The sequence below is a fragment of the Pteropus medius genome, unplaced genomic scaffold (assembly GCF_902729225.1).
Source record: "Pteropus medius unplaced genomic scaffold, Ma_sr-lr_union100, whole genome shotgun sequence".
Classification (NCBI taxonomy): Eukaryota; Metazoa; Chordata; class Mammalia; order Chiroptera; family Pteropodidae; genus Pteropus; species Pteropus medius.
Genome location: NW_024354503.1, coordinates 16498042 through 16567695, shown reverse-complemented (window position 1 = coordinate 16567695; position 69654 = coordinate 16498042). Strand labels below are relative to the sequence as shown.

The following is a 69654-nucleotide window of genomic DNA, read 5'->3' as shown; positions in this document are numbered from 1 at the left end:
GAGCGTTCTTTTAGCAGAGAAGGTTGGGCTCCTTCCTCATCAGCCCACCATTCCAGTTCCTCAGCCCAGAGCGCAGCCTCCAGAAATACGATGCAATTCAACAGTAACTATATGTCTACCGTGAACCAGGAGCCAAGCTCGTGAATCAGACGAAGAGCCTGCCCTAGAAAGCCTCACACTCAGGGCTGGGGGTAGACAGACATATCAAGAAACAATTGCAAAGTTAGCCACCCCCTTAAAGATTTCTCTAAAAGGATGTTGTCGCTGTGTTGTTCGTAACAGCAAACATGAAGAAATAATCAGGATGGCCAACAATCGAGGATTGATAATATTATGTGCCTGATAATATATACCCAAAAGATGGAACACTCTACAGTCATTTTAGATTATGTTGGAAAAGAATATTTAACGACCTGGGGGAAAGGTTCTTGATATTTTGTTTAACGAAAAAGACAGTTTACAAAAATTGTAATGTATTTATGATTTCATAATCCCGTTTCTAAGTTTTTTGAGATATACGTACATTAAGCTATTATGCTGTAATAAAAAGTTACCTATATGTGTGTATAAATGTGTAAGTGTGTGAATATATGTGTGAGCACTGTGAATAGGTATGTGAATGAGTATATGAGTATATACTTTAAAAAACTACAAGATACAGTAACATGGTTATCTCTGAGTAGTTGCATCATGACTGAACTTTATCACTTTTTTTATGCTTTCTGTATTTTCCAAATTTTCTACAATAAATACTGTTGATAGAGGAAAAAGGAGTTTTTGAAATGAGCTTCTCCAGAAACCATTCCCCTGGAGGTAAATTCCCCTGCTCCCCACTTACATCTGAGAAGACTAGGTCCCCTGGCCCAGGTGTTTTCCCCCAAAGAGCACTCAGCAGATCCTTTCCTCAACTACCAGTGCCCCGCCACGGGCTCTCACTCCCACCCCGACCCTCTCCCCACTCCCAGCCTATGGCCAGGGTATCCAGAGATAGGGTGAACACCTGAGGACCCCCAGGAGGAGCTGCCGGGGGTAGGCCTGCAGTAGGCAACCCAGAAACCCCCCTCTTGGGTTCCTGTGTCCATTTTTACAGACCGGGTAACTGAAGCCCAGAGATGTTAACCAATTTGCTCCAAGTCACACAGCTGGTCAGTGGCAGAGCTAGAACCCAGCCCCAGGGACTATCTGCCAGGTGTATGGTCTCCGCACCTTTCTCTGCTGCCTTGTTCCTTACTAGGACCAGAGAACCCAGGGGTTCGGGAAGCCTCTATGAATTGCTTGGATTTCTGGAAGAAGCCCCATTCTAGGAAGGTCACCATGATAAACAGCATCTTTTTATGGTCTTTGCACCCTTGGCAGGAGTGGGAGAGAGTAGTTACGTTATCCCTAGTTAGAGTAGGAACTTTGGAGAAAGACTGGCTGGGAGCAGGGCTCCCAGGAAATGCATCCTTTCCACCTCTCACCAGACACATCCTTAAGCCTCTGACCCTCTCAGGCCCTACACTAACCTGGCACACAGGAACTTGCCTCTCACCCCCAATCTATTTCTCTACCCTTGTCAAGCCTTCTCCTCCAAAATCAGATTCCATACTCCCCTCCTCCAGGAAACTTTCAGGCAATTAACTTTACGTGGTCACTATTATTCCTTAAAACCACCCTCATTGCACACATCCTCTGTGGCAGGCCCGACTCCAAGTACCTCTCAAGTGTTCACTCCCTTCATCTTCTCAACAATCTTATGAGGGGGTGCCACTGTTTTCTCCCACTGAGGCATAGAGAGGTTAGCCTATTTGCACAAGGTCACACAGCAAATCAGTGGCAGAATCAGAATATGAACCCAGGCACTCTGAGACGAGAGGACATGCTCTTAACCACCACACCAATGACAATGCAAGGGACCCTGGTTTTTTGTTGCATTGGATGACCTGGAACTCTTTTGCCCATTTGCCTGGGCTCTGGTGACATTTCAATGATGAGGCAAGTCTCAGTGATGGCCTTTCCCCAGAACAAGGGATTTGGCATTTGAAGGCAGGAGGAAACAGGCTTGTCCCCTTTTGGAGAGTATGTCACATCTGACACGTTGGCCTTGTCAGTTTTGTCCTCACTGGTCTTGCCACCAATACTCAGAACAGGCTCTGCACATAGGGGAGGGGGAAGTGGGGGCTGCCCATGGCTGACTGGAGACAGTCACTGGGGAATGGTCCCAGGCGAGGGCCCCCATGTGGCTGCCCACTCTGAAGGAGCCCTGAAAACCAGAGGCCTTGAACTCTTTCCTCTCTACCTCTACCCTGCTGCCTGCCTTTCTTCACCTCTCCCCTGTCCTTCCCCCTACCTCCCTGCTTCACCCCTGCCTACTTCCCTCCCCATCTACTTTCCCAGAGAGAGAACAAACAAGAAGACAAACTCGGCAGCAGTGGGCAGCGGTGGCAGCAGAGGGGAGCAGGGAACTTTCCTTCATTTCCCCAGCTTCCCTGATCCTGACCTTAATCCCCACTCAGCATCCTGTCAGCCGGGTTGTTCTCAAGCTGACATTGCTGCAGGCGCCTTCTCCGCAGCCTTTCCTCAGATCTGCCTCCTCCGGGGACTTCTAAAGAGGAGCCCGAGGTTTCTCTGTTACAGCCGGCTTCACTCGCTGCCCTCAAGCAAAGCCGGGGCTCTCAGGGGGCCACAGGGAGAGAGGGCTGCAGGGGGATAGTGCCAGGCCTGACATTTCGGAAGAAGAGGGGAGGATGGAGGTGGCTAGACCCCAGAGGTTTTCAGAGTGAGGGTCAGACCTGGAGCAGGAGCCCAGCCAGTGCTGTTGGTGTCTATAAAGCAGGGCGAGCCTTACTTAGATGTTTGGGCCTGAGAGACAGAGGAGAAACTGAGGCTGGAGCCCAGGGAATTTATGTTGGTGCTGGTTCTAACTGTGGAGAAAGCAGAGGAGTCTGTGACTTTCGGAGTCCGCCGGGAGATCACAGACCAGGGTGGGTTTGGAGAAGGGCAGCTGGGGCCTGTATCGAGTGTGTATGAAAGAAAACCCATATGTACACATTAGCCAGTCGACTTCCTCACCTACTGAGTTCTGGGTGTTGGGAAAGAAACAGGAAAGGCAGCCTGGTAAAAGCGATGAAGTGTGAGCTTGGCATGAGGTGGGTCTAGATCCCAATCCGGCTCTGCCAAGTGGTAGCTGTGTGGCCTCTGGCCAATCACTCAGCTTTTCTGAGCCCCATTTTTCTCACCTACAAAGTTGGATGTGTGTGTGTGTGTGTGTATGTAGGTTATAATAAAAGCTTCTATGCAGGATCAATGGTAAGTTTAGAGACAAGGTGTAAAGAGCCCCTGGGGTTTAGGATGAATTTTACTATTCATGTCACCATCCACAGGGGACATTAGAGTCCAGAACTTTGGGTCTTCCTGAAAGGGGATGCATGCAGGAGGAGTCACCTGAGAGCATATGTGTGTGCAGGCGAGTGTCTGTTAGGGGAAGGAGGTGTCCTGGGAAGGGCTCCTGTGAAATTATTGTGAGTCTCTATGCAGCAGCCTGAACAAACATCCAAGGCGGTGGGCTCTGGCCAGCCCTCCCTTCCCCACACTCCCACCCTGCCAAGGGGCCAGAGATGCAGGAGTCTCCAGGAAACCCAGGAAGAGGTGCTCCCCGAGTCCCCTCTCATGACTCCCTCTCCTGGGCCCCCTTGAGAGCCACAAGTGCTCCCAAGACTAATTTAGAAGGTAGTACCCAAGATCCCAGGTACTCAGCTTTAAAGTCCTTGTCCTGGGAATGTGGCTGCTTCTCCCACAGCCAGGAGATCCCTGCGTGACAATCCGAAGAGACTGAGGCCACTGGGCAGGACTGATCCCATGGTACCTGTACACACGCCACTCCCCAAGTCTGCAGGAGTTGGGGGCTTCTAGATCCATCTACATTTGTGGGGTCTGTACCTCTGGGTTTCTCCAGTAGGTACCCTAAGACACCAGTGGGGCTCCATGTCAGTTAGGCAAGACATGGGGGCTCCCTGACCTGGCATTCAAAGAGATAGACTCAGGCAGGGGCAGGTCGCCTTCGAACTTCCCAAGAACCTCCTGGACCTGAGGTCTGGGAAGCAGGGCAGCTTTCTGCTGCTTCTTTCCTCCCTGGATCCTTCCCCAAAAGGAGGCCTCTTTAGTGTTTGGGGAAGGATTGTGGGGGTACATCTCAGATCTTTGACGGTCACATTCTCCCACATTCTCCCCAATCCCCCACACCCTTGTAGCCACTCCCACCTGCCTGGCCATGAGTTCAGCTGACTAGAATTCTACCAAGAGAGGTGCCCCTGGGAAAAAGGGACAGTGAGATGTGTGTGTCTGAAGGCCTGGCTCCTCACGCAGGTGCCGCAGACCACCGCAAGCCCCTCCCTCTGCCTGCGTCTCAATGCAGCACCAGGAAGCAGCAGGTGGAAATCCAGGGCCTCAGAGAGACCACGGACATTAAAGTGCTAAGCAGATACAAGGCATGGATCTTTATATTCATCTTTTATAGACCAAATCCTTTTGTACCCTCCCCCCCTAACAGGTGCAGGCTACCTAGGAAGGCCCTGGTCCCACTCCTTCCTCCTCTCAACGAATCCTAGCCTCAAGCTGTCTGGCTCTTAAAACAAGCCCCTCTGTTTGGGGGGTTTTAGAGGCAGCTGGAAGGGGACCCCAACCACCCCAACTCCTTCCAAGTCGGGGGAGTCAGGGAACCCTATTCTAAGGCAGCCTTGAGCAGTGATGTCTGCCGGGGTGTTGGGGGAGGTGGGGGTGGGGAAGGACCAGGAGGAAGACTCTGGGTGCCGGATCCTGAAACTCCCTTGGGCGTGAGACCAGAAACCTGAACCCCAGGCCCCCCACCCCGCCCCCCAAGCCACCGTCCGGAAAAAATAAACTATTTCCTGCAACCAGCTCCGAAACAAAGTCTGTGAGTGAGCTGTGACACATGTTACATAAATAGAAGCCGCAGAGGGGAAAAGCCTGTTTTCTCTTTCATTATTTATCACTCTCTAACCATCTCCAGCTGGGTGAGTAAACAGGCGCATTGGCCCATAATGAGGAACAGACTGCTGCCGTGGGGCTGCCAGAGGGTGAGAGTGTGTATGCATGTGTCTGTCTGTCTGTCTGTGTGCTCCTGAGAAGGAAGAGTGGGAGTCTGCGATGGAGAAGGCTGTGGGGCACCTGACTGCAGACAGCAGGGGATTATTCACCTGGAGCCCTGGCTGGGGGTGGGGCACAGTGGCTGCAACTCTCCACCCAGAGGGTTGGCTGAGGATGGGGTGGCTGGATGGAGAAGGAGTCAGATGGGGAGAGACTGTGTGGGTGGGAGAGGATGTGAGAGGTATGAGCCAAGTGTCAGGCTGCGAATGTGCCAGGTCTCAGAGCATGACCCCCAAGGGGTGGCCTCTGAGTGTGGCCAAGGGGATGTGTGTGAGTGGGCTGGGGCAGGAGGGCTTGTGAAAGAGGAGTGTGACTGTGCTGGGTGTGGAGGACTGTATGTAAAACTGGGAGACCGAGGGAGAGTGAGTGTATGTGATGATGCGGCAGTATGTGAGTGTACGTATGGGTGCGTGTGTGTGTGTGTGTGTGACTGTATATGTGTGATCCTAGTGGTATATATGGGTATGTGTGATTTCGTGACTATGGCAAAGTATGAACGTGTGAATGTGCATGTCTGTGTGACTTTGATAGTTTATACAGCTGTGTGTAACTCTAGGCGTGTGCTAAGTACATGAGAGGTTTTATGGCCATAAGATGCTGTTATGGGCTGAACTGTATCCACGAACAAACAAACAAACATGCTGAAGTCCTCACCCCCAGCACCTCAGAGTAAGATCTTATTTGGAAACAGGGTCACAGCAGATGTAATCAGTTAAGTTGAGGTCATACTGAAATAGGGTACCTCTCTGCAATATAACTAGTGTCCTGATAAAAAGATGTTCATGTGAAGACACAGAGACACGTGTCCCTGTGAAGACAGAAGCAGAGATTGGAGTAATGCGTCTACAAGCCAAGGAACACCTGGGGTCATCAGAAGCTTGCAAGAAGCTAGCAAGAGGCGAAGAAGGATCCTTCCCTACAAGTTTCAGAAGGCATCTGGATTTTGGACTTCTCCGAAAGTGAGAAACAATAAAGTTCTGTTGTTTTCAGCCACCTGGTGTTTGCTACTTCGCTATGGCAGTCCTAGGAAACTAACACTGGCGTTTATGAACATGTCGTATGAGCTTGGGAACGTGGGAAACCATGGGAGTGTGTGTGTGCGCGTGCATGTGTGTGATCCTTGTGGTGAAGATGGGTGTGGGTGTGACCATCTGACTGTGGGAGTGTGTACATACATGTCTGAGAACAGGGAATGTGTGAATGTGTGTGTTTGTAGGTAATGCCACACACTCTTTTGGCTTCTAAGTATTATCCCAGAAAGGAACCCAGCAACCATCCTTCACTTCTGGCTGCCTCTGTACACCCCAGACCCTGCCCTGACCTTGGGCAGCCTAGCCCGAGGCACGTCAGCCTTGGAGGAGGACTGAGACAGTCCAGTGGAGGGCTACCCAAGCCTGTCCCTGCCCTAGAGTCACCCAACATCAAGATTTAAACCCTACCCTGGCCCACAGAACCCGGAGTGCTCATCAGGAACCCCAGTGAGTGGATGTGAGGGCGATCTGGCTGCGACATCTGTCACCCCATTGATTACCAGGGTTGATTTGGCTGATCTGGTTGGCTAGGCATGTGTCCCCTTCCTCTCTCACCGCTCCATGTGAGTCGCTCCCAAAGCTGCATGCTCAGTCGAAGAGGATGACCTTCCCCAATAGAGGAGAGGACTGTTCTGTCAAGGGTATACAAGTAGCTGAGCTCCCCTGCTAAAACCTCCAAACAAGCTCTCAGGGACCCCAGTGAGGCCCGGTCCAGAGGCTGGAGGCAATAAGGTAAGGAGTCAGACTCCTTGTTTGTGATCTTGGGCATGCTTGCCTGAAGCCTAATTTTTCTCTAGTTTGAGGCTAATGAGCTGGTATCACCTGTCCTGCATGGGGAGTTACAGTGGAGACAGAGATTCTTGAAACAGAACTGAGTACTGTGTTGACCAGACCCATCCCAATGGACCGCTGGATGTCACAGAGCCGTCTAGAGCTTAACCTCCCCAGGCCATGTTCAGACCAGCCTGGCCTCCTGCTGGCCCAGCCTCCACCCCCAACCAGGGGATATCACAGTCGTTCAATTACTCGCTCAACAAAGCACAGGCCCCAAGGCCCATGTCTTAGAAGCCTCAAAAGTGCCCTGCGGTGAAACCTCAGACAGCTACTTCTCTGAGCCTCAGTTTCTCCTCTGTGAAAAGGGTACAACCATCCTTGCCCTGCCTACTTGATAGGGATGGTGTCAGGCTTATGGGATCTAAAGGACATGAACTTGTCTCATAAAGAAGTCCTTTATAAAATGCCCCACAGCCCGACTTTGTGAATGGAGCATCACAAAGGGAGCCCCATATACCAAGACCTGCGGTACTGATCTCATTCTCACCATCTGAGTGCTTTGTTCTTTCCTCTTCCAGCTTGTCAGTTTCTTCCCTTAGCTCTATAATGGTTTGATTTCATTCAAAAGTCTGCAAAATGGGGTCCCAGGGGCTATGTCCTACCTGTTCCTGTAAGGTCTGGGAACTAAAAATGATTTTTATAGATTAGCATTTACCATTGATTTGATGATTGGGATCATTAACTTTGAACCCCAATTAAGTAAAATATATCCCCTTCCCCGATCCCATTCTTCTCATTAGTAGACCTGTGTTACAAAAAAACTATATTCAACTATTATTGTAATTATAATCCCATCAATAAAAATTTGTTTTCTCTCTTATTATGTAAGTCTCTACATAATTCCCTCAATTTTGCCTTGGTCTGGAAAGCCTAAAATATTTATTGTCTGTCCCGTTACACAAAAAGTTTGTGGGTGTTTGCCTCTATTACAATGCTGACACTACAACAAGATAGTCATAGTTTGCCAACCCTTGAAGTAGAACACTCTAAGCCCTTGGCCCTTTGGATTGATTTGGAGAAGGGTGAGTACATTTCTTGCAGGTCCCAACAAGTCAGCATTTGCTTGATCCATTCACTGGATTGAACTGGGCAGGATGTGAGTGAATCTAACAGGACTCCCTCTAAGGACTTTGAGAGTGAAGCTCACCCAGGAAAAGGCAGAGTTAGCAATGTAGGAAACCCAATGGCATTGTTTTAAGCCCTTGGATCACACATCACTTGCAGTGACTGCCCTACCCCTTGATTATTCTGTTATAAGAGCCAAACAATTTTGCATTGTTATTTAAGCCATTTGAAGAGAGTTTTCTGATATTTGCACGAATACAAAAGCACAAAAGATGGTGTCTAATCCAGCTCAGGGTATTCAAGGAAAACTTCCAAGAGGTGGTGTCAGCTAAGCTGGGTCTTAGAGTTAGTGGTGAAAACAAGTGGTAGGAAAGGTATCCCAAGCAGATGGCAGGAGAGGAAAGAGCACAGCACCCTCCACAAGTCCCAAGTGGCAGAGCTGAGAGTGGCCAGGAATGGGATTGGAATTTCAAGAAAGGACACCTGTGCCCTGTGCTCCAGGCCAAGGTGCTTAAATTTGGCCCCGTGGGAATGGTTCTTGAGGATAGTTTGACAAGTTCAGATTGGCACTTTAGATAGAGCTTTTTGACCACCGTGGAGGATGGACTGGAGGGAGGCATAGGGAAGAGGTCAGATTAGAGGTGGGGTGGCAGTTAGGAGGTTACTGGAATGCCCAGGTAGAAGATGATGAGGGTTCAGACCGATGGCAGTGGGAGTGGGGGTGGAGAGGAGGAAATGACTCAGAAATATTTTGGAAGCCACATCCACAGGACTTAGTGACTGATTAGATGTGCAGAGAAGAGACAGGGAAAATCAAGTGGTGATTTTTGGTTTCTAGAGTGACTGGTCGATTTGATGCCACTACTGAGAAGAAAATGCAGAAGTAGGGCATGTTTTGGGATACAGATGATGATTTTGGTCTGGGGTGTGTTGAGTATGACATCAGTGGAGGTTCACAGACATGGGAGTGGGAGCGAGGTCTGAGTTAGGGACATCACTTGGAGCCGCCAACTCACAGATGGTAGTTAAAACCATAAGAGTAGATGAGATCGTCCAAGAGCTTGTGGGAGCAATGGGTCAAAGCTGAAGCTTTGGGAACACCAAGCATTTAAGAGGAGATAGTGGGAGGTGACATGAACCCACAAAGGAAAAGTCAAGGAGGAGACGAGAAGGTGGAGTGTGGCAGGTGCTGGCGCCCTGCCCATATCTCTGGTACTTACCTCTAGAGAAGGCTGCTTACTGCCAACACCTGCTATTTGCTTGAGGGTTTTTTCCTGGCCATGGAAACACTCTTGGCGCCAGCTCAAGGCAAGCCGGAAGTGCTGGAGAGTTAATGTGCCTGGAAGCAGCCTTCAACCAGTGACCAAGAGGGAGCTGGAGGATAAATACCCCGCTTCCTTGCCTGGTGGTGTGCATGACTTGAGGCATGTCTCATACAGCTTCCGGAGTTCCCCAGCGGGATTGCACCCCTCTTGCTCACGTGGTAGCATAACTTTCATGATGACACTCCCTGAATTGGCTTCCTGCCCTTCTTTCTCACTTTCCCACTTCCCTACTGGTATTTCCTAGGACTGATTCCCGAATAAACTACGTGCGCTAGAATCCTTGTCTCAGAGGCTACTTCTGGGAGAACCTGAAATAAGACAAAGGTGTCGTGAAAACCAGACAAACAGAAAATTCCAAGACGTTCTCTCCATGTAATTTCTGTCTTCGGAGGGATCAGGTCACCCTGCCCCATACATGGTGCCCACTTCCACACTCACAAAAGAGGTAAGCCAATTTCTCCCCTGGCCTTGAGGTTTTCATCAGGAGACTACACATTCCCTGTAGTCCCATCTCGCTATCAAGAAATCCTTTCCTATCTCTTACCTCAGTTCCCCCCTCCTTTTATAGGGGCTGCTATGTCCAGGGAAGTGTGGTCTCAGCCCCTTGAATAACACAAAGGCTTAAAAAGATTCCTCAGCTTGGAGCCTCTCCCTCCCTTGTGCTCCTGGCTTAGTCCTCTCCTTTTCCAGCACTCCAAGTGGCTTTCACTTTTTTCCATTTGTTACACGTCCAGCCTTGTAGATGTTCATCATTTCTCTTTCTGTCTGTGACCCAGGTACTGGCTCTGACTGCCAGTTAGTGATTCACAGAAAGGCAGGGAGCGATGGGTGGCCTAGAAACACTCCCTACTTCCAGTCAGTGACACCTGACCCACACTGCTCTTCACCTCTAACCTCTCAAGGCAAGAAACCAAGGGGAACGAAGGGACTTGAATCAGACTTCTGGGGGCAGGGAGACGGGCTCTCACTAAGCCATATGGTAAAGCGATGTGTAGGTATAGAAGAGTGTCAGGTGTGAACGCAGGCACTTTGCTTATGTAAGTGTGGAAAACTGTGTGTGAGTTTCAACCTCTAGAAGCTTTGGTCTTGTCATTTGTGAAATGAAGATAATAGCAGTACCTACCTGACTTAGGCTAGCTTCCCCCAGAAGCAGCCCTGAGAGAACTATTCCAGTCCACATGGTTGATTTAGGAAACTCCAGGAGAGAAGCGGGAGAAAAAGACAAGGAAGGGAAGGAAGGTAATAAAGTATATTATCCACCCAGCTACGAGGGTGGGCTCAGTCCTGCTGGGGAAACCCTGGGAGTGCACAGAGAACACACACCTCAGAGTTATCTCCCCAGAGGGGTGAAAGAGCGGGGGTATTTATACACCACTTTCCATCTATCATGGGTGGAGGACTTTCTCACACAGCGGCAAAGTGGAATCCAGTGCCCAGAGGCCACCTTCAGGCAAAGCCAGGCAGGCACTGGTCATCAGAAGCCTCAGGGGTGTAGGTGGTCAGGGTGTCATCAAACAAAACAGGGCACCAAAGATCTGGCATATCATCTCAGAGGGCTGTTGGGAGGTAAAATGAGGTCACTCATGAAGAGTTGTTAACACAGTGCCTGATGCCAGTGATTCTTCTCTAATCAAGATCCAGCCTCACCCCAGGCTTCAGAAGCCTGGCTCAGGGACTTCTTGCTGCCTAATAACCATGAGGGAGGTCTTGGGGGCTGGAAGGTTCAAAAACAGAGGAGATTAGTGGAGAAAAGGCCAGAAAGAAGAAGAGGTGCAGGAGACCTGGGAAGGAGGTGGGCCCTGAGGTCCAGGTCAGACATGGAACATGATGTGGACTGTGTGTGGAAGAAGCCCCAGGAAAATGTGTGAGTCCCACTGCATGGGCCCAGTTAGATGCCACACATGATAAGGGACTTATAAAGGCTCTAATCTCCCCGCTTATATCCACTCTACATTCATTGCCTCTGCCGTTCATGGCTCTGCTTTCTCTTTAAAAAAAACAAAAAATTAGGACTACCATGGGGGATCAGGGATACATCTAAAAAGTATCTGGTATACAGTAGGTGCTTAATAGGTTGTGGCTATTTCCAGTGTGAGGCTACCTTGGCTTTGACTTCCCTCTTTCTCATTACACCTCACCCTCCAGTGCCAGTGGCCAAGACTCCAAACCCCAGGCCCTCAAGCTCCCATGGGGAAGGAATACTTCCTTTGCAAAGCACAGAGTTCTAAAGGGATCCCCACTGGACAAGCAGAAAAGGAGCAGGGAGGAGTGATGAGAAGAATGGAGAGCACAGACCTTTGGGAGGAGGGGATGCCCCTGAGGGAGTGAGGGTGCTGCCTTGTCCCATTTTCTATCCAAGTCCCCCACCTGCTACCCTGACCCCCAACTCTTGCCCTCCAATCATTGAAGACACAGTTGTTGCTTAAGTTCTACAACACCCAGCTTATACAGGCAGGGCACCAACTTGCCCTGAGGTGTCAGGCTATTTTTTTTTTAGCTTTGCTCTAAATTATCAAATCATAATCAAATCAAATCAACATGCATTTACAGTGCACCTACTATGCAAAACAAACGATGCTGGGTGCAACAGGAAATCCCAAAATGGCTAAAATCATGGGCCCCTGACCTGTTTATTATCTAGTCGGAGAGATGAGACATAAATGGTTAAACAGTTAACAAACAATACAATGTATTTAAAGTCACTAGGTGCTTATTAAATAAAAGTTAGCCAACAGCACATTGTAGCATCAACATGTGTGCTAAAGATGAGCGGGAAAGAGATGGTAGTGGCTGGGGTAATCAAGAAACAACAGTAGCTCCAATCTATCTAACTCCTACATTGAAAAGAACCCTACATGAGTTATACTCTTCCTCACCACCTCTCTGCCAGACCCACATATTTCTCCCTATTCTGTAGTTGAAGAAACTGAGATTAAGCCCCTTGCTTCAGGATTTCAAGCTTGAAAGTGACAGATTTGGGATTTAAATCTAAGCATCTTCGCAAGGGAAAGAGATATGGAGTAGCACTTGAAGGATGAAGAACTATATGAAGAGAAAAGGGGTTCTTTTCTCTAAGCCCACTCCTTGGCCCCCAGACACACTCCCTCTCAGTGAAAGGTCAGGTTCATTGCGTGAGAGAGGGGAAGGATGCTGGGTCTGCTCTCTTAGCCATCACTGTGTGTGTCCTGCTCTCTCCCTGCAGGGAAATCCCTCCACAGAGCGGGTCTCATTTGACCCAAAGACATCGTGTTCTAATTGATGGGAAATTGTCCACTGCTTGTCAGGTTATTGTTCATTTCCTGATCCTTAATGACTGATTTTCTACCAGTCAGCCTGGAGTCCCGTGCCCACAACCCTGAGGACAAGGCCTGAGTCTTTGCATCCCTGAAAGTGACTGCAGGAAGGCCTGCAAACATCTCTCAGGGCTCGGGGCACACGGCTGGCCTGGCACCAAGAAGGGCAACTCAGTCCCTCCTTCAGTCCTGGGACAGTTCCCCACATTGCAGGGTCCTCTACTCAGGGCAATATGGTAAGCTGATGAGCCTCCCCCCAGGAATAGAAGCCCCCCTTAAAAAGGGGGAGTCTGGAGAATGCCTTGAAGGTTCCTGGCACAGTTCATTAAGATATCAACCTTTAATGAAATATTTGTTTAAATCGTCATTTATCTTAGGGAGCAGGGGCCTTTGTGGTGAAGGAAAAGGCTGCCCCTTTCTACCCCTCCCCCACCTCCACCCAGCACAGATCCTGGGTCTTTCTGAGTCAGAAAGACTGGGAAGCAGGGTGGAGAGGAACAGCTGGCAGATATGGGGAGGGGAGAAGATTCCAGAATGGAGGAATCACAGGAGGAAGACAACTTGACTAAGCAGGAGGCAATAAAGGGGAGTAAAACAGAAAGTTCTAGAAGCACCCCACCACCACCACCCACTGCTATGTGACCACAATGGCCAAACATCAGAAACAGCCCAACTGTTCCATCGAGGGGAGGTTGGATCAAGAACCTGGGGCACAGTGAAACAGCAGATCGTTCTCCAGAAGCCTTTCAATTAATGACCTAGAGATACATTCAATAAATCTGAATTAATCTCAGCAACATGAAGTTGAGTAAAAAACACCACCAATAAAAAGAAAAAGCAAGGAGCAGAAGGTACTTCATTTGAGATTTCAAGATGCCTAAGCAATACTAAGTGATTAAGAGTATAAAACTTACTTGGGAAGGCTACCTACCAACTTCAAGAAACTGCCTACCTCTAGAAGGGAAAGATTTCAGAAAACCAGAGGGAGAAGTATGGAAAAACCACAAGACCAGCAACCATTTTTAAGCTTTTTATTTTTAAATATAAAAAAAGGTGCACAAATCATAAGTGTACATACAGCCCAATTAATTTTCACAAAGTGAACACCCCTTGTAACCAAATTCCCAAAACACAGAACATTCCCAGACCCCCAGGAAACCCCTCATGCCCCTCCCAGTCACTCCCCCAACTAGAGTAGTCACTCTTCTGAGTTCTAATGTCATCAGTTTGACTGATTTTTGAATTTCAGATAAATGAAATCACACTGTGTGTTTTCTCTAGTCTGGTGTCTGGCTTTTATGCTCAACATTCTGATTGTGAGATTTCTCTATGTTGCTGTGTGTGTGGCAGTGGTTTGTTCATTCTCACTGCCAAGTACTAGCTCAAGTATTCAAATACCATGATTTACTCACCTAATTCCAATATTGATGACTCATGAACAGGGCTGCTAAGAACATTCTAAGTGTATGTCTTTTGGTGAACACATATACGTATTTTTTTTGTTGGTATATACTTAGAAGTGGAGCTGCTATATTATGCTGGTAAAGTTTTATTCCTTGTAACTAAAAAAAGGTTTTGAGGAGGGGAAAATATAAGATTCAAGTAGTCAGATGAATGGAAACAAAATATCTGTGCATAAAGGCGTTGGGACTGTGGGAATAAAGAGACTGTTTCTGAACACACATAGCCCCAGGCCTGAGTGCCAGGCTTGGTACTCAGAACAAGCTCACCTACTAACCTACCTCATTCCCATAGCAGGGAGGTAGCTGATCCTGGGAAGGAGCATTCTGAACAAGAAGATCTGGGAACAAGTCCTTGCTGTACCACCTCCTAGCTGTGTGACCTAGAGTGAGTTGCCTGTCCTCTGAGCCCTGAGTTCCTTACCTATAAAATGAAAAGAGCTGTCATGTTGAAGGGCACACAGATGAAGTGCTTGAAATATAGCAAACATTTAATAAATATTAACCTCAGTTGTATGCATGATTTGCAGTTTTGTGAGGTCGATATTCCTCATTTTTAGGTGAGGAAACTGGAGCTCACAAAAGGCAAAATGAGCATTTATGGAAAGCACTACATGAACAGGTCACGGAGCTAGACTTTGATCATGCTTTTTCATGCTGTCCTCCCAACCACCCTAGGAAGCATCCTTCCAGTTTTGTAGATGAGGAAACTGAGGCTCAGACCTCATGGAACTTGCCCAGGTAACACAGCTGGTGAGAGAGGCTGCCTCAGTCCAGCCCCCTGTGCTCTTTAACCATGTCCTCCTAGGCCAGGCCATGGGCCCTGGTTCCTGCCACAGCCACAGCTCCTTGCCCTGGACCCTTTGAAGGAACAAGGACAGAAAGGGGACCCTCCTGCCTGTTCCCAGTCACTCTGCCTCAGGAGCCAAGGGCTAATCTTTTGAACCTGTTCACAGAGTTCCTGCACCAGAAGGAAGGCCTTTGGCTTGCCTGCTTTGATTTTGGGATGTTTGTTTTGTCTCTTTCTTTTTTGAAGCCTTGTTTTTTCACTAAAATGCCCTTTAGGTGAAGACAAGACAGGGTCTTTTGCCTCCCTTGGGCTCCCCGCCACCCTGACCCACTGTGAGTCACAGGGTGCTGGGAAGTGAGCTGGCCTGGAGAAGAGGAGTAAACTGAAATGAGAGCCAAAGCATTTCCCAGGAAATCCGTTTGGGCAAGTAGGCCCACGTGTGAGGTACAGAGAGGGCTGCCGCAGGAAGGTGGTGGAAAAGGACTCAGTGGCTATGAGAACCAGCCAGAAAAGAGCTTGAGAAGCCCATTGGAGGTCTCTTATTTCACCTCCCCCTGCAGAAATTTTTTTTTTTTTTTTTTTAAATCAGAAGTCCCAGTTCTTACTCCTCCTGGAGCCTCTGTAAGAAGGATGGGGAGGAGGCCTTGGCCCAACTGGGCTTACATTACACGGGGACCTGGCAACTTTAAGCCTAGCCCAGGCCTGTCCGCACACCCTGACTCTCACTAGAGCTGGCTCTCCATAGAAGATAAATCAGACCACAAGACCAAGTGTTTCATACTCTTTCTCAGGTAACCCACAAGCAGGCTGTGCTGCTTTAAAGATCTCCATGAGCTCCTCCCCATCCTCAATGAACTGGCTGTAGTTGGAATCCTGCTTCCTCACTTACCATCTGTGTAAGCCTGGAAAAGTGACTTCATCTTTCTGTGCCTGTTTCTGTCTTTGAAAAATGGAGAGAATAGTACTATCCACCTCATGGAGTTATTGTGCAGACAAAATGAATCCTATGCCTGGCGTGTGCTGACTCCAACATTACCTGTTATTTTATTCTTATTGCTACTGCTACCGCTATTGCTATACTGGAAAGGACACTTTCTAATAATAGTCTCCAAATAAACGGCACTTTTTTTTTGATAGTGTGAATCCTCTCTCCCAATAATTTCATACCTAGATATCTGAAAGTCTCCAGCAAGACCTAAGTATGCCTGTGACACCCACCCAGGAGGGCAAATACATAGGATCTGGACCTGGACAGGCATCATTAACATTACAACTACTTTGGGCTATTTGCGCCCACAGAGAAGAAATAGAATACGTGATGGAGCCTTTCTGGAGACTCTTTTCTTCCAAGCCCCACTGGAAAGGCCTTCTCTAACAGGAAATCCTCTCTCCCCAGGCCACAGCACTGACACACCCTGAAGCACCCCCAGCTTGCATTCCACAGGAGCAACAAGTGTCTGCCCGTCTCCACCGCCTCAGGTGATATGGGTCAGGAGAGCCTTCAAAAGCCATTGTCTTCCTGCCCCCACCCCACAGTAGGGTCTTCCCTTGGTCATGGGCACTCCTTGATGATCCCTGAGGTGTCCCTTACTTCTCCCCACCCTTCACACGGCACCAGATGGGAGATGTTTGGGGTGGGGAGTGGAGGGGGGAGGGAGGACTTACTCAGATTGCCACAGGTCTCTGAGTGGGGCATCTGCTACCAGCATAACCCTCCCCCTGGGATCTTGGGCATTTCCTCATCTGGACTTCCCCCTCCCAACCCAAACGCACACCACTGCCACCACCACAATCCTCTCAGTTCTCCCGGGCAAAAGACGTTGAGTTTTGTTTACAGTCTAATTTGTCCGAATAATTGCCTCTACTCTGCACTTCGCTAGGCCGCGTGGATCTGGCTTTGGGCTCCTTCTTCGCTGGTTCGCAGAGTACTTTATGAGAAATTCCCCTTCCGGAGGCAGCGCGTGCCGGCGCTGACCGTGCATGCACAAAGCCCAGAAGGAGCCTCCCCACCTCCACTCCGTTTCAAAAACCCAACGCCAACCTCCACGCAGTGGGGAGCATGAGTGAGGCAAGGAAGGGCCCCGGCCGGACACCGGCCACTCCCTGCGCCTAGCGCAGACCGCCGGGAACCAGTGAACCGTGTGGAGCAGGGCTTGGCGGTACCTCCAGTCTCTAGAGAAGGGCGGGCTGGGGGTTTGCAAAGCGCGCTATAGGATTCGCGAGGCCAGGGTGAATTCCTGGAGGTTCTTCACCTCCCCCCACTTTCCGCAGCCCCACGTCTCTTTCCTGTGTCCCCACTTTTTTTCCCCTAAAGTTTGATCCACGTGGTCTTCTCTTGCTCCGGCCGGATGACTCTCCTGGTGAAAGTTGCTGCACCTGCTTTAGGCGAATTATGGTAGCGCTAGAAGTTGGTCTCCCCTCCCTCCGCCGCCCGCTCGCTCGCTCCCTCCCTCCGCCCTGGCTCTCCGCGCGCTCCCTCCTTCCCCTTCCACCCGCCTCTCCGCCCCCGCCCGCCCCGCCTGCGCGCCTCCCGCTCGCAGCCACTCGCAGCCCGGGCTCAGTCGCAGCCCCTTGGAGTCCGGAGCCGGCCGCCCCTGCGGACCCGACAGTGCGGCCGGCGGCCGGGACGGAGCCCCCAGCCTGCGAGGAGGGCGCGGCGCAGGCGGCGGCGGCGCGGCGGGGAGGAGCCCCGGCCGGAACCAGGGCTGGGCCGGGGGCGGGGACGCCGGGGTCCCGGAGCCCCGGAGCCGGAGCGAGCGAACCAGCGTCGCGGGAGGACCGGGAAGGAGGAGCACAACCGGAGCTAGCTGAGCTGCCCACAAAGTGCGATGCCCCGGCAGGGCTAGGGCACGCGGCGGCCGGCGCAGCGCGGAGGGAGGACGCCCCGGAGCTGCGCGGCGCTGGGCGGCGCGGAGGGGCAGCCCCTGCGGGCGGCGGCGGCGGGCCCGGGCTGCGACCCGATCGAGCCCCATGCCCCGCGCGGGCTGACGGGCCGAAGCCCGCACGGAGCGGCCGGGCCGGACAGGTAGGTGGCGAGCAGAGCCCGGGGACGCGGGTGGGGGCTGGGCCGGCGAGCAGACCAACTCCCGAGCTCGCGCACTCTCGCCCGCTCACTGGCTCACTTTGTGTTTGCAAACTGCCCGCCGGAGCCGCGCCGGGAAGAGCCGGGCCCAGGCCGGCGCACTTTGTTCCAGCCAGGGCCGGCTGCGGCGCCCTGACCCCGTGCAGCCGCGACACTCCGCCCCGGGCCCTCGCGGCCGGGAGCTGCCTTGGGAACAGGTGGGGGCTCCGGCGCGGCAGCGGGGGGAGGGGGCAGCCGGAGGTCGGCCGGGGAGGTGGGGGTTGGAAAGGCTTTCCGAGGCCCGCCCTTCCCCTAGAATCCGAGCCCCGCCCCCTCCCTGCCTGACCGCTGGGAATGGGGTGCAAGGGGGCACGACACCCCGGCCCGCCCCCAGTCAGACAAAGAATACTTCTCGGCCCAGACTTTTCTGAGCTGGGGAGGGAAGTGGGGAAGTGATTCCCCCAACCTCAGCATGTCCAGCATTCCCCAAGACGCACGGAGACAGATGGGGGGGGGGCGCGGTCCCACTCGCTGTGTAGCCTCGGTGAGGAAGGGGATTCATTTTGCTAAGTCGCACCTCAGAGGTTCCGGGAACAGTCAGTCCCTTACCCCCATCCGTGGTCAGCCTGGAGATAGAGCAGAAAACTTCTTAGGGACTTGAACGCGCCTGGAGCCGGCCCCTGTGATTTTATGCGTCAGTGCTGGAATGGGGGACTGACCTGGCCAATTCCTTTATTCACCTCATTTCGGGAGAGCCCCCATCTTACGGTGTGTTGGGGAGGGGGGGGTAGAAGAGAGTGCGGCAGCAGGGTTCGGAGGCCACCTAGAAATACTGTCTTGGAGTGACCAAGCAGAGCCTTCCCTCCTCAGACTGAAGACTAGTGTTTCCTCTGGACAGGCCCCCCCACTGACACCTCTTTGACCTGCGGTCACCCCCGCGGCGCTCCAGCCTTGCGCTCCCCAACAACAACGCCAAACTAACTTGGGCTGAGCCGGGGCAGAGCCTGTGGCGCTAGAAGGCTGGGCGACCTGGGGTTCCGGCCTCCCGGGTAAAGAGCTGTGTGATTTCGCGGGACGCGGATTCTGAGGCAGAGGCCCTAACGATTGCAGATTCCTTCTCTCCAACTGAGCGACCTCGTGAACACACCTGCGTCCCACCCGGACTCTCTAGGTTAGGGGAAGAGGATATGGGATCTCGGAGACCCTGAGCGGGTAGAGCGCCCGGCTCGTTCCATTGCACCACATCTATCTTGCAACCTCCACCTGGCGGGTTTCCTTCCCTCGCTGGGCACCTGGGGTTTAAGGCGTGTGGAGATCACCGCGTGTCTCGCACCCCAGGGCCAGTTCTCCCTGAAGGTTGACTGCGGTGTACCAGCACATTGACCGGGGAGTCTGGAGTAGGGTTGGAGATGGGGGCCCAAGAGGAGGAAGCGAGTCTGAAGCTGTCCTCCCCGCAGTTCCTTTGAAAGCCCAGGAGAATTTTGGCCAATGCGGGTTTTTACCTGAACTTCAGCATCATTATCCCCGAGTTTAAAGCACCCACGTGGATTGTCCCAGAGTAAACTGTTGTGTTTGGGATTGAGGGCCACAAGAGCACAGCTTGAGGAGCAGCTACGTTTGGAGCCTGAGGCTGAGTAGGTGTTCCTTTCTCTCACACCGAAAAAAGAAAAAGAAGCAGCGGGGTTGTCTATAGGGCCTGCAGCCAAGGGAGGGTCTAACCAGTCCCACCAAGGGAACACAGTGGGTAATGGAGACTACAACACTGAGAATTTGAACCTAGAAACTCACTTTTCTTGGAGAACAGGTACTGAACCCTGTGGACTCTGGACATTTCAAGCCCCTGACTCTCCTGGTGAGCCCCGATGGGTGCCGGGGCCCCAAAGCCGGAAGGCTGGGCTGGTGGGCCTCAGCTCAGGGAAAGGGAGCCACTTGCTTCAGACAGACCCTGCCCCCAGACAACCCCTGCCCAACCCAGACCACTGCCGGGAAGGGGAAGTCTGCAGGCTTTTTTTTTTTTAAACTTGAGAAACTTTGTCTTGTCTGGGTTTTGGGGCTATTTGTCACCTGGCAGACTGGAGGCAGGTTCAGGGAGTGGGCTGAGCACCTGGAGCAGTTCGCTTGCTTCAGGACCCCCCCAGATCTGAGCCTCTCAAAAGTAGGGCCTTGGCGGGGGATGGGGGGGGCTGTCTGCTGTCACTCCTACTCTTGTCAGTGGGCATGGTGGCATGAGGAAGAAGCAGCTCTGTGGGTCCCCCCTCCCCAAATACCCAGGATCCTACCAAGATCTGAACCTCTCCTCCTGGACCCTCTGAGCGCTTTCTTACCCTGGTGCCAGCCTTGGCACCAAGTTGGGGGAGACCACAGGAACCTTCTCTCTTGGCACTAAGTGCTGGGCTTCTGGGTGGGGTTTTCTGTCCTTCTTCCCAGGAGTTAGGGAACCCCTGAATCCTGGGGAAGGAAAGGCCTAACAGCATTGTTGTTAGGAAATGCCTGGGGCAGGGAAGGTTGGACTCAAGTTGCAAAAGGACCTGCCCCTGTTTCTTTTCTATGTAGGCGCCCTTCTTACACCTAGGCACCCCCACCCCATGTTTCCTGTGCCTTTGGCCAGAAACTTCCTTTCTGGCTTCTGGCAGGTAGGTCCCTTCTTGCCAGGACCGTGCATATCCTGCTGGGCCCCTACTCCAAACACACCTCTTCCTTAGAGGGGAGGAAGACAGGAGGACTGGTAGTGGGGGGCTTCCTTTGATCCAGTAATTTCCCAAATGTTTGCTGAGCTCCTTCTCTGCCTGGGTAGGTCCCAGGCTGGGCACTGGAGTGCCCAAGCAATGAAGGCTGGGGTCTGCTTTCCAGCCCTCACATTGTCAGAGTAGGAGAGACAGATAAGATATCACAGGTAGGGAGAAGGGTGGGAGCAGGGGTCTGTTTTAGGGAAGAGGTGTGAGGTACAAGGGAATGGAAAGGGTCATCTCCCCAAGAAGCCTTCCCTGCTCTGCAACACACGGCGAAGCTGCACTCTCTTTGCCTACATTCTAACCCACCGCTGCCCCACTGCCTTGGTGGCTTTCCTGTTTCCAGCTGTAATGCAAGCCCTCCACTCTCATCCCAAGCAGGCACAACGTCTTTACTTTTCTGGTAGCCGGAACAGCGAAAATAATCATTTCTTCCATCCGAGGAGCTCCACACAGTTTCCCTGCATGATCTTGCAACTCTCCCAGCTTCCCAGACAAAGGCAGGGCAGATACCATTTGTGATAGGATTCTGAGGCTCCATTTGCTGAAATGCCTTCCTCTGACTAGGTTCCAGAGGCAAAGTTCTGGAACCCAGGGCAAGGAACTTAGGCCTCCCTAGGGCAGAACATGGATCAGAGTGAAAAAGGCTTTGGAACTTGACATTAGTGATGAGACTCTGGGGAACTTAACTAAGCTTTTGGAACCTCAGTTTTCTTATGCATAAAGTAGGTCAAAATACCGATTTAGAGCTTGTTTGAGAGTTGAATAGGAGAGCAGATATATAGTACCTAGAACAGTGCCTTGCACATGGTTGTACTGACCACAGGGTCGCTTTTATTATGAGAGTTCCCGCACTACCAAGCCACAGATTGGACTGAATACTGGAAATGCTCGAGTATTAAACTCCATTTTATGGCGTGGGAACATGGAGCCGAAAAGGAAGAAACAACTTATCTAAGGTTCCACAGCTAGATAATGCTAGAGCATGTACTAAAATGTAGGGCTTCTAAGTCCCAGTATAACCAGTAGGGCTTGAGCCTCTGCTGGAGGGGAAGGGAAAAAGGAGGGGATAAGAGGACCTGCCAACTTTCCCCTGCCTCCCTCACAGTCTCAGGCATGGGCCACCCCTCTACCCATGACCCTGGAACATCCATTTGTCCCCTCTCCCCCCAGCCTTATAAGGTGCTCATGGAGACAAAAATGGGAGGGAGAGTTCATTAGAACACAGAAGAGGAAAAATGTCTAGCAGTACCATCTCTCTCTAAAACAGAAGATTTCTGTGGTTTGAAACCCTAGCTTATACAGCCTCGTGGAAGACAAGTCTGGCAGCCAGTCTCAGATCAGTTTGGGACCTACCCCTGGATGGATCATCTCTAAGCAGCAAAGAGAAACTTTCCTTGAGCCTGAAGGTACTGGCTCTGTCAGCACTGCCTTCTGAATTCTCCATGGAAATGCATACCTTGTTCCCTACTGCCAGTTCCACCATGCTGGGATCACAGTAGGAACCTTCTTTACTCAAACCTTGTGGCTTGCCTATGCAGTAGTCTTGTGAAATGGTACTGAGTGGGGCCCACATGGAGCCTCGCTAGACTCAGTACACCTGAGCTGCAAATCAACAGCTCTCAGCACAAAAGGTGCACATTTGGACAGGGCCACAGGGCACTGGACCATGGAGTCAGAGCTTCCTTCCACACCTCCAGGGAGCCATCTAGGCCTCTGCCTGGCTGATGCCCTCCCTCCCCCATGGGGTCTTTACCTTGCTGAGCTGTCTCTCCTTCCAGTGCAGCCCTGTACCTTTCTTCTCCCCAGCCCTGGCCATAGCATGTGACATGTGCCCCAAATCCCAGAAGTTCTGCACGCGCGCGCGCACACACACACACACACACACACACTCTATTGTCTGCCGAACTGGAGCCTCCAGAACTGGGACCTGAGGATGAGTGGCCACTGGTCATGCAAGACGGGGGTAAATGGTATTTTCTCTTCCACTTAGAGTTTCTGATGGCACCTGGGCTACCATGCAAATAGGAGTGTGAGGGAGGCGAGATGGTTGTTCTCCTCAAATATTAACAAAGTGGAGTATGTAGAATAGTGACCCTCTGGCATTTGTTCAAGGTAGGCAGAGTGAATGGGCAGAAGTGACCCCAGAATTTTTACCACAGTGAAGGAAGGAAACAAGTGATGGTGACTTAAGGGAAAGGTGGCTCAGGGAATGGACACCTGGACTCCTCTCTGTTCCACAAACATTGCAGAGCTTACTGTGTGCCTTGGCCTCATGAGGGTCCAGGTGAACAGATTTACTAAGGGGTGTCTGGCTTGCAACTCGGAAAATCAGAAATGGAGCAAGTGCCCCACCACTGATCTTTCAGATCGGTACTGGCAACTGGAGGGGGAGGCTGTGTTCTGACATTCCCTAGCCCAACGGGATGCCTACGCTTGCCCCGGAGGGCCCTGTGTGAAGGGATACTGGCAGATGGGCCGGTGAGGGGGCTTTTGTTCTTGTGTCTTCAACCCGGCGAGCTCCTTCGGATTCGGTTCCCCAGCGCCCTAGAGCCCACACTTCCAAGGCCGAAGGAAGTTGGTCCAAAAGAGGGTAGTGGTATACCTCTTTTCTTCAAGGGTTTCTTGGACAGATGTGCATCCTCGCCGTGAAAAAAAAGGGCACCGCCAGGCTGCCTAGAATTTCGGGGAGAGATTGGAATGTTGCGATTTGCAGGAGACTGAGGGAGTCGCGGCTGCTGTGAGCGCTTGGGGGCACGGGGAGCAACGCGCTGAGTGTAGATATGCTTCCTAGGTTCTCGGGGCTTTCTCATCTGTGGATGGGAGTCAGAGGGCTTGTGAACGTCGGTTGTGTTGAGGGTGCAGAGTCGATCTACTGGGAAGAATCTCTGCTTTAAGAAGGACTCCGGGATTTCCGGGAGAGCCAGGGCTACAGGTCGGACCCTAGCTGAGCCGCACTCGCTCTGGGTTGCTAGCTCAGCTAGCATTTCCCTGAGCCTCCGCCAGCGCATCAGAACGAGTGGCCAGACGCTCCTGGATTTCTGAGACCTGAACCCCAAGCTGCCGGGGCCAGGGGTCGGAGGCCCTCCGCAAGCGCGTTGAAAAAATGCCGAGGTGCAGTCAACTCCGCCCTGTGCCTAGGGCTTGGGGGTGTCTAGGGATCGCTGGACGAGGGGCGGCTCAACTGCATGGCCACAAGGAGGGTCTCCCACGCCGTGTGGTGCCCTCCTCATGCTTGGGGATGACTTGGGGTATCTGGGTCGTGGGTCTGGGGCACCAGCAAACTTCCTCATTCCCTCTGCTACCTTAGGCATGACCAGCTCCTCTCTGGGCCTCAGTTTTCCTAACTGTAGAATTAGTAAGGGAGCACCCGCACAGCACACACCCCCTTCCTGACCCCCTCTTCCCACCCAGGGTCGAGCTTCAGGCTAGAAGAGACACGATGGTCTCAGTGCACTCCCTCTTTGTTCCACCGAGTTGTGTCTGGAGCCCACTGCCTCCGCGGGCTTGGGGCAGGAGACCCCGCTTCCCAGGCAAGTCTCCTCCTTCCCAATTAGGTAGCAGAGCCTGATTAAAGGGGCACTACCCATCCCCTCCTGACCGATCCCCATCAACGAGATTTCCCTTCATCAGAATCTCACATCCTCCAGAAATTAATTTGATGCTTCTTGTTATCAATTAATTGAATCTGGTTGGTAGAAAGAGCGCAGCGAGGCCGGCTGCGGCTCGGCCCTTGTGCACTGCAGTTCCGCCCTCCCCCTCACACCAGGACTGCCTGGCCCCCTCCCCATTTCTCTTTTTCTGCCTTGCTTTAAATTTTACTTATTTTCTAATATAAAAGCACTGCTGTGGGTCCTTTTATGGAGTTGGCTTGGATGAAGACCCATGGACTGGGTACTGCCTGGGATTCACCCTTTCTGAGCTGTGCAGGGGCCAGGTATGGGGTAGGGGGGGTTTTCCTCTCTCCTGGGTCCCCTTCGGTCCCTCCTTAAATCAACAAAACCTCACCCTTTGGGAATTTGGCTCTGACCCTGACCCTCTTGTGCTGCATGAGCTGCTGGTAAGAAACTTAGAGATCAGGACTAGGAGAGGGAGGGGTAGGAACAGACTCCAAGGAGTCTCCTTGTACACACACACTCTACCTGGGGGAAGGGAACACTGAAGGACCAGGCTAGGGACCTGTCAGCCATCAAGATTTATGTGAAAGTTCTATCTTTTTTAGAAGAGGCATTTAGTAGCTGTTGCCCCTGCCAGGGCTGATCTATTAAATGTCAGGGCAGAGGGCACAGGTATGTGGTACCTACCTATGAGCTGCCCAGCAGCCAGGTCAGGCATCTGCAGAAGCAAGCCCTTAGCATTTTCAAGGACACCTGGAAGCCCAGACTGTGCTTCCTGGAAGATGGAGGAAGAAGATTCTGGAAGACATCCCAATCTGGGAGGGGATTGTGGCAGGTACTGAGTAGAACTAGGTGGTGGGCACCAGACCTTAAATGAGGAACTGTGCTTTGCCATTTCGCATACTTCCTTGTTCTGGTAGTGATATTTATTACTCTTATTTGACAGGTGAGGGACCTAGGCCCAGAGAGGTGATGTAACTTTTCCAGGGTTACACAGCTAATTGAAACCTGCCACTGGAGTGCTGGCCAGAGGGGCTGAGGTCACAAATTGACTAACTTCACCCCTTATGAGTTTTGTTGACCCACACAAAGTTTATTACAATGGTAAATTTCACATAAATATCCCCAACTGGCTTCTTTTGAAAAACCCAGTCACCGCCAACACTGAGCCGACATTTCTGTATGGTAAGGATAGACTAGGATTGAGTGCCCCCCACTTCTCACTTGGCCTCCTAGGTGACTGGCTTAGCCCCTGAGGGCACTTTGATTTAGCAACTCTGCCCTGGAGATTTCACCTCTCCTATGTGACAGGAGCTCAAGAAGACCATTAAGGACACCCTGGCCCAAATCTAATTCCCACACAGCTGCTTAAGATCCAGTGGTGATAGATAATTGTTTTTCTTTTTACCACGGAGAGAATTATAGGGTCTTGTGTCTTGAGGGGACTCTTCCAATACGAAACCAGCCCATCCCTGCCCAAGTGAGCCCCTCTAACCTGCCCCAGAACTTTTTGTTGGGAGTGGGGGAAACTTTCTTCTGAGAATGAAACCACAGATTGGGACTAGGGAAGAACTGGGTAAAAGTCACCCTTCTGAAACTTATGGAATAGAGAGAGAAATGTGGAAGGATGCTTAAGCTTGAATATTCAAATGTGGATGTGTTTTAGATTCCCCTGAGTTGGTTCAAGATCCCTGTAAATGCCACACCTAGATTATCACCTCAGAGACAGAGGGAGGGGCTAGGACAGGTCAAGGGTTGACTGGGCAGAGCAGCCAGGGCCCCAGGGAAGGCCAGACTCAGTGGTCTGGCCTAGGCTGGCTGGAGCCCCTCCTGTGCCCTCAGGAGCCCCCATGTGCCAAGGGCCTTACCAGAACCAGGCTCCAGATGGCCACTCAGGCCATGGGTGAGTAACCCCCATCCTTTAACCAACAGGCCCCCCACGAAAGACTTCACTATTTAATTAGCCATCTCTGATTAACCAAACTTGGCATTGGCTCCTCTTGCCCTCATCTTTCCCAGCTCCGAATCAATGGCTTTGATATGCTAATTAGGGAGTAATTTAATTTCAAAAGGCCGCAATTAACAAGGGTGTTGTGGACATGCTGTAGTTAAGCGGAGTAATCTAATTTGCATTAGTAACAAGCAGGGACTAATTAGAAGCTTAATTAGACACTTAGATGGCTCTTATGTTTACTTTCTTAATGAGATGGAGTGGGATCTTTGGTTCTCTTTCTTTTTTTTTTATTGTTAATTTTTCCTTTTGGTCACGGTACTGGGAAGGAGTGTTGGAGGAGGCCACCTTGCTAGAGCCTGGCGGGAGCATTTTGGGGCCAGAGCCAGTGAAAAGTGAACTGAGGGGTGGTGTTGGTGGTAAGGAAAGGTTCAGATTCCAGGGAAATTCCAGAGTGACCACCCTCAGGGCTTTGCCTCCTCAGGGATGGGATGAGAGAGGCGGGAAGAGCCAGGTTTCAGTTTGGCTCAGCCTCTTAACAACCAGGTTACCTTGTCAAGATGCAAGGCATCTTCAAAGTGTAGTTTCTTCATCTGTCAAAGTGAGTGCCAGATTGTGTAGAGAAGAGAAGAGAGGAGGGGACAGGGTATGGGAAAGGACTTTCAAGGACTCTGTGAGTAGAATGGTTATTATTAGAAATAAAATATATTTACAAATTATGTGCCTCAGCTTTACTTCCTTATGACTCAGCTCTGAAGACACCTCCTACAGGAAGCCTTCCCAGAGCACCCCTATCCCCTTTAGGCACCCATAGACCCCTACTGTCTATTTAACATAATATTTATAGAGTTTGTGAGTGTTGTGTAGAGCAGGGGTTCTCAATCCTGGCTTCATTTGAAGTTTAGAATATTCGGAAAAACTTTTAAAATCATTCATTCCTGGGTCCCACTCCACAGAGAGTCCCAATTTAATTAATCTAGAGTGGAACTTAGATATAGGTATTTTCGTTAACACTGCCAGTGTGTCTCTCTTTGTCCTCCACCTAATTATAAGCCCCCCAAAAGCAAGAGCTGTGTTTTATTCACCTGTATATGCCCAGACCCCAGTACTCAGTATCAATTGCTGGCAAAGGCCCACCACCCAGCTAAGTGCTTTGTAAACTCATCCAGATTTGACAGATCTGTAGCGTTGGATTTTGAATGCTTTGTGTGGGATCTGAGAATCTTCTGGAGAAGGAGATGAAAATGGAGGGAAATTGCTAAAAAGCTGAGGGGTTTGCAAGTCTTCTGGGACATGGGCATATTGCTGAAGGGAGGGCAAAATTAGTACAAATTTCATTACATCATTTAGGGAATAAATGTCATCAAGAGGCTTAAATATATTCAGTTCTGCCTTCTAAAGACATGTCCTAAGCAAATAGTCAGAAACGTAGTGTATTCTGTTCGCATACAGGTATTTATTGTAATGCCATAATAAAAAAAAATAGGTAACAGTCTGGATGTCCAACTCTAGGGGATTGGCTAAATAAATTCTGGAACATGCAGCCCAGTCAAGCAACTCTGTGACCACTAAAAACTGTTGCTTAAAATATTTGATGTCATGTGGAAATGGTTATGATAGTAAGTGGTGAGTGGAAAAATAGGAAAATTCAAACCATGTACAGATTATGACCCCAGTTTCACTTTTTAAACATTTATATGCCAAAAGAGAGTGAAAGTGGACTGACTGGAAGGGGTGGATCCACAAGGCTAGCTCTCTGGGTGGTAGAATTATGGGTACTAATTATTTTTTTCTTTTTTTTTTTTTCCCCAAAAATTTCTACCAAGTTGTCTTTTACTTTTATGATTAGAAAATAAAGTCATTTGAAACTTGAGAGAGAACGTAGAATAGACAGCACAGGATGGTGGCTCACCTTCCAAATCAGAGGCTTGTTTGCAGCCTTTTAGAGAGGTGTGTCCCCGCCCTACCATTTACACTAAGCTTATTAGGCCCTGAAGTTCTGTGCTAAGAGGCCTTAGATGGTCCCTAGAGTTGGAGCAGGTAGCTCCAAGGGTACCATTTAGGGAAAATGTCAGGCAGAAGTAGGAGCGGGGAGGGAAGCCTAGGATGCCAGCCTGCAACCCACATAAGGGAGAGTCCCAAAGTACAAGAAGGGTATGGGTTGGAGAGGGATTCATTTTTTTTCTGGAACTCGGGGAGCCCCATCTGCTTGGGGAGAGATACTGCTGGCCTGCTCAGTAGAGCTAAGTAGACTCATCACCCCGCTCTGGTTTGGGGACCCATTTTGGAGCTATAGAGACATTTTAATTCTTGGGTCCTGCTTCATTTTCCTCAAGTGTTGAACCAACGGTTAGGATCAATTTTTAAACCATAGCGCACTGAAAGCTGGGTTGTAGTAGAAGCTTCTGGGCACCCATAATTATAGTTACTACCCTTCTCTGAACACCTTCTTCACACAGTATGTTTTATTTGATGTCACAGCAACCTAAAAGGAAAGTTTATTAGTATTAGCCCCATATGACAAATAGGGAACCCGAGGCTCAGACTGGTGACCTCACTGCTCAGTGCTTTTATTACAAAGGTAATAAGAAACCAGAGAAGGGTCAGCAGGTAGAATGGCAAATGAGTGGCTGGCTAAGGCAGGCCAGGATTGAAAGTGGCTGCTGACCGAGCCCTCCCCTCACCTGGCAGCCTCAAGCCGGTGGGCCTTTGGAGCCTGAGCTAAATGGGGAACGGGAGGTCCCTGGGCCTTTGGGTGACAGATTGGAAACCATCCTTAAGTTACTTGTAATACTAGTGCTTATTGCTCTGAAAAGCCTTCTGTTTTATATCCCTTGACACAAGTAAGATCTGATCTCAGGATAACTGCAAAGAAAGGAAAAGAATGAGAAGGAAATATAGGCTCCTCATGCTCTGTTCCAAGTGGTTTCCACGTGTGTGTCTTTTTATATAATCTAGAAACGTGTCCATCTCAAAGAGTTTTAGCTCTGGAAAAGTCTAGAACTGGTGACCTCATAAAAAGAAGGGCCTTTGCATACACTATTTCCCCTGCATTCAGTGGACACTTACTCACCCTTCATTTCTAAGCATAAATACCATTTCCTCAAAAAAGCCTGCCCTGCCCCACTCCATTTAAATTTAGAGTCCCCTGTTTATTCTCTGTACTCACATTTGATAGAATTTATTTGAGCTTGTCTATTTATTGGTGTCCTTACTTATCATCTGCTCCCCCTTCATAGGAACATAAGCTCCAGGAGAGCAGGGCCTGCGTCCTGTTCTGTTCATGTCTGCATGCACATAGCCTGGCGTACTGTGCTTAACTCGTTGAATGAACGAAAGAGTGGATGGAGAGTTATTGCTGGTGAAAGATGCTCCTGGCCAGCCATTGGGGGAGAGAGTTGTTTGTTTGTTTGTTTGTTTGTTTGTTTCGTTTTATTTTTTAGGTTTGTAAGCCTGCGGGAGGCAGGGCCCACATTTCAGTCTCCTGCAGATAGATCCTCAGTTCTTGGCTTAATCAGGCACTCAATCCATGTTGAATGAATGAATGACCTTGGAGACTGATCATCTTGATTTTGGCTATCAGGAAGCTCATAACTAAAGTCAGTGCTTTTCATTGGAGCCCTGTTGCCTTGGACAAGCAGCATCACCATCACCTGGGAACTTTTTAGAAATGACAATTCTCAGGCCCACTCTAGACCTGTTGAATCAAAAACTCCAGGCCTGGGCCCAGCAATCTGTCTTAACAAGCCTGCCGGAGTGATTCCAATGCACTCAAGTTTAAGATCCTCGGGCTTAAGGTTTAGGTCCATTTATTCTCCCTTCCTACTACCCCATGATATATTTTTACAAGACTCTGTCTTTTATTGGTCTGCTGCCCAATCTTTTATGGAAGTTGATAGGGGTATACATTATAAATAGATAACTACATCTAGTCTAGTTCTCTCCATTATCCAGAATAGAAAAAGGAGGGAATTAATTTGGCCCAAGTCATACAAGAAGTTGGTGATAAAGCTGAGGCTAGATGCCAGGTTTTCCAACTTCTAGTCTCACTTAGGCTTTCAGCTAGCTCCACAACTAGGTTATAGGTTTCTGAAGGACTGGAAACCTTATTTCAACTCAGACCGGCACCATAGCTCTGAGTACAGGTTACCTGTGGTCACTCCCCCATCTGCTATGCTTCCCGAGGAGCTGAGGGTGCTCCCCCTCCAGCTGTGCTCATGCACGTGGGCGCTCTGTGGGACACAGGACACCAGTCCTGAAAGCACATGGGGCTGCCCCGCCCCCTCTCTCTCTCCCTCCCTCGCGGGTAAGCTCCGGGCATCCATCAGTCTGTTAATTGCACTAATTAGGGATCGCGGAGGTGTTAATTGGAAAACCCTGGTATTGTGCCTGTTTGGGAAAGAAAACGTCAATAAAAATTAATTGATGAGTTGGCAGGGCCAGCGGCGAGGTTCGTGGCGAGGCGAGGCGCAGGGTGTTGTGGCAAATGTTATGGCTCAGATTAAGCGATTGTTAATTAAAAAGCTACGGTAATTAATACTCTCTACACCATATGGGCCCACAGAAAAGGCACAAAGGTTTCTCCACGTGTAGAGCTCCCCATCCCTTTTCCCATGCCCCGAAAGCACCCTAGCCCCTGGATTCACCCCTTGGTCCCAAGGTAAGCGGAACTCATCATTTCTGGCCATGAAGGGGACAAGGCAGACCTGGGAGAATTTGAGTTCCGAAGTAAATCTTCTTTGTTGCACTCCCCGCCAGGGTTCTTAGAAAGGCCAGGAGCCTCTGGGGAAGTGGGAGCCCCCAGCGGCCCACAGACACCCCCAGAGCGGAAGAGGCGGCTGTGGCTTTGACCCAGCTTCCTTCCTTCCGATGGTGGCCTCTGCAGGAGCTTCGGCGCCTGACCCAAGGCTCTGAGGTGCCCTGGCTCCCTAAGGGCAACTCAGAGAGGTGGGAGACTAAGACCTGCCTAAGGTCAGGGTCAGAGAGAGCCTCAGAAAGAAATCCTAGATCACCTAAAATAACTCTGCCTCAGTTGTCCTCGCCCCCAACACGTGGGAGGAGAGGGGTCTCAGAAGGTTGGGGTGGGGGATGAGGGCCTCAGTTTAGCAAATCCTAGTAAGACCTTCTAATCCACCCCTCTTCCTTACCTGTTGTATAAAGGAAGAAAGAACAACCTAATGACCTGGGCAAGGAGCAGTGACTTGCCCAAGGTCCCACAGCTGGCCCTTGAAACCAGATGGTTTAATTCCCAGCACTTCTCTTGTGCTGGTGTTCAATAGCTCTTTGCTGAGGAAATGGGTGTGTTGGGGGGGGGGACAATACTTGTGTGGAAAGAGGCACTGAGGGGGAAGTGAAGGCAGGAAGGGGCACCCCCAGTACCTGAGCAGGAAGTTCACAGCTACATTGGGTGGAGTGCTTTGGGAAAGGAACCACAGCTTTGACTCCGTCAGTGGCTCCCGCCAGCTACTAGAACACTGTGGCTTCATGTTTATATATGGGACCAGGAAGTTTTTCTCCTGGAGCTTCCAAGTCAGAAGAGACCTTCAAGACCACCTCTCCATGTAGAGGTAAGGAAGTTGCGTTCCAGAGACGTAGGAAGCATAGGATTCACAGCTAGTTGTAAGTGAGCTCAGGCTACCTGACACCGTTTAGCCAGGGTCCAGGGTCTCATAGGCACTGGCTTCCTCCACTACGCCCCACACCCTTGTAGCTACAGGGCACTGATATCAGTTCCTGCCTCCAGCACCCCAACCCATCTGGACCCTAGCCAACTGGGCCCAAGGCACCCAGAGCCTGCTCACCCACAGTGCAGGGAACACTCAAGTGCTATTGCAACACCCCATTGAGAAGTGAGCAGGAGGCATTAGGCTGCTATTCTCCTCATCCTCAGAGGGCAGGTGTCCCAGGGCAGAAATGAGGTGCAGAGATAGACTAGGAGCACCTGCCATGCAGGTTTGAGTCGGTGTTGGTGGGCCAGCAGGAGCATGGAAGGAGGTGAAGGCCCCAGGAGATGGGGGGCAGAGCGTGCCACATGGGAATTGATGCCATTCATACACCCTGCAGAAATGACTTTTCAAATGCATATAATCTCAAGCATGCAAATGAGAGGCTGGCTCCACCCTGTTTAATATGAATGATTGGCCCACGGATAGCTATTATTACAGGCCACATTGCAACAATTACATTGCTCACTGGGTGTCACTATGCACCCCCCCCCCAACAACAACAACAACAACAAAACAGAAAAGAAAGGAACACCTCTGTTTGCATCCTCCTTTCTTTTTTTCTGTGTTTTCAAACTTGCTATCTGATCTACAACTTTATGGTATGTGTGAGTGGGGGAGGGGGCGGTGGTGGTGTGGACAACCTTCCTTACCCCAGGAAAGTAACTGCTGGACTCTCTTTCCTTTCTCCTGTACACACACACCCTTGAGGCTCTGGTCTTTGTCCCCTGGGGCCCAGGAGTTCTCAGATCTCAGGGAAGCTAGACTTAGGGTAGACAGCTGCTCTCCACCCCCAGCAGGGCTAGGGCCAAGGGTGGGGAAGAAGGAGAGCAGAGTGGGCCCCTGATGTTTTCCCATCCCCCTCATGTAACTGGGGCCCAGGCCAGAGTGGGGAAAAGTGCTCTGTAGGCTGCTAGGAGGAATCAGAGTGGGTGGCTGGGGGAAGGGGGGCTGGAGCCCTGTGCTCTGGTGGGTGGAGGATGGTGCCCACCCCATCCATCATTTGGCAGCCACTGGCCCTCCGGCTGACATGGCCATTAAGACCTGAGACCAAGTGCTCAATCTCTTCCAAACCGTCGCCCCCAACCTCACCCTTGCCCCGGCCCATCTCTCTGAGCCCAGGAATGGGAGCAGCAGCAAGGGGGGTGGGGGGTACAAGCCCTTGGGAACACACAGAGAAATGCACAAACATGGGACACACTAGCAACACAGGGTCATAGGAGGCCACCCAGATCTAGTGGGATAGAGACACCTAGAGTCACAGATGGAGAGGGGCCACAAGAACAGTGATGTGGCACACATGTGAACTGGTGGGCTCCTCACGGACCCTTAGCAGCTCTCTGTCCCCCCACCCCTACCCCTCAGTACTTGCTCTGCTTCTAGCAGGGACAAAACAGAGCATGTGGCCCAGTAGAGTTCTGCGGTGAAAGGAAAGAGCTTGGGGGACAGGAGGGAGATGCTCTTGGGAGCTGCCACCTTGGGGAAGGAACTAGGGAAATAATCCAATCTCTTCTGGCAGTTTCTCTGATATGCTGCCTGCAAGGCCCTCATATACCTTTTGGGTCAAGGAGACCATGTGGTTGTGGAGTCTGCTTTGACTGAAAAGGAATCAAAAAGGGAGGAAAGAACACTTGCTGGCTTCTACAGGTCCTGCTAGCTGCTCAAGTGGCTTCTACCCGTTGATCTCAGTGATCTGGACTAAGTCTTGACCTCTCTGAGTCTCGGTCTTCACCCTTACCACTAGGGCAGGTGGAGAAGGGGGTGATTGGAGCTTACTCTATCAGGCGGTTTTTAATGTAGTGTTTTATTTACTCCTCATAGGACTCTAAGAGGCTGGGATTAATTACTTCTACAGATAAGGAAACTGAGGTTTAGGGAGTTTAAGACACACGGCAAAGGTCAGTGGTAGATACCAGCTGTGTCCTGTTTCACTGAAACCCGTGTTCCTCTCAAGGGGTTCGGGGGATAGTTGGAGACACCCCAGACTTTGAGAATAGTTCTACATACTAAAGTTTCCCCATCTGCATCACAGTCTGTGTGTACAAGCCCCTGAGATAGTGGAATCTCCACGAGTCACAGAAGGAAGTTCAGGCCTCCTCCTTCTCCTCACTACCCTTGACCATCCCAAACATATCCTCTGTTTTCCTGGGGATCTTTCTACTACTCCTTAAGAGGCAGTTTGAGGTAAGTGGGAAGAGGGCACAGGATTCAGGCCTTGACTCTTTGCTTGGGTAAATCTCCAGCTTTCCCATCTGTCAAGTGGGGATGATAATAACTCTCACAATTCTTGTGATTAGGAATCATGGTGCCTATAGAGACAGTAAATAGTACTGAGTGTCTACTTTTGGTCAGACTCGGAGTTGTTGGCTTTAGAATTGGAAGGTCTGAAAAGTGGGACCATGGCTGCCAAGCTGTGTCTGGCTCCCAATAGGTTCTGGGCAAATGGCAGCCATTTTCACTGTGGAACAAACATTGATTAGAGCCTTTCTGTGGCCTGGGGAAGGAGACGCTATAAGGAGGTCCCTGCCCCGAGGAGTTCCCCATTTACTTGGGAACAAACATAAAGGCCATTACAGGTGCTTGGAAGGGAGGGGGAGCAATATGGTGAGTCCCAGTGAATAACTCATCTGCTTTTAAATCCTTGCAGGATCCCCACCCCGCCCATCCCCTTCCCTCTGTTCCCACAATGCCTGGTTGGAGGAAAAAGTCAGAATAGGTGTAGGACTCTGAGAGACAGGGCAAAGGCATCACCTGCTCCCCTGCCCTGCTGAGGTCTTCTGGAAGTCAAGTGAAGGAAATGCGGGGGAGGAGGGCAGCTGCACAGTGGACCTGCCCTTACCCGGACCTAGGGGAAAGTGACACTGGGAAAAGCCCGTGCCCCAAGAAAGGTCCCAGGAGCAGTCCCCAGTAAGTCGAGGAGGAGACGTCCTGGGACTGGGGTGGGGGTTATAAGGCGGTGGTGGTGTGGGGAAAACGCTAAGGGGCATCGGTTGCTGCCCCTGGTAGAACCCGCCTTGTCAGTCCAGCCTGGAGCCTCAGCCCCTCCCCCGTGACTCTCCTCCCCCTCCAGGTCCCGCTAGAGCGACATGATGGTGGAATCCGCCTCGGAGACAATCAGGTCAGCTCCGTCTGGTCAGAACGGCGTGGGCAGCCTCTCCGGACAGGCTGATGGCGGCAGTGGCGGCGGGGCCGGGGCTGCGGGCACTGCTGGAGGCGGCGTGGGCAGGGACTCGGCGGCGGGCGCAGACAGCAACGGCGAGATGAGCCCTGCAGATCTGCTGCACTTCCAGCAGCAACAGGTAGGCGCTGGCTCCCCTCCCCGGCAGCCAGGACAGGGAGAGGGGCATGCCAGGCCTCTTCCCACTCCATTCTGGCCGCCTGGACACCACTGCTCCTGGCCAAACAGCTTCATTTTAACATTTTTGGGAAGGTCCAGCCTCCCAGGGGACTCCTTCTGCACCCTCTCATTCTAGTGGTCACCTCGACGCAGGGGGACAGCTGCGTTTTCAAGAGAAAGAAGTGGAACTCAGGAGGTCCTGGGATCATGGAGCTTAGAACAGTCTCAGAAATACCCACCAGGACAGACACCTGGGCAGCTGGCCTTGGGTGGGCAGGTGCCTGGGCTCTCCTCCTGCACACTGTCTGAGTTAACAGGGATGGAGGAGGAAGACCCTACTTTAGAAGTATGCCCATTGGGGGAGGGGACCTGCATATGTAGGGCGTATCTCCACTTTATTTGTATTGTAAAACCGTCCCCACCTCCATCTCTGCCTGTGCCCCTGACCCAGGCTATGAAGATTAAACTTCCAAGCACCAGGGACCAAAGCTGCTGGGGAAAGGCCAAGAGCCAAAGGCAAAGGCAGGCCTCCATTTTTAGGGCTCGGAATGGGAACTCCAATCCCTGCATCCACCTTTCCTCTTCCCCCTCCATCATTCCCACCCTGAACTGCAGAGTTCAGGAGTTCAGGACAGGTCTCTCTGAGGACCGAGAGGCCCTAGGGTGGGGAGCCGGGTTGGGCAGTGACAAAGCAGGGGCCCCAGGTCCCGGCCCCACCCGGGAAATAGAATCATGCTTGACAAGTTCAGGAGAACCGGCCCAGCCACCCCTGGCCTTGAGATCCTCCTTCTCTTATTTGACTCGGTTCCTCGGATCACTTCTGATGGCAGTAGCCCTTGGGGGCTCTGCTGGGAATGAGGAAAAGTCAGGTCTTGCTAGCCCTTACCCGCCTGTGCGTCCACCCCTGCCTCATATGCACAGATATGTGTGCCCACATTGCCCTCATTCTGTTTCCCAGGTTCACCCTGGGGCTTCTTCTCCCTCACTCCATAGCCCCTAGGGGGCCCTTTTTCACCACATGCCTTGGAGCCAGAGGTCAAACCGGAAGCAGCATGTTCAGAAGCCTGGCACTGAGCTAATCAGCCAGCACTAACGCAGGAATTGAATAAGCCCCGGTTGAGTCTCATCCTGCCCATTACCGGTGGTGTGACCTTGGCCAAGTCCTGGGCCTCTCTGAGCCTTGGCACCCTTGGCTCCTAAAGCATAGAGTTGTTAGTGTCAGATGCAGTTTGAGTGTGAAACCCCTGTACACACCAACAAATCGATGTGGATGTGAACAGAACTGAGAAATTTAAAACTCACTTCCTTTTGCAAACAGTGGAGACTTGAGTGGAAAAGTGCCTGTCTCCTTTCCCCAGGGAGATGGTCCTCGGGAGTCTTCTGGCATCTCCCAAGCCTTCCTAAAGCAAGATCTCTGGAGAGGAGACTCACAGCGTCTGTGCCATCTACTGGGGACAGATGGTCAAAGGGCAAAATCCTACCCTTTATCAAAATAATAACAGAACATACCTCACCAGAAGGCTCCAAGTCCACCCATTTTGTAAGGCCAACTTAGCCTCCTAACACCTCGGCGCAGACAGAGCAATGAAAAACTTTGAATGTGGTGGGAGTGGGGTGGGAGAAATACTCAAACTGGGAAGTGTCTTTTAAAAATTATTTAAAGTGAAAAATAAACACAGGTATCTGGACAACTGGAGAGACGTGTGGGGTGGGGAGAGACAGAACTGTCTGTACTGATCGGGTTTCTCCATTCTGCATTGCACACATGCCGTGTTTTACCATCCATATTCCACGTTCCAGTTATTCCTGTTTGTTTTGGGGAATATCCCAAAGTCCTGGAAAATCCTATATCTGTTTCACAAATAAACTGGGGTGGAGATTTGGAGGCAGGCGGAGAGGGCTGTTTTATCCATTTGGGCTCACTATGGGCGTAGTGCTTGGGGCCAAGGAAAATATTTGAGCCTTAAAAAAAAAAAAAAGATTCTGTTGGCTCCAAACTATGAAAAGAACCCTGCAAAATTAAAATCACAAAAATTTCAATTAAAATGAAAGCAGTCTGTAGGCCATCCTACAGACTGGTTTGAGGGGAAACTTCAGGTGTAACACCTTCAGGCCCCCCAACAACAAATGTTCCTGACTATTTGTGTGGTAAAGCAACTATGCGAAAGAGAGACTGGCCCAGTGGGTTCCTTCTCTCTCTCAGTCCCAACCAGGAAGTCCTTCAAGGACAAACAAACAAATTCCTTATGTCTGTTTGGTGCTTTGAGTCTTTCGCATATGCTATGTCATTTGATTGCCTGGGAGGTGGATATTATTCCTATTTCACAGATGAGGGGGGCAGCCAGAGGTGGCACTGACTTATCCAGGTGACAACGGTAAAAGGTGCAGCTAGACCTCAGATCTCCCAGTTCCTAGTTCAGGGATCAGCTCAGCCTCTGTTTGGTTCGTGCCACACTCACGCAGTCCCTTGTGGGAAATGGAGGAAGCAAGGCCTGGGACGTAATAGGTGCTAAATAAACGTCCGTTGGTAAGTGAATGAGAGCACTCCATTCCCAACCGAAAAGGGCTCTTAAACAGAAGCAACACGGCCAACTAGTCCTCTGTAGCCACTCCATAGGAAGGAGATTGTGGGGAATCTGTGGGTGGTACACTGGTCCTGTCCTCTTGTGCCTCCGTGGATATCCGAGCCCCTCTTCCTCTGTCTGTCTGTCCGTTGGGCCCTGTCTCTCTGCTCTGGGTAAACAAGCCCTGGAAATGCAAGCTTGGCCTTTAGGAATAATAAGTTGACAGAGGAAAGAGAGAGATAAACAGGGCGAGTCAGAAGTCAGACTGGTGACAGGACTTTAGGCTGAAACAAACAGTGCTGAAGAGGGCAGCCACGTCACTTTGGAACAAGAGCAGGCGCCTGTTTCCATGCAACAGCAGGCCTGAGCTTGTTTAAACAGAGGCTGGGGGTGGGGGTGGGGGTGACATAGCTTGGCTGCCAGGCCTTTCTGATAGAGAGAGGGTCCCTGGCTGGCCGCCCCGCTGTTAACAGTCAAAGAAGGCCCCAGCTTCCCACCACCTCCTCCCAACCCCCTTATTGGTGGGCGGCCGAGCCACAGTATCTTTACTTTGTCCTTGGGGCATTCACTAAGTCTCCAGTCTCAGCCCCTCATGGAGAATCTACCTTGAGAAGAAGGTATGGGGAGTGTGGTAGGCCTTGGTGCACACATTCATTAAGCAGACATGCATTAAACCTTATTTTGTGCTGGGACTGTGTTGGCCAGCTGGAGTTGGTGATTCCCCAGCTGCTGCTAAAGAATACCCTGGACCCGGCAGACATTTCCAGCTGCCCATCAGTCCTCTTCCTTCACCAAAGCAGAGTCCTTTCTCATTGCCCCCTCCCCCATATTTCCCCTCTGATGGCTTTTTTCTTTGAAGGTTGCCCTTGCATTTTATCCTAATCTGATTTCACCTGTATGAAAATGTTCCCAGTGTGTAGGAGTGTCCCCAGGGGCTGCACAGTACCCTTTGGGCTGTTGGGAGGCAGTGAGGGCTGGGAGAAATGTGTGCCGGCTTTTGTGAGATAGAGGGCCTGGGGAAGTCTTGGGGGCTAGACTGGGTGGGTGCTCTGGCGAAGGAGAACTGGACTTGGGGCCAGGAGGGCTGAGTGGGCCCAGTGGGGGCAGGCAGAGCTGCTGGCGGCTGCGCTGAAAGGCGTCCTGGGCCTCTAGAGTGAGCATTCTCTTTGTCCTCGGGTTGTGGGGGTGACAGGTCAGTGAGGGTCACAGGAGGGTTGCCTAGCGTCTGGGAACTCCCACTGCAGTTGCTGTGGCAACCAGGGGCAAATCCCACCCTGTTCACATCCTGTGAGGAGATTCAAAAGAGTTGGGGTGGGGGGGGTGACTCTGCACTTTAATGGGCTTTCAACTCACCCCCCTCCAAAAAGATGGAGGGGGGTGTCAGGGAGTTGGGCAAGGGGGAAAAGAAGAATGGAAGAGACTTTTGTTTTTCTCTCCCATCTGGCTCTCCTCTGCCCAAGCTACTTAGCAGGATGGGGCTGGAAGGGGAAGCCTCAGAGATGAATTAGCACAGGCACACGCACACGCGCGCGCACACACACGCGCGCGCACACACACTGTCAACAGTTGTCTTTAGTCTGAGGTCTGGGGCCCACTTCAGTCTTTCAGACTCCCACCCTCTTGCTCCAGATTTTGGTCCCACACTTTCTGGACTCCTTTACTTCCTGTAGAGTGAGCCTTTCCCAGGAGGTACTGGCGGCTTGGAGGTAGAGTAGGGGCCCCTAACTCCCCAGCGGGGAGACCCAGAAACTTCATATCAATGAAGTCCTCTACTTTCCAACGGCTGTGGGGTAGTGCTTAGAAAGTCCTCCTCCCTCCTCTGCCTGGGAATAGGGGGCAGGTGAATGGTGGGGATGGGTTGTGAGAGGATGTGTCCGGGAGAGGGCCTTAACCAACCCCACCCCCACCCCCTAGTCCTTGTACCCTTCCTAGGTCATTCAGCCAAAGGCCGTGGCTTCCAAAAGAGGAGTTCCCCTAGGAGGGAGTTCCAGTAAGAGAGAAGAGGGGAATATAGAGGAGAGGACCTAGGACTGGGAAAGGGGTCCCCAAAAAGAGCCAGCCTAGTCTGCCACCAGCCTTCTCTTCTGATATGGAATTCTGAGACCCTGCTTTTTTTTTTTTTTTTTTTGCTCTCATCTTTTTAGCAGAGAGTTCTTGTCCTTACTGATTAGAAGTTTAGGGACAGAGGGAGATTCAGGGGAAAGAGGAGGATTAAATGTTTCCTCTTCAGATGATGAAGATTGAGGTGGAGAAGGCAGCATCAGGGCCACACACCGCCCCCACACACACACACCCCTGCCCCCAGGGGATGAGCTAGTGTTTCTTCTAGGGGAGCACCTTTCTTCTGAGAAACCCCATGGGAGTCCTAGGGAAGCGAATTGCATGCCATAGCCTCCACTCTAAATCCTACACTTGGAGCCCCCTGCAGAAGTGGCTAGTGTGATGGTAGTGGCTGGTTTCATGGTTGCTCTGAACCCAGACTTTTGTCAATACCTGCTTGCCGCTTCAGAAGAATTTCACAGATGGAGTCACCTGCCTCTAGGAGGTAGGGGCAGAGAGGGAGGGAAGCGACCCATGGAAAGTGCAGCGCTGCCACCAGAACCCCAGTACTCACTCTTTCAGCTCCTTCCCAGGGTCCCTTCCTTTCACAGCAACCCCACAGAGCTGGTTGTGGCCCAAAGAGACTAAATGGGCCAAAGGGCTGCTCTGGGTGCAAAGCCAAACTGCGTTTGATTGGGGCCACTACAGTGCGGGGTAGGGGTGCACCACTGAGAAGGGAGAGACCAAAGGAGCTTCTCTGAGGAGCACCTTTTCCTTTTCAGTACTGCTGGGTTCATTTGTGTGTTCTCACCTTGAGGCCGGCAGAGGCTGCTCCTTGCAGAGAGGGAGCATTTCCAAGACACTTGGCCGAGAAGGGGTTCCTGAAATGGCCCTGAATCCTGGCTATGCATCTCCCACCCACATGGGCTTGTCTGTATCTGTGCGTTGCTGGTTTTCATTTTAATGGTTCTAATTTGAGAATGCGCCAATGTCATTTTTACGAGGTTGGTGTAAAAAAAATTTACAGCCTTTTCCAAAAAGCTTTTTTTTTTTTCCAAGGGAGAAAGGTGTAGAATCACTTCGGGGGTTTTATGGTCTCCACTCCTCCACTCTCTTTGCCCCCCTTCTCTGTGTAATTTCATTTTTATGTCACTGCTGGAGGACAAAGCCTGGCTGGCAGAGAACCTGGATCTCCCCGTGGTCAGCACCCTCAGTGGTTGGGACTACTGGACCTTTTTCCCTGCACCCCTTCCCTCCACTCTCTGGTCCCCCCTAAAGGAGTTACATTTCAAGGAGTAGATGAAGAGATGTTTCCTGTTTAATTCTAATCAACAAGTATTTATTCAGCACCTACTGTTTACTAGCTGTGAGTTGGGTATTATCCTCATAGATTATATCATTTCCTTAATTCCTTATATTCACGTGCTTAAAATCCTCCAGCATTTTTTCCCCAACTGTAGAATGAAATTTAAAAAAACAAACACACACACACAAAAAAACAACAACAACATTGTGTAATCTGGCTCCTTCGCACCTCTAGGACTTCTTCTCAGGCCACCTCGCCACACCGACCATTCATGATGCACTGCCAAGCTTAATCTGCCTCAGGACTCTTGCACCTGCTCTTTCTTCCTGGAAGAGTAGCCTCCTCATTCTAAGTGTCTTCTTGGAGAGGCCTTCCCTGGCCACACAATCCAAAAAGCCAGCCAGCCTCATGCTTAACCACTATCTCATAGCTTGCTTGTCTCTTTGTTTTAGTGTTTGTCTCATCTCATGAGAATGTGAGCCCCGTTAAAGAAAATATGCCACATACTCAGTGTCTAGTACAGTGCCGCTGCTTTATGGGGCTTCATAAATACTTGCTAAATTATTGATAAACGAATAGAAAGTCATAGTGTGGCCCTGGGGGGGCCACAGATGTTAGGCTCTCCTGGGAGCGCTTTTCAGGTTTGGTATGGGCTAGCACCCCCAAACACCCTCCTAGTGCCCCTCCCCTTAAATCTAGCCAGCCCCTAGTTGAAATTATCAAGACAGTTTAGATCCCAATTTTGCCAAAGTTAGCTAGGTGCAGACAAAATAAGTTTGGAGTTTGTTTATTTTGGCTGCTTCTCGCCACAGTCCAAATGACACCAGCATTTGCTAGGGGGTCCTCCATCCTGCCTGGCCAACTTCTGGTTTTTCTTTCCTGTACAGAGCCCTATGTCAGGCCGAGAGTTCAGGTTCTGCTTCTGCCACTGTGTGACTCTGGGCATGTCACTGTCCCTCTAAATCTCCATTTTCTCATCTATACAGTGAACTAAATCAGTACTTCATAAACTTCACTTGAGAACTATAGTAATAAATATATTTTACTTGGAGCCCTAGCACATACAGTTTCATGCAATAATACTTATGCTCATCTAGTGATTCTAATTTTTTAAATATGTGTGTATGTGGTTGTGTATTTTTGTGTGTGTGTGTGTGTGTGTTTTTTTTTTTTTTTTTGACCCACTAAATTGACACTATGACCCACCATTAGATCATGACCAGCAATTTGGAAAATACGACGAAATTCCCTGTAACACTTCCAGCTCACCAGGCCTGTGGTCTGTGTGAGTCTGCTTCTCCATCCTCAGAGCTCAGCCTTTCAAGCTGAGCTTCCTGAGTGCCAACCACATCCCTGCCCTCCCAAACACAGAGTTAGACTGGGACCCCCGCATAGATTTAGAATCCTCCAGTCAGGGAAAGAGTCAGTAAATAGCTCTGTACCTGGCTTCCGTGGAGAGGATGCTTGCCTCTCCCACCTGAATTCTCAGACAGAAATTGGGGGATGGTCTCATACTGCAGATGACAGACCCTACTGCCCCAAGACTTGTTTTTCTTTTCATAGCCACTCCCTGTTGCCCTCAGAACTCCAGCTTCATTCCCCTCTGTCCCAGCCACCCTCCCTGGATGCCATCCGTTATAAGCCATTTGTTCCTAATTGTGGAGATCCTGCTAATGACTTCTGAATGGGCGATGGGGGGAGGAGAGTTCAGCTTCATTAGCGAGACTGAGTTCTTAGGCTTGAGGGGGAATGGGGGTGGGTATAGGCTAGAAGAGGGTTTGGTAGCAAGTTCTTCTGGGTGACAGGAAAAGTGACCAAGAGCTGCTTGGGAAGGTAACGGATTAATAAATGACAATAGTTAATATCCATTCGGGACCCACTGGGTGCTAGGCACTGCATTGTCCCATATACTCTTCACAACAACCCTGTGAGCTAAGTGCAGGGCTATTCCTATTTTGCAGAGGAGGAAACTGGGGCGCAGAAAAGTGAAGTGACTTATCCAGGGTCACTCAATATATGGTGGAGCCAGGATTTGGATCCAGATTGCTTTGCCCAGGGACTGTGCCCTGAATAGACCAGTACTGTCTCTCAAAGGAAAACGAGACTTTACTCTTCAACCACAGAGCTGGGTATTTGGTTTTCAGCCCAAGAGGTGGAAGAAGGGGCCAAATGGCTCCCAGTTTTTCATTCTGCCCCAAGCCGCCATCTATCCCTCCCTCCTCTGAGGTTTTCCATGGTGGCTTCTTCCCCCGTGGGATTCTAAATGCCTTTTCCCACCCAAGGCCATATTTGAGTATCTGTGGCTCCCAGGGAAGGGAAATGGAACCTGTCTTTCTCGTAGAGATTCCTTTCTTGATCTTCTCTCCCCGCCTCAACCAGCCTCACCTTCCGTTCACACCCAGACCACTGAAAGCACATAAGATTGGGGTGAAGGGGGCTGGACAGTCAGGTGTCTGGACCCCACTTCCTGGCCTGGGACCTTAGGTCTCAGTTTCTTTGCCTGTATGATGGAGACAGTGACCCTTGTCCTACCTAGCTCAAGGTTGTGAAGCTTCAGCTAAATGTTTATAGAAATGCTTTGAAAACTGCCAGGCACCATCCAAATACTAGCTCCTAAACTCTGTATCAGCCTGTGCCTGGCTCCCATGTTCAGCCTTGACTAAGTGACTCATGAGAGTGTTTGCTGTGTGTGGTGGCCGGGGCCGGGGCTCACAGATACATTTGCCATCTCTGTTCCAAGGAGGCTACGATCTGGTCGGCATCTTCAGAGAAAATGTGGCTGGATCTGTCAGGGTGCGGGGGCCATCATCTCTCAGGGGTGGACAGTCCAGTGATGTATCAGGCTCTTGTGTCAGCAGCCAGTGGAGACACTGAGACCTTGTGCTTCAGAGTGGTAGATGTGACTAGAATATGGCTTTAGAAAGACTCAGACCTACCTGATCCCTTGGGTGACCACCTAGAGGGCATCCAAGGCTGGAGGGGCCCCTGGCTCCCAGAGTACTGTCCCTGGCTGGGAGTCTGGATGTGCAGACAGACAGGATGGTGGTTGGGAATGGAGAAGAGATCAGCACTGCAGTGCACTGAGCAGTCAGTAACATTTCCAGGCCATCCTGAGAGAAGAGCTTGGACCCCGAGCCCAGGGTCTGCCCATCATCCCCACCCCTGCATACCTACGGGGTGATTTTTAGATGTACTGAAATCACCCTAGATTGGGTCAGGGTTGGGCTGTAAACAAATTACACAAAATGACCTTGTGTTGTCTACCGTCACCTCCCCATCTCTTCTCATCACGGGGCTAAAAGTGGTAGGTGGCCATGAACATGACTGAGTGAAATGCCTGGAAGAGTTCAGACCCAAATGACCGGACGGTCCCTGTGGGGTCCTCTAGCTTCTCCTACTACTGCCGCCAACACAACTCGATTTTCTGCCCTGGGAATGGTGTCAGGGTCCCTGGACTTTCTGAGCCATTTCACTCCTCTGTGGGGGAGGGAGTCACTGTGCCTTGAACACTGTTAACCTCCTTGTCTACCTGATAAACTTGCCCTTTAGGACACTTGGCAGTGCTGCCACCTCTTCTGAAAGGCCTTCCCAGACTTCCCCAGGCAGAGGAGGCCCTTCTCTAGGCTCTGGTGCCCAGAGCCCACTCCACTTAAGTCTCTGACAGGCGACTGTTATAACAGCACCTAAGCTGTGAGCCCTGGTGGGAAGGGCCATGGGCTGTTTCTCTGTGTATCCCCAGCACCTAGTATGGTCCCCAGCACACAGCAAGTGCTCAGTAAATGTTAAGGAAGAATGAGTGGAGAGTGTGGGAAGTCAGAGAAAGAGACAGCCTTGGCCAGGCCTGGGGTTTTACATGGCTCTCTCATCTGGCCTAAAGGGGAGGTCAAGAGGAGGGGGAGCGAAGGGCCTGTCACAGGGAGCTCTCAGGAATGAGATTGCAAACCCATGTCATTTTTTTTCTGTAAATCTTGTAATTTCATGCTTCAGGGGACCACAAAGTAAGAGACTCAGAGGGGAGTAAATCCAACTCCCAGGCCAGTCGCTCCACCAGAAGCCGGCATGTGGCACCCCCCAGCTCCCCCTGGAAACTCCCCCAGCTGCTCCTTTCTCCCCACCAGGGAGCCCGGTGCTTCATCTCTCCACCCTGACCAGTGTCTCCTCTGGCTTGTTCGTGCTGGCCAGCTCCTCCAAACCATCCTCTTCCTTACCTTGTCCCCTGACCTCTCACCCCTCTACCGTCCACCTACCTGGAGGAGGTCTTTCCTGATGACCACTTGGTTACCTCCCTTCTCCCCACCCTCTTACCCCTTTACACAGCCTCTCAGAGCCTTTGACTCGGAAGGGTCAGACTTCTACTTTCTGAAGTGAATCTTGAAGAGGAGAAACCCCAGGCCACTGCTCCAGGGTATGAGGTCCAGGAAAAGAGAGAAGGGGTAGGGGAGACCTAGGATCTGGGGGGCTGGTGAGCATGCCCATCTGAACTCCAAGTTTGCCTGGGGACGCGTTCCCATAGATACACCAGTGTGTATTTAGATACCATCCTAAGGTAAACTGTATTTCGGCCTCAGGGAAGGTGCAGCTGCTCAATGCTGGCGATGAAACGGCTTCGAAGGGAGGTGTGTATAGGCTTGGTACACAGTGGGCGCTCCAGAAGTGTTTGCAGGGGGCAGTGTATATGAGTGCATCTGTATTCCACCGTACAAGGTTTTGTCTGATGGTGCTTGTGACGGAATAGAAGAATAGAGGTCCATGTGAGAACAAACAGGTATGTGTGGACAGAAGCTAGTGAGCCACAGGCAGGCTCGTGCCATATAATAGGTGCGCCAGGCAGGAGGCTGTGTTAAGAAAGACTGAAGGAGGCGAGGGGGAAACTCTTGAGAGATTCAGGAGAAAGAAAGGGACAGATATTCTGCGAATGTCAACTAAATGCCAAGCATTGGTCCTTTAATCCCCACAGTGTTTCAGAAGTGGGTAGTGTCCCAGTTTTTCAGATCGGGAGACTGAAATGCAGAGATAGAACAACTCATTTCAAGATCACACTGCTGGTAATCATACTGGGATTCAAACCCAGGTCCGCCTGATGCCAGAGACCTTGTCATAGGCCTGGATGTAACTGTTCTAGCTCCCAAGGAGGTCTCTGAGGAATCTGGAGGCAGATGGGTTTTGCACTCCTGGAATGTGGATTGGGGACAGGTCCCCACATCCCCTACCTCTGAGCCCCTCACTGACCCTGGAGTTGGGCGATGCAGGGCTGAGCTGACCTTATAAAGAACTTCCGAGGCCTCCTTGACCCCTCTCTCCTACCTGACCTCTCACAGCCCATCCACTCGCCTCTCAAGTTCACTGCTCCTCCTGCGGATGCCATACACTTACCACTCCGGTGACCCTGGCTCAGAGTCCAGTCCAAGCCACTCTGACCTCCAAGCCCAGACCACCACTTATAGCTGAAGTGATAGTTCACACTCCCCCTTCAGGACTTGATTGAATTCCCCCAGGGCCACAAGGCCCTGAACCTAGACCCCCTGACCTCAGAAAGCCAGCGCCCGGACCCTGTGACTCCACCCTCACCACCTGTGTGCTCTGATTCCAAGTGATTGTTACTCGCTTAGCCCCCAGACTGGCCATCTAGTAAGGCAGATGGCTTTGGAGCTGTGCTTCCTGGGTTCAAATCCTGGCTCTGACACCTCCTAGCTGTGTGATTTTAGGCAAGTTACTTAACCTCCTGGGGACAGTTCCCTCATCTGCAAAATGGGGCTGATAATCCCTACCTCACAGCCCCCCCCAGGACAGGAGTAAATGAGATTTTTATCTGTGAAAGGGAGCAGAGTTAGCCACCCCAAAATATGCCACTTTGAGATATAGATTATTTTAGGCTGATTAATTTTAAGAAACAGCAGACCTGGCTCTGAAAACCAAGTAGGAAGTACCCTTTGTAAAAGACGTATTTGCATGTGTGAGGGAGATCTCCATTTGTAAGGGTGTCTCCCTCACTGGAGCAGGGCTGCCTTTGCTATCTGTAGAGAGGGTTTGGGCTTAAATCTGCATAACAACCTTATCCTTATTTACTGTGCTTTTCCTGGTAACCTCCTGTAAATGACTCTCCACCCCCAACATCTTTTGTTCTTTAGCTGAGGGAGGTATTTAAGTGATGACTTCTACCATGTTGGCCAGCTACTCTGTTCTTCAACGTGTTTTCTCCTGCTCCCTCCTGTCTTGTATTAATTTGGTTATTAGTCCAGCTGGAAGAACTTGAAGGGAAGAGAATAGTTTTTCCTGCCTGACACATAGTAGATGCTTGATAAATAGTACCTATGATTAATGTCTTGAGTCCACCCCATTGTTTGACCATGGACCCTTCCATTTGCTACCCCCAAAGAGGACAGCAGACCTCACCAGGTCCCACAGTAAGTCCCTACAAGCTGTCATCCCCAGACCCTAACAGCTCCTCAGTGACTCCTATCTTGATCCTTACCCGCAAGCCCAAGTGGACCCTGTGACTCTCACCCCCCGGACCTTCCACCTTACCCTGACTTCCTCCCCCATACTACCTCAGACTCTCCCTGAATCCTGGGTCTGTACTGACTTGTAGCCCACAGTTACTGGGCAGGCACGCTGACTCACCCTGTCTTGCAGGCTCTCCAGGTGGCCCGGCAGTTCCTGCTACAGCAGGCCTCAGGCCTGAGCTCCCCAGGGAACAATGACAGCAAGCAGTCAGCTTCTGCCGTGCAGGTGAGGAGAAGGGCACCCCTCTGGGCTGGGCTGGCTGGGCTGGACTGGGGCCAGTTCGGAAGGTGGGCTTGGCAAACCAAGGGAGGGGAAGGGCCACTTGGAGAATTGCTCTGGCCAGTCCCCAGTGCCAGAAAGTGGACAGCTGTCCAGAGAGAAATGCAGTCACTGTTAGGGGTGGAGTGAAGAAGTGTCCACTTTCTCTCTCATCTCCACCTGACCCCTCAGGCCTTCCTCCGCTTGGCCTCTTTGTCTCTGAGTTCGCATCTGTGCTCTGTTCATTCTGCCTCTGTCCCTCTACTGGCTTCCTCTTCCTTGGCCTCAGGGTCACTTCTCAGGTTTCTGTTTCTCCATCCCAGTGTGGTCACTCAGCCTAGCCCACTCTCCTCCCTTCCCAGGCTCTCTCTGTTGTTGAGGTCACCACATCTCCCCCTCTCACCCACCGATTCTCTCTGTCTCCCTGTGTTTCCTGTCTCTTGATGTCTCTCTGTCTCTTTTGTTTTCCTTTGCACAATCTGCCCCTTTTTCCCCCTCTCCCTTCCCCCCAGCCTGCCTGCCCATCTGGCTGATTGGGGGAGGGGAGATCTGTGGGGGGTGGGCGGGGGTAAGCCAGGCCTTCTGTTTACCTTTTGTGTCACAAAGAACTTGGGAGAATCGCTGTCTGAGTCTGGGGTGGGTCACCACTCGGGCAGCGCCCCCCCTTCCCCCACTCTTCCTTGGCCCAACAGCCAAGCTTCCTAGCTCCCCCCACCCCTCCCCATAGCAGCGGGGGAGGCTTGGAATTGGGGAGAGGATTAAGCGGGGCTTTGAAAGGAAGTTTATCTAAGGGAGGAAGGCTGAACACGATCCTGAGCGCGAAGCTCTGGAGTCTGGCGGGGCGGGGTGCTGAGGGAAGTGTGGAGGGCGGGATGGGGTACGGGGTGCCCAGAGGAGGACCCAGGACTGGGTTTTGTGTAAAACAAGCTTATGTTCAGAAAGCGCTTTGAAGAAGTTCAAGGTGTCTGACAGTTATGTGACCTTAGCAGTAGCCCCCTTTTAAAAGTCTCAAACCTAATGAGACAGCCCTCAAGGGGGAGGAGCTGGACTAGGAATGGTGGCCTGGGTGGGGGAGGGGAGGACAAAATCTAGAAAGCCAGTAATGAGAAGAAGAAAAAGTTCTCACGCCCATGCGGTGTCAGGACTGGGTCTCCTTGAATTAGGGACCACCCCCCAAACATACTCCCTGGGTCTGAAATTGCCCTCAGGCTGCTCTTCTTAATCCTCCCCACCCTGAGCCCAGCTTAGTACCCCTTCTAAGAACAGGGAGGGGTAGGCTGGGGAACATTTGTGTTCCCCCAGCCCAGAAAGGGAAGGGCCTGCTGACCCAAAGCAGTAAAAAGGAGCTCGATGGGAGTCAGAAAGACCGAGGTCAGGCATCAGGAAGGACTTTGCAGCTGGCTGTGAGGGGTAGGAGATCTGAAATAATGAGAAAAGAAGGGAGACTGTGGAATCTTACTCAGGAGACCCCACCAGCCTCCTAAAATGGAGAGTGAGGTCCCTGGATGACCTAGAATGAGAGGCAGAGGTTTTGGTCAGAGGGACAGATACAATGATTCTTTTCTCAAGCCTTCTTTCTTTTTGGCTCCTTACCTCCCAGTGATCGATTCATTCACTCATTCAACAAGTACTTGCTAAACTAACAGCTGACACTTACATAGTGTTTACAGGGGCAGGCTCTAAGTGCTTTACAAGTATCACCTCATTTTATCCTCACAAGTTCTATGATGTAGATGCTGTTATTAGCTTTATCTTGCAGATGAGGAAACTGAGGCCCAGAGGGGTTAAGCAACCTGTCCAGAGTCACACAGCTAATGATGGGCAGAGCCAGGATTTGAACCCAATCAGCTAACTTCCAGAACTCACACTTTAATACCCACACCATGACGTTGCCATGCGCTTAGCACAGCAGTGAACACCAGTCGTCCATAAGGAAAGAGCCCTGGCTGGATGACCCTCTGGGCTCAGGGTGGTGGGGTTCTTGGGGCCACGTCTGAACCTCCTTGGGAGTCTGGAGTCCTGGCTCTTGATCCTTCTCCTCCAACCCTCGATACCTTCCTCGCCTTTCATTCCCACCCTCAAGTTCACAATCTCCAAGGAGGCGGGGCTTCTGTCTCCCAGTGGGGTCTAGGGCCGAGAAATAACTCTCCTGCGAGCTCAAGGCCTGTGGGGTGATAGGGAGAGTGAGTAGAAAAGTGGACTTTGTTGATTTGGCGCTTGAGTGAAATGCGTACTGAAGGGAGATTAGTGGCAGCCCCTTCCCAGGGGCCCCCATAGGACACTACTCTGCTCCCCTGCTCAAGGTGCGATTTCCTGCCCACTCACCTCCCAGCCGTGTTCACCGTCCCTCTCCTAGAGCCAGCTTCAGAAGAGTTTCTAAAACCATATGAGTCTCCACCTCTGGCCTTGAAATTGCTTGGTTTGTGCTCAGGCCTGGACCCCTGGCAGGGAGAGGGCAGTCACAGAAGGCAGCACAGGTAGCTGGGAGTCTGGGCGGAGGGAGGATGAGACCAGGCCCCCTCTCTCTGCTCAGCTTTTGTCTCATCTTCTGAGCCCCCGCTAAGGCTAAACCTTCTGGTATTTGTAGAAGTTCTTGTTGTCCCACCATGATCTTTTTTGCTGCAGCTCCAGGTCAGAAGTAAGGACTTCCTTCTGGTCACACGCAAGGGAATTTAACCTAAACTAAGCTCGGGCCTAGTCTCCACACTCTCCCAGGGACCCCGGACCCCATACTTAAGAGACTGAGTTTGGGTCCTTGATTGGCACCAAGTTGCATCCATCCTAACCCTCAGCCCCCAAATCAGCTTCCTCTGTGTCACTCAAATACCATCCTTGTTCTTCCCCATCAGGCAGTCCAGCCCAGCACACTGTATTCATGGTGGGCAGAGGGCTCCAGGCCTGAGCAGAGCCCCTGGGGGTAGGGGGGTGCGGGGGGGCTGGAGGCAGCTGTCAGCATTTAGCCCAGAGCTCACATTGCCAGGACTTTAGTAAGCACGTAGTGACCCTGGCCACTCTCCAGATGGTGACTCACGGCCATTGCTGAGCTGACTAGCTCACAGTGCCCATCCTGACACATCCTGGCCTGGTAAGGGGTCAGTAGGACATCAAGGGAGCTCTAACTCATAGTGTTCAGAACCTCAAGGGATATCGGGGTGCGGGGGAGAGGTGGATGGGTCAGCCAACTTAGGAGATCAGCATGTGGCAGCCACCTTGCTGACCTATCTTGACCCCATCGGGCCACCTTAGAGACAAGTATACTCAAGGTAGTCCATCCAGACCCATCTCTGCAGCCGCCTCTCCAGCCAGTTGTTAGGCCATTTGGCAGGAACAGTAGGGTCCAAAGAGGCCTTCCAAGGTCATCTCTTCCATTCCCCTGGCTCCAAGTAGGAAAGCCCCAAGGAAGGAAATGCCACATCCTTTCTTGCATGCCACTCACAGTGACTCACTGGTGCCTGGAAAGATCTGGGTGTCTGGTGTCAGTCTCACCTGCTCTGGGCTGAGTCCATCTCTGGGGCAGCTCTTGCTGTGATGAGAGTGGGAGGCCCAGTGCTTTTGTCTTCAGTGACCTTTGCCACCCAGTGCCCTCTGGGGCCCCTGGAGTGTACCTGAGGTGCAATGGTGAAGAAGGGAGAGGGAAAGGAGGAGAAGAGGAAAGAGGGGAAAAGGAAAATTGAGAATGTTTTAAAAAGTAGTTTTCTTTACATTTGTATAGAATTTAATGGCGTACAAATCACTTTCACTCACCTCTTCTCCCCTTGTCCCTTTGATGGTAGGGAAGATGGTTTAACTTCTTTAGGCTTCAGTTTTTTTCATCTGCAAAATGGTAACGGTGATGCTACCCTCCTCCCAGGGTTGCTGCGAAGCTTCAGGGAGATCATACTCATTAAGGGCTTAGCCAAGTGCCTGGCGGATAATCCACAGTCAACCACAGCTTTCTGTGGGGTTACGTGAGGCTGAGCTTACAGGTGTTCCATACCCCAGTTAGCAGATGGAGAAAGTGAGGCTTGGTGATTTCAAAGAATAGTCAGTGTCAAGGACGAGAACCTAGGTCACCTGACTCAGAAATCCAGGTCTCTGAGCTCAGTACCACCATGCTGGGCACCCTCATGGGAGGAGGAAAGAAAAGGCAGTGACTGGCCCAGCTGCCTCGGGAGTTACCTGACAAAGGACACAGAGGTTTTCTCTGCAAGGGTGGTGGGTCTGTGCCACTGTCTGCCCCCTCCCCTAGCCCTTCAAAGAGTGAGGACCAGAAAACACCTGCCGCCTGGCTTTCCAGAGTCTCCTCTGATACAGTGTAAAGAGGGAGGTTGGCCTCTGGGATTTCCAGCCTCATCAACCCTTCGGTTTCCTGGATGGTTCAGTTTCCACACACACTCCGGAACCTTTCTTAAGACCTGCTCCAGGGTGGGGCAGGCAGTGTGGGACATGGAAGCACCGGGAACTGTGTTGTACACAGACCTGGGCTTAAGTCCCAATCCTGCCACTTGAGGCTCTTTGATAGAGGCCCCTGGGAGCCGTCCTTCCCTCAGATGGCCATGGCTAAAGAGCCAGGCAGTGCCCCTCCCAGAGATGTGTGCACAGAGATGGCTGGGGGAAAAGGGGAAAACCCAGGGCTGGGCTCAGTCTCTAGCTGGGCGAGAAGAGATGGAGGCAATGGGACTTCCCATATCCCTGGATTCGTTTCACCACACCTCCCCAGCTGCTCCTCTGCCTGGGGATCCCCTAATTGGCGGCCTGAGGCTGAGTCCTGCCACTGCTAGGATCCTGGAAGGAACCAACTCCTCCTCCTCTGCCCTACCCATGGGGCTGAGGGAAGGTGACAGGGGCCATGAGTTCCCTGGGGACCTAACCTGTCACATCCTGCTCAAGACAAGTCCCTGCAGGACACTTTCTCTGATTGGACCGCCCTGTACCCCTCCTTTCACACCCCAGAGCTGGCAGAGGGGCCTCCAATCTGCTGGGAAAGGTATTTGAGCTCAGGGGAATAAACATAGCGAGTACCTGCTGTGTGCTGGGCACTCTGCTAGGTAGGGCCTGGGAGTGAGAAGAAGATTAGAGTCTTGTGCACCCTTGTGGTGGGGGCGGCGGATAGCCCCTGTCCTACTAAAATAGGGATAAGGCAGTGTTGCAACTTGGGCTTCCCTAGCTATGACCGCACAAGCCTGGGGGTTACAGGGGAGATAGGGCTGGGAAGAGGATGATGTTACTGCTCTTCCATGCACCTTTTCCCTGTAGCTAGATTCTCTGAGCCTCCTGTAGAGGCCTAACCCAGGGCGGGGGACAAAAAGCTGCTCTAGCTGGAAGGAGTCACCTCTTATAATCCAATCCCTGTTTGTTGTTTGAGGAAACTGATACTCCAGAGAGGGCAAGTGACTTGCCAGGGGGTCACACAGAAAGTTCATTGCAGAGCTAGGAGCAGAAGCCTGCTTCTTAACTCCCTGCCTTTCTTTCCCTGCTGAAGACTTATACACATATACACCAACGATGGCACCCTCAGTGCTCTCTGGGCCTCTGTGTATGCCATCTGGACAGGTGTGCTGGAGTATGTGACATGTATCTAAGTAGGGCCAAAGTACAGGGCCTCCTGCCATGTGGGCCACTTTTTGAATTCTCCCCATGGCTGTAGGCTGTCCTCATGGCCGGGCCCACCTCATCGTGTCTCAGAAGAGACAGAGCAAGAGTTAAGAATGGCTAGCTGCTGTCTTCCCATCACTGGGGGAGACCCCACCAGAGCATGGGTTCTACTGACCAGTGTCACTATAGTCTAATCTTCCGGTACCTAAGATAGCACGTCTCAAATAATAGGCAGCCCTCATGACCACTTGCCGTATGCCAGGCTCTGTTCTCAGTGTTAACTCACTAGTCCTCGTGAAAACTTTAAAAGTCAGGCACTATTGCTGCTTCCATTTTGGAGAAAAGAAAGCAGAGAACAGGGAGGTAAGTCACTTATCCAAAGACATTCAGTTGGTGGCAGAACCAGAATTTGATCTCAGGCAGTTTCTGGAGTCCCAATAAGCTATAATGTGATTGGGGCTTTGGGTGCATGCCCTTCATGGGGTGGAGTTGAGGTGAGCAGGCTAACAGGGCCAAATCCCACAGGTTCCTGTGTCAGTGGCCATGATGTCGCCGCAGATGCTTACCCCGCAACAGATGCAACAGATTCTGTCACCCCCACAGCTGCAGGCCTTGCTCCAGCAGCAACAAGCACTCATGCTCCAGCAGGTGAGTCTGGCCCCAGGGCAGCTGGCAAATAGGGGGGACTTGGGGGTCGGTAGGCACTGCGCCTCCTCCCTCCCATCCTGTTTACTACTAACATCACTGAGTGGTAGAAACCAGAGAGACTGCTCAGGCCAGACTGACCGGCATTCCTCCAGGGCAGCTGGGGGAGGTCAGAGATCAGGCCTCTCCCACAGCAGCCCCTCCACACTCCCTCCGTGGTGTTGGCCCCACCTCTACTCCAGAACCCCAGGGAAGGGCAAGGTGTACTGAACAGACATCTCCCTGTGGGGCCATCCGTCCCACTGCCCCAGTAAGACTCCCCACTCCTGCCTCCCATAGCCCAGTTACCATAGGGTTGGGGTTGCTCTGGGGTCAGCAATCTGCCACCCGGGGTAACCCACACCCACTCCGGCCTCCCACCACCCACCCCTCCCCCCAGCTGCAGGAATATTACAAGAAGCAGCAAGAGCAGCTCCACTTGCAGCTCCTCACTCAACAGCAGGCTGGGAAGCAGCAACCCAAAGAGGTAAGGGGCTCAGGCAGACCTACCCCGTCACCTGCAGCCCTCTCCCAGTCAGAGGCTGGGAGTTCCAAGGTGGAACAGTCAGGGAAAGGCTGGAGGAGGGGATCAGAGAACATGGGAGAAGTAGGGATGGGAGCTCACAATTTTCCATCTCCCCTCATCCCCATTCAGACTTTCTCTCCTTACCTTGTGTTGGATTAACGAGAGCGGGAAGACAGAGCCCTGTGTTGTCTCTGTGCCCATATGTGTAGACAGGTGTATGAGTATCAGATGGTCCACACTCACGACCAGCTGACCTGCCGTCATGCCCTCTTCCTACCCACTTGTCTCTTAGTGACCCAGACCTCGGCCCTCCACTCAGGTCTAGGGAATGTTTTGGTTTTCCAGCACACCACTTGCCTCCTCCCCCAGCGCTGCCCCAACTTCCATCGCTTCTTGTTAATCAGCCCTGCTCTCTCCAGCCTGTACCACCTGCCCCATCCAGCTTCCATACCGGGCCCTGCCGCCCTCCCCCCACTTGTCCCAAACATGTGACTCCCTCCCACTAGTCAGACCACAGCTGAGCTCTGAGTTGCCCCTTCCCAGCAGGATGCCCTGCTGACGCCCAGTCATTCCCCAACTCCTCAACCTCTCCCTCAAGGATCTGGGAATTGCTTCATTCTCTGCATTATTTCTAGGCTGGTTTTATTGACTAGCCAGCCCCTACCGCACCAAACCCCCAGGGCAGATGGGCAGGTAGAGACATCCCTGCCTCCTAAGCACCCAGGACAGGCTTGGCTCCTGGGACTCAGAGAAGACTTGCTGACAGGCCTACTTGTCAGTGCCTGTGTGAAGAACTGACTTTGGGGGGCGAGGGGTGGGCACAGACCAAGAGATCAAGAGAACACTTGCCTGTGTGCGACTCAGAGCTAGCTAGTGAACAAGTGTGAGTGCGAGAGCCCCCCCTCCCCCACCGAGAGGGATGACTGTCATTGACCGGGTCCTACTGACCCACTGATGCTGATCTTTTAAAGTCCCATCAGACTCCTTGATTCTCTGTATCTAAGAAGCAAGAGAGGAGATGAGCTGGAGGGAAGAAGGCCCCCGCCTCAGATCAGAAGGGGGGCACCCCTGGCATGTGGGAGGGTGCCTGCCAGGCGGGAGTGGCCCCCGGATTCTGACAGGCTCATTGATCATTGTGATGAGAGCCCCCCTTCCCCAGGCATGCACAGCTGCGGCGCGGGGAGCTAGAGCCTGCCGCTAAGCAGCGGAAGGAGGGAGGCGGGAGCAGGGAGGCATAGTGCTGCGCGTCTGGGTCTGGCTGTGTGTTTGCGCGCGTGCGTGCGTGCATGCGTGTGTTTACTGCGAGGAGGCATGCAGCCCTATGGAAGCTGGGCCGGGAGCAGAGAAGCTGCAGCTTCGGACACTGCACCGACAGCGCCGGGGGCTGAGAGGCCCTGGGAAGGGGTAGCCGCAGGGTGGGGGCCAGATGGCACACCTGAGCCTGATGGCACCCCTCTCTGCCCGCCCCCTCGGGCCCCCCACCAGGCACTGGGGAACAAGCAGCTGGCCTTCCAGCAGCAGCTCCTGCAAATGCAACAGCTGCAGCAGCAGCACCTGCTCAACCTGCAGAGACAGGGGCTGGTCAGCCTGCAGCCCAACCAAGCCTCGGGGCCCCTCCAGGCCCTCCCACAAGGTGAGTGACTCACCCCCAGACCCCAAGCCCAGCCCCACAGCCCTTGCTCTACCCAAGGGCTGGCAGCCCCTGCCCTAGGGGTAAGGTGGAGAAGCCCCTGTGTTCCTGAGGCCCGGCCAGCCTCCCGCCTCTCTCTCTCTCCCACAGCAGCCGTGTGCCCCACGGACCTGCCCCAGCTATGGAAGGGTGAGGGTGCCCGGGCAGCCCCGAGGACAGTGCCAGCAGGAGGGCTGGACCTCACTGGCACGGCCACCACCGCTACCTCGTTTGCCGCCCCCCCCAAAGTCTCGCCCCCGCTCTCCCACCACACCTTGCCCAATGGACAGCCCACTGTGCTCACACCTCGGAGAGACAGGTACGGGGCCCAAGCTGGGAGGAGGCACTGCAGACCTTCTCAAGGGCACACCTGGGCTCCTAGGGATGGCACACATGGCGGAGGCTGGGAGGGAGGGGTGGAGTTTAGGGATCCGGAATTTACCCCTCTCCCAGGGCACACAAAAATATGCTAGGCCTCTGGGAAACCTGTTAGGGATAGAAACATCACCAGCAGGAGAGCCGGGGCTGGGCCGGACCCAGGGCTGCTGGGGTCTTCAGGGCCCCTGACCACCACCTTCCCCGCTTCTCCCAGCTCCTCCCACGAGGAGACGCCTGGCTCCCACCCCCTCTATGGACACGGAGAGTGCAAGTGGCCTGGCTGTGAGACCCTGTGCGAAGACCTGGGCCAGTTTATCAAGTAGGTGTCACCCCCACTTTCCTTTGCTCTCAGCCTTCCCCCCATTCAGCAGCCTTTCCACAGGGCCCTTCACCCCAGCCCGCCCCTTCTTTGGCCTTCAGCCACCAGCTGTCTTATTGTCCTCCCCTGAGGGGACCTAGTTCCTTCTCTGCCCCATCAGTTCCCCATCACTACTGCCCACCTGCCGAGCCTATATTGCTGGGCCTGCAGCCTCCCTACCCCATTCTCAGGCCGCATAGCCCATTGAGGTAGGGGCGTGAGGAGGAGAGGACTCCCTTCCACTGCCCTCCCCCAAGACTCAGCCCCCAAGAGTGATGGCCTGGTGACAGGCCTGGCCGGTAGACATGCAGGGCGGGAGGCGGACAGGCGGCTGGCAGCAGGCGGCCAGCTGCCACAGCCGTGCCAGGCTCTGTCACTGACTGATTAACTCCGCTGTCTCCCAGACCCTTGCAGCATCAGGGTCAAACAAATTGTTTTCACGCTTCGTCAGAGGTTTACTTAATTAGTTCATTTGCAATTAGATCTCTCTGTAGCTGGGATTTTAGCAAAGACATCAAAGGAGGGTGACGAGAAGGCGGCTTCCTCCTTTGCCCTGTTTTTTTCCCCACCCCTTTCCCTTCTTTGTATCTCTTGGTCTGTCTGCTTTCCAGGCCGTGGGCGGGCTTAGAGGACGGGATGGGAGGGTGGTGACAGCAGGAAACACAGGGCCAACTATCTCTTCTCCGCCCTCTCCTCCTCCTGAAGACACCTCAACACAGAGCATGCCCTGGATGACCGGAGCACGGCCCAGTGCCGGGTGCAGATGCAGGTGGTGCAGCAGCTGGAGATCCAGGTGTGACCTGAGGCTGAGGAGGAGGGACACAGGGGCTCCAGCCTCTGCCCCACCCAGAGCACTGACTTTCCAGGAGGGGTTTGGGGGGCCTTATAGAAGAGTCACATGGTCAAAGCATATTTTCTAGGTCCTAATTACCATGGTTTTGAGGTGAGGGCAGCTGGATTCTGAAGGGTAAACCAGGATCAGGGCCATCTGTACCGGGAGATCCAGAAAAGAGACAAATGCCAATAAAAACAAAAATAGTATTCATAGCTAACACTTTGTGCTGTCCTAAATACCTATATAACTCAGAGAATCCTTCAAACAACCCTGTGTGGTAGGTACTATTATTATCCCCCATTTTACAGAAAACAGAGGCACACAGAGGTGAAGTAACTTGCCTCTGGTCACTCAGCTGGTGGCAGAGCTGGGCTTAGAACCTAGGCAGTCTGGCTCCTGAGTCTAAGCTCTAACACAGAGTACTCAGGAGGCTCCTCAGGACAGTCCATCGGGCAGCCAATCAATATTGCCCATTCCCTCTGGCACCTAGCAGAGTGCCCTGCCTTGAGACAGTAGTTGTGAACGATCTATTGAATTTATGAATGGAGGTGAATGAGTCATTCATCCATTCCTGTGTCTCCATCCATTCAGTGTGTGAGGACCCTCTCACACAAAATTGCCACTAAACTTTGATGTCGTTCAGTCACAGCCTCTGCCCTGGATGGGGAGAAAAGGTGTGTGCTGTTGAGAAGGCGGCCTCTTATTGTGATGAGCTTGAGCCTGGGATACAGGGCCTGGAGGAGAAGTGGGGAGGGCTTCACGGAGCAGACAGTCCCTATATTGGCCATGAGGGTGTAAGGGGCCAGAGGGGTAGGGGACAAGAGGGGACTGGGATGCTGAGGCCGAGGGGCAAGTGGTGGTGGGAATAGTAGCTTTCTAGGGTGTCTGGTGGGATATGGAGGAGGAAGAAGACCTGGCCGCCTCCAGGCACAGCCCCTGCCCACTACCAGCCTCTTCACCCTCTCCACAGCTCGCCAAGGAGAGCGAGCGGCTGCAGGCCATGATGGCCCATCTGCACATGAGGCCCTCCGAGCCCAAGCCCTTCAGCCAGCCGGTGAGTGACTCTCTCTCTTCCTGGCAGCCCTGCCACAACCCCTCCACAATTCCCTGAACCCTCCAGACCACCACCTCCCCAGCTGGTCTCAGCATCCTCCCCATTGCTCACAGCTGAACCCGGTCCCCGGCTCCTCCTCATTCTCCAAGGTGACCGTCTCTGCAGCAGACTCATTCCCAGATGGCCTCGTGCATCCTCCCACCTCGGCTGCAGCCCCTGTCACCCCACTAAGGCCTCCAGGTCTGGGTTCTGCCTCCCTGCACAGTGGGGGCCCCGCCCGCAGGAGGAGCAGTGACAAATTCTGCTCCCCCATCTCCTCAGGTAAGGGCCAAGGGAGGGGCATTTTTTTCCCCAAGCTGGGCCCTGCAAATGGCTACCTCATCTGCGCCTTGTCTCCTCCAGAACTGGCCCAGAATCATGAATTCTACAAGAATGCGGACGTCAGGCCCCCCTTCACCTACGCCTCCCTCATCCGCCAGGTGAGCATGGAAGGTAGCCGGAGGGGGTGGGGAATGGCACACAGGCTGCACGCCTGCCTCAAGCTCCCAGCCTCCAGGAGGATTCTGAGTCAGGGAACAGAACTTTCTCTCTCACATTTGTCCCTTCCCGCTCCCCACCTCCCTTCTCAGCTGCAGGTGTCTCATACAGGCTTCAGCTGGTCACCCGAAGATTTCTCTGGGAGCACATACACTTTGCTACTCATACCCACTGTCGTCATTCTCCCATTTCCATGTACACACACTACTCCCAAGAGACTATTTTCTGATACTGGTGGTCACTCTTAGCCTGCCCCTCTCTTCCTCCCCTCCCCACCCCCCACACCATCTCATAGATGGGAAAGGGGGTCTTTGCCAAAATCGTGGAAAATTCCAAACATCCCCACCCCCAGACATCTTTCTCTCGAGAATACTGCTTTCATTCTCATTTTAGGGCATTGGCCCTTGGAGCCATTTTCCCTCTAGAGGAATTCATGTGCTCCTTGCACAAGGCATAGCCCTTGAGGTTTGTGTTCCTTTCAGCTCTGGCTGGACTGTAACCCACCTGCCCCTCCCAAGACCAATAAAGCACTGCCAGTCCTTAGCCACACGCTCTTGCTTTCAGAATGAGGTATAGGCCAGGGGAGAGAGAGATCCTGGGGGAGAGAACACAGGCCTGGGACCCTTTGAGGCCCAAACTGAGGGACCCTTTGCTTCTTCCTTGTCCATAGGCCATTCTGGAAACCCCTGACAGGCAGCTGACCCTGAATGAGATCTATAACTGGTTCACCAGGATGTTCGCCTATTTCCGGAGAAACACTGCCACCTGGAAGGTGAGCCATGCCCCTCCCACCTGGCCCAGTGCCCCAGTCACCTTTAGATATCATATCCCTTTGAGACTAAGGATGCTTAGCAATTATTCCCTTCAGAGAGGTGATCCTACAGAAACTGCCCTGCCAGAGCTCAGGCTGAGCCATGTGCCCCTCCACCCCCACCTCTGCAGGAGCCATAGAGTGTTCTTTAACTGCCTCTTAATGGCCCCTCCCTTCTAGACACGCGCTGCCTTCTTCCTGGGAAGAAAGCCTGCTCTCCTCTAAAGGGCCTTCCCATGGGCCCCAAAGACTCCAGCCCCATGGAGTAGGGCCCCTAAGAGTCGGTAATGCCTGAGCCTGGTGGGGAGGCCTGAGTTACATTCACAAGAGACCCTAAGGGTCCAGATACCTTGGCTAAAAGCACATGTTATGAAGCCCAGGGTGGGGGTAGGGGGTGTATGGGCCCAGACACGTGGATAGTCTGGGACCCATGGACTGTATATATACTGGGGCACAAACACAGGCGGTCACACACCGTCCTCAATTCTCCCATCCGCAGCAGGAAGATAATTGTCTCCATCCAATTAGTCATTTAAACACCTTCAGCCCATGAGAGTTTTCCTGGGAGACCAGAGACAGGCAAGGGAGGGACCTTAGAAAAATGGGACACGGAAATGTGGGCTGAGCTGCGAAGCCATTTGTTCCTCTATAGCCAAGATGGTCTGTATGTCTGTGAGCCTGTGTGTGTCTGTCTTATGAGTGAGAATATTAGGGTCTTTGCAGCAGAATGAGATAGCGCTATCTAAATTGGGAGAGGTGCGGGGAAGAAGTGAGTGTTGCTATCTGTGGGGAAGGTTAGACACCTGAGGAGTTCCTAGCTCAGAACCTTATTTGGAATCCTGGCTCTTGAATCCCCCTGCTGGCCAGTTTAGAAACTGTAGTTAAACAGGCTACCTCGGAGGCGCCATCCCAGCAGATTTCAACAAGTGTCACTGAGGCCCCCTCCCCACCAGTACCCAGGACTGCGTGGGATCTGCACAAGGCCCAGCCTTCCCTACTCTGGAAGTGTGCTAAGTGCAGCAGGAGAGACTGCTCCATTATCTTCTGTATCCCCATGTCCAATTCCCAAAGCTTGGGAGAGAGGCTATGAGACTGGGACAGCCGTTCTGATTGGTTCTCAGTGATGTCATTTCCTGCCAACCACAGTCCTGCCCTCTCTCTGAACCAACAGAGCCTTCCTGGGGCCACCTGGTCCCCTCCAGGCCAGTTTAGATACCAGGTTTTATAAATGATAGAGTCCTATACAGATCGTTACGATTATTACCTCATATTTAATATTCCACATTAATCCTTTGCCTTTATGGGTGCAGTGTAAAGCCTCATATCCATAAGACAGTCTCTTTGGGGGCAGAGTGCCACCCGCCCACCTACCCTCCTTTCCTGTTCTCTCTTAACTGCACCACCTCACTACAATCTTTACTGTCCTTTTCTTGCGATCAGGAGGAGCTGGTTTAGGTGACTTCCTTAAATCCCTCGATGACTCATGAAGCCACCTCCCCCACCCCATAGCCTTAAATCTCCAGGGGCCCTTGGCCTTCCATGCCACCTTCTACTGGTTGCCCAGCCTTGGTCATCTCCTTGGTTTTTCTCTTGCTCTGGGGTCTTCACCTACATCTCTCTTCACCTAGCCTAAGTCCCAACAGGAATCCTGCCAAATGACTGAGTGGGTGACCTTCCCAGTTAGCAGTGTTCTGCGGCTGCTTCTGCCACTTGAGTTCACTGCCTGTGACCTCCCCGTGGCACAGTAGACTCCATCGCAGCTTGAGGTCCACTTTGACCTTCAGGAGTTTCGCAGCTTCATTTCACGTTACTTGAGAAATGTACCCTGTCTACACCCAACTCTATTTCCCTCCCACATCCACTTTCTACCCATTTATGTCCCCTTGAGGTCTCTCCTCAACTATGTCAGCTTCCTTTCCTCCCTCCTTCTTCACCCCTCTGGCCTCCACACTGAGATGATGTCCACCTCAGACCAGGGCAGAAGGATCAGGAGCTGGCGTGGGCCAGGCCAGCTGCCATTCATCCGGGGACAGAGCTGCCATCTGCCAAGCTGATGGTCCTCGCCATCCCTCCCGTGTCCATCCCCTTCCAGGGCCTGTGTTGTGGGCCCGTCCTTTTGTTTACGCAGCCCCCGCTAGACCCCTTAAATTGCCGTTAATGTTTCAGCGTAACGAATTAGTCTCTCATCACGAATCAGGCTTCGAAATGAGGGAAAAAAGCCCCGGTGAGGCCATCCTCGGAAATTGGGGTCATTCTCATTTGCAAAGCGGAGGATCGGAGCCCCGTAATGCGGGCAAATTTATTCCAAGGCAGGAGCCCCGGCGTGATTAGGCCCTTTGTAATTATCGCTCCAAGAGATTCCACTCCAGCCGCCCGCCTCCCTCGTGGATTAGCAAGCGAGTCGGAAAAATACACAGGATTTAATTAGAGGCAAATTAAAATTGGTAATGAAATCGGGCCAGTTGCAAGTGGCAAGAGTTGGAAGGGAGAGAGGGAGAGGGGATCTCCAGGGGCACAGGCTGCCCGCCCTGCCTGCTTTCTTCCCCATTTAGAAATGTAAAGAGGAGACAAGATGGGGACAAGGAGGAGGAGGCCGGGGGAGGACAGGTAACGGACAGGGACGGCTGGGGGGGTGAGGCTGAAAGCGGAGAGTCGAGGGACAGGATGAGGGACGTGGAGGGTGGGGTATATTAGGGCCCTCTCCCAGGCTCCTGGGTGGGGGTGAACTGGGCCAAGTACCCCACCCTCACCCATGTGTCCTACAAACCAGATGACCTCAATTCCTGAAGTTATCCTGCCAGGAGGAGGTGGGAGTGACAAGGTGACTTTTCCTCTTTTCTTTCTTCTTCCTGTCTTACAGCTACTAAAGCCACTGTCTCCTTTCTTCCAGTTTATTTCAAGTATGTATTAGGCCTCTACTGTATACCTCATGCTCCAAAAAAGCTCTCTGTTCTGAGGCCCAGCTCAAAGCCATGGCCCCCGCGCTCCTAGAGGTGGAGGACGGTTGCAGTGAGAATGCCCAAGTCATTCGCCAAACTTTTTAAAGCTTAATGGAAATTCTGTAGGCACCTGAGATAAGATGTCCCAGGCTCACTGAGGTGCCAAGGCCTGAGTGTGACCTCATGCCAATCAGAAGCCATGAATACCAGCTGTAGGTGTCTGATTAATGATGACAGAAAAACAAAGTGTTACTAACTACACATATCGTCTAGTTGGTAGAGTTTTCCAGAATGTGGCAGGAAGAAGCGGAGGCAGATAATGAAATGGGCCGTCAGTGGTGAAGGTGCTGGGAGTTCCTGCCTCCAAGCAGAAAAGGGGCCTTCCACCCCTTATAGCCAGGTTTCCTCTCACCCGGCCCCTCCTCTGCTGGTCCCGGGGCGGCAGAAATTAGGACAAGGACTTTGCTGTGTGTGCTCATCTGAGCAAAGAGGGGAGGCTGAGCAGGCTGTCTCTGAGCATCTGCCCCTTGTCACTGCTCCCCCAGAATGCCGTGCGGCACAACCTCAGCCTGCATAAGTGCTTTGTGCGTGTGGAGAATGTCAAGGGTGCCGTGTGGACTGTGGACGAGCGGGAGTATCAGAAGCGGAGACCGCCAAAGATGACGGGGTATGTGGGCCCAGACCTGGGCACAGTGCACCCACCGGCATGTGGGCCAGGTCACCCCTTTGCCTCTCTGGGGCACCAAATCTTTCCCACTTTGGGGGTGAGGCAGGGAAAAAAGGGGTGGAGGAGCTCGAGGGAGACTGAAATCTGGAAGTGACATAACTAGAACAAGGATGTTTATGTCTTGTTCTGTCCTTCTCACTGAGGGAAGGAGCCAAGGGGAACCTGAGAGAGAAGGAGACAGAGGCCCCAAGCAGCCATGACCAGAGCTGGGACAGGGGCAAATGCCAGCCATTGTGGCCGTTGGTGATGGTGCTGTCAACCTCTGAGATCCCCGGGCCCTACCTCTTCATTTTATAGGGAGAGGAGGCCCAGAGAGGGCAGGGGCCTGGCGGGAGGTCACATAGCAGATCTGTGGCAGAGCTGGGTCCCTGACCTCCCATCTTTTACGTTCTGCTTAACCACGTGGCATGTTTAGTGAAAACCGAGGAACCTGAGGGGGCATCAAAACCACCTTTTTGAGATTCCCTTCAGCACCAGTGGCCTTCTCCCCACCACAAATACCCGCCCCACAGGCTCCCCTTTGCCAGTGCCTCTTGGCCTCAAGGCCCAGGGGGAGGGAGAGAGAAATCTAAGGCAAGTTAGATGTTTCTCAAAGATTCCTTCTCCACAGACAAGAGCCTCTCCACCCCCAGGTAGTTGTAGGGGCTGGGGCAGGGCTGGGACCTGGAAAGAGGAAGAAAGCCACCCTCTTCTGAGTGCCTCCACATGTCCGTCACAACAAGTTGGTATCTCCGTGTCTCATTTCCAACATATCATCAGAAGACTTGGGTTCAAATTACTCTCACCGGCTGTGCGACCTTAGGCTAGTTCCTTAACCTCTCTTAGGTGCTCTGTAAACTGGGGGTAATCACTGCGGAAGACGGACAACCTTGAGCCGTTGCTCTTCCAGACCCAACTCCCAAACACCTTCCAGTGCAGAAAAGCTTTCGGTATAGAACAAAGTGACTGAGCACATGGCTTATTAGATGTCCCAAAATTCAGGATGGCAAGAAAGTGTATATTTTACAAATACAAGACTATCGAGGCTATAGCTTGGACCTTGCTGAACATTGGGAAATCTAGACTGGAGAGAAAAAGTGCTGGGGCAACACCACATGAAGACAGATATTGGGAGGGGTCCCTGTTCCCACTTACCAGCTCCGAGATGCTGGACACGTTCCCAAGCCCCTGAGCCCCGGCACATCACCTGTGACGGGGGCTGCTGGTACCTGCCATGCCAGGTCAGCGTGAGAATTGAATAAGGCTCAGCAGACAGTGGCTGACCATGCCTTGTCCCCTCAGGATAATGAATGGGACAGTCCCTGGCACTGAGCAGGCCCTTTAGTCAGGGTCAAGGCATGGGTGAGGAGTAAATGAATGAACCCCAAACACTGCTTTCTCTCTCCTCCAGGAGCCCCACCCTGGTGAAGAATATGATCTCCGGCCTCAGTTACGGAGCACTTAATGCCAGCTACCAGGTGACCGGGCCTTGCCCAGAGCCCACCAGCCGCTCCCCCTCTACCCTCCTACCCCCTTCATTTCCCTTTAACACACACTGGTCTGCAGAAATGGCCTTCCCCCACCCTCCCTGCCAAGGTCCAATCCGTAGGAGAAAGAAAAGGGAAAGACCTTAACCTTCTGCCTTAACCCAGCTGTGGCGGAGCGACCTCTGCTTTTAAGACTAGGCATGGGTAGAGCAGGGCAGGGCAGAAAACAGGGAGGTTGGCGTAACCAACCGAGTCCCCTTCCCTAGCTTGTCGAACTGGGTGTCCTCTGCCTCCTGGAAAGGAGACAAGGCAGGCCCAGATTCCCAGGAAAGCTGGGAGGGAGGAGGTCAGGGTCAGAGCTCTGACCTTGGGAAGGGAGCAGTGCTCTGAAAGGCTGAGTCTGGGCTGGTGGGTTGCCAAGACAGATGTGCCAGTGGTGCCGGCACACAGACACCCAGATGCCCAGGAGGCTCTGGGGGTAGGGAAAGGACAGCACCTGACTGGGTGCAGCCCACTGACAGGGGTGACCCTGTGCCCTCCAGGCCGCCCTGGCCGAGAGCAGCTTCCCCCTCCTCAACAGCCCTGGCATGCTGAACCCTGGATCTGCCAGCAGCCTCCTGCCCCTCAGCCATGACGACGTGGGTGCCCCGGGGGAGCCGCTCCCCAGCAATGGCAGCAGCAGCCCCCCTCGCCTCTCCCCACCCCAGTACAGGTGAGCACACAGCATGGACACCCCGCCCAGTGCCCACAGACCTCAGGGAGGGAGATCTCACTGCACGTGAGATCTTATCACACCCACCATACCTCTTCCCAGGGCATGTGGCTCTCTTTCCTCTCTCCTCCTGCTTTTACCCCACCCTCCTTCACCCCCCCTCAGCCCGACATCCTCTTCTCTCCCTTCTCATTCCTCTCTCCTTTCGATTTCCCTCCTCTTTTTCCTTCTTCCTCCACTCTCTCATCTCCCCTCTCTTCTGTCTCTTCCTCCCAAAGGCAATCTCTGTCCATCCCAACAGCCCCTTTCCTTTGAAGAGAGCCCTGGGGGAGATGGATCAGACCTCAGTGGCTCAGGGATGAGGGGGGCCTGCGGAGGCAAACTGTGAACACTCTTGCTTTGCCACCAAATTCCGAGTTTTCATGGGGAGCAGGGAAAGGCCTCCAGGGCGCCCACATGATCCCTTCTGTTGCAGCCACCAGGTGCAGGTGAAAGAGGAGCCCGCCGAGGCAGAGGAAGACAGAAGGCCCGGCCCCGCCCTGGGTCCCCCCAACCCCAGCACCACAGGGCCTGCAGAAGACAGGGACCTGGAGGAGGAGCTGCCGGGAGAGGAACTCTCCTAAGGGCCTCTCGGGGCAGGCAGGGCAGGGGTGAGACCCCTCTTGGAACCCAGGCCCCATCCACCCCCCACTCCACAGCCCCGCCCAAACCTCAAGGCACTTCCAGGACTCAGATGGGGGCGGGCCTGGGTCAACAACTCCCCATGTGACTTTACTGACAGACGCTTGGGGCAGGAACGGTTCCACCCCCAAGGGGACACAGAACCCCTGGTCCGGGACCAGCAGAGGACACGGAGGGCCCAGACCCCTCCTCAGACCTTCCTCAGACCTTCCCCTACATCTGAAAATCTCTGAAAACCGCCTCTCCCGCCACCACCAGCAGCAGCAGGGCCCTCCTCCCCCACCAGCTCTCCCCTACAGGGCCCCTCAGCGCCATGGAGACCCGCAGGCGGGGCTAAGCCTCTCAAACCCAGGGCCCCTCGCACCTGGCTCTGGCAGTGTTTTTCTGGCCAGAGCTCTCCCCCGCCACACACACACACACTCCCCTAATTTGTGCTCCCTTCCACCTTCTTTTCCATACTGTGAAGAAATAATTCTCCCTGAACTCCTACCCCTGCCCTGGCCTGGATGGAGGAACGGAAGTTGCCAACCATCCGCGGAAGAAGCCAGCCCACTCGGCTGTGCCCACCCAAAAGCCACTGCTGGGGCGGCATGAGCCGTGTGCCCCGAGGGGTCCATGGGAGCAGGGCCACCTGGCTCTAGCCCCTCCTCCTGACCTAAGGTAGGACCCAGGCTGAACTGGGACTCCACCTCATTTACTGGACATCCTTCCGGCTGCCCAGAAGTCCAGGGAGCATAGGAAGAGGCCCAGTGCCTGCCTCCTCCACAGAGGTCGGTGTCAGTCGGACTTCTGGAGGTGGAACCACTGAAGGGAGCCCAGCTACCCTTGAGGCTAGAGTTGGGGCAGAGGTGGTGCCAGGACTGCCGGAGGCATCCTTCCACTTCACAGGAGGAAAGGCCAGGCTGAAAGCAGGCTTGAAAGGAAGGAGGGATTCATTTGGTGGCTGCTGTGACCCAACAGGTCACCCCCCACCCCCAGCCTATAGGTCCCCTATTGCAGTCCTCCCGCAGTCTTCCTCAGCACCCCTTTCCTATTCCTCCAGTTAAACGGATGACCAAAGACCTTTCTTATGCCAGAAGCAAAAACCAAAACTTTTTGTTGGCTTTTTCCTTTGTCGCCTCCTACAATCCCCTGCTCCTCCTGCTCCCTAGCCCAGCCCCAGGCTGGAAGCCCTCCCTCCACTTAAGTTATTGTTTTAAACCAAAGTTTACAGTGTCTGTTGGTGGCCAAGACCCTCTCTTTCCACCCCTTCTCCACCCCACCCTGAGGACCCTGGGACTCAGTAGGGGCTGGGGCCCTGCTCACCTCCCCTTTGCTCTTGCCCAGCCTAGGAGAAGAAAAGAAGGCAGGGGGGGAAGGAGGTGGGCCACCCTCAGCTCCCACTTCTCCTCGGGCAGTGGGCACGTGAGCCCTAGTCCCAACCCTGGGCTGCTTCCTGGGGGCTATCCAGACCCCTTTCTAGGACCAAGTCCCCCATCATGCTGGGAGTGTGGATTCCAGCAAAAGAGCTGGAAAAAAAGCGAGACTCCACAGACCCCCTATGGGGGATCTCAACTCGAGGCCAAGGACTGGGTGTCTTGGATGCTTTTGACACCCCAGGCCAGGCCCCTTTGCTGAGAATACTCCTTGGACTATTTCCCAAGAAACCCCCACATACACCCCTTCACAAGGCACCCCTCCCGAGAGGCAGGGGGCCCTCCGCCCCCTCCCCTGTGTACTCCCCACCTGTGTTCCGTTTGACCAGCACAGAAATATTAAACGTCCTCTATACACCGGGGCCTGTGTGTGTCACCAGGTGGGGGAGAGGGGGAGTTAAAGCAGAAGGATTGCTCTGCTCTGGGGAGCTGGGGGCTCCTGCAGGGGTGCTTTCTGTGGTGCGTGAGTGGACTGAGTGTGTGGGCTTGTGGGCGAGGCACTGGTTAGCCACCAGGCCTGCAGCCGGGGCCTTTCTCTAGTAATTCTGTTCTTTCTGTCCCCCTCTTCCACTCATAATCTGGGCCTTCTCTGGTATTTTTTTTTTTTTTTTTTTCAAGGCAAGTCTCTCCATTCTCCATTCTCCTAAGATCACAACTTGCCCCAATTACTTCCCAGGTTTGAAATACAAGTTCCTGCCCTGGTGTTCTCAGCAGGGTGTAGATTGCCTCCTGGGATGAGGAGGAGCCCTGCTTCAGGGCACCTTTGCCTTGGCCACCACCCTGGGAGACATCTGCCCACATGCCCTGGGCCCATCACCCATGTCTTCGTGGAGGCTACCTGCATAGGGGTGTGTATGCAGACGTGTGTAGGTCGCATTGAGCTGCTCGGGGTAGGACCATTAGTGGATGCATGCATGTCCGTGTGTGCAGTGTCATTACTAGTGGGCTCAGGGTCAGAAAAGGAGTCTTTCTAACCTGTGCAAAGGGGACCCTAAACAGTTGGAGAGAAGGAAAGGAGAAAGCAGTCCAAGCGGTTAACCAAAGGTGAGTTCTGACACCTCTGTAGCATAGGGCCCCTGGGCCTCTTACCAGGCAGGGCTTGGGAAAGAGTGTATACAGTTGACCCTTGAACAATATGAGAGTTAGGGGTGCTGACCCTCATGCAGTTGAAAATCCACGTATAAATTTTGCCCCAAAACCAGCCCCTAGGTATCCATGGGGGATTGGTTCCTAGGACCACCCCCCTCCCGTCACT

General features: G+C 52.5%; 1 protein-coding gene and 2 long non-coding RNA genes across 9 annotated transcripts in view; 2 read left to right on the top strand and 1 right to left on the bottom strand.

The window, feature by feature from the left end:
• Positions 1–10213, bottom strand: part of LOC120596286 (uncharacterized) — an 11351-nt gene extending 1138 nt beyond the window's left edge. Inside the window, exons 1-2 of the long non-coding RNA XR_005651126.1 lie at positions 9945–10213; positions 9296–9708 (exon numbers count right to left, since the gene is read on the bottom strand). This is a non-coding gene — a long non-coding RNA (uncharacterized LOC120596286). The remainder of the gene's footprint in view (positions 1–9295; positions 9709–9944) is intronic.
• LOC120596287 (uncharacterized) lies at positions 9635–14665 on the top strand. Its single transcript, XR_005651127.1, has 2 exons — positions 9635–9845; positions 14449–14665. It is a non-coding gene; the product is annotated as an uncharacterized LOC120596287 (long non-coding RNA).
• Positions 14666–17320: 2655 nt separating this feature from the next.
• On the top strand, positions 17321–68757 carry FOXP4 (forkhead box P4). Of its 7 annotated transcripts, none has more exons than XM_039854860.1 (17): positions 17486–17968; positions 35095–35323; positions 47905–48000; positions 54133–54255; positions 54692–54778; positions 56303–56450; positions 56601–56805; positions 57079–57183; positions 57928–58015; positions 59028–59111; positions 59261–59432; positions 59514–59590; positions 60319–60420; positions 63944–64065; positions 65516–65582; positions 66134–66303; positions 66779–68757. In XM_039854860.1, exons 2-17 carry the CDS (start codon positions 35111–35113, stop codon positions 66924–66926), a joined length of 2007 nt encoding a protein of 668 aa, XP_039710794.1. In that variant the 5' UTR covers positions 17486–17968; positions 35095–35110; the 3' UTR covers positions 66927–68757. The 7 variants fall into 7 exon arrangements, with proteins under 7 accessions (XP_039710791.1, XP_039710789.1, XP_039710790.1 ...); XM_039854858.1 differs by having other exon boundaries at positions 56598–56805; positions 59225–59432; XM_039854857.1 differs by lacking the exon at positions 35095–35323 and having other exon boundaries at positions 17321–17968.
• The last annotated feature ends 897 nt before the right edge of the window (positions 68758–69654 follow it).

Bases quoted from the DNA above. Each gene is read 5' to 3' on its own strand.
- FOXP4 (XM_039854853.1), top strand. From the start codon at position 17,336: ATGGTAGCGCTAGAAGTTGGTCTCCCCTCCCTCCGCCGCCCGCTCGCT. The intron at 58,016-59,027 runs GTGTGACCTGAG...CCCTCTCCACAG, and splicing joins TGCAGCAGCTGGAGATCCAG to CTCGCCAAGGAGAGCGAGCG. The intron at 65,583-66,133 runs GTGACCGGGCCT...TGTGCCCTCCAG, and splicing joins CACTTAATGCCAGCTACCAG to GCCGCCCTGGCCGAGAGCAG.